Raw genomic sequence first — 67,540 nt, 5'->3', positions numbered from 1 at the left:
CCGGCTTCCCCCATTGACTTTGGTTGTCAGAAGGTTGCAAAATGGGGATTATGTGACCCCGGGACTCTGCGATCGTCACAAATGTGAACCAGTTGCCAAGCATCTGTGACCATCGGGATGCTGCAATGGTCGTCAGTGGGAAACACAGTCCTACGTCCTTTTTTTCAGGACCGTTCTAACTTTGAACAGTCGCTAAATGAACTTTGGTAAGCCGAGGACTATCTGTAAAGTCTCTTCTCTTTTATAGCAGTCTCGTTCTTCCCATCCCTACTTTCTGCTTTATATATATATAAAAAAATCTCCTGCTAAGTCATTCTTGGGGGAAACAACCAGTACAGGCAGAGGATCCGGTCAGTTTCACTGAAGACAGGGAAGGAAATTCAGTGAAACTGGCGGGGTTTCTTCCTTGGGGAGCAGGAACGGAAGGAGTTCCTGAAGTCCAGCTACCGATCACGAGGTAACCGTCGTAGTCAGGCTCCGATGGGCGCAGACGGCATTTTGGGGACACCACGCTGATATTCCCCTCCTGAAGCACGTCAAAGGCAGAGACCAAGTCGCGGTAGAGCTCACTGGTGTAGCCGGAGCCGTTCACACTGATAGTGGTCGTCACCGGAGCTGCAGAGAAAGAAAAGGAAGTAGGGTGGCCTCTCTTTCTGCTTTTGGGATCATAGAGTTTGGGGGGGGGCTTTCTTGGCAACCTTTCCTTCCCTGTCTTTTCCTATTTGTCTTCCTTTCCTTTCCTTTCATCCCATTTCCTTTCCTTTCCTTTCCTGCCTCTTCCTTTGTCTTTCTTTCCTTTCCCTTCCTTCCCTTGTTCCTTCCTTCCTCTCCCATTCTCCTCTTGTCTTCCTCCCTCCCTCCTCCTCTTACTTTCACTTTCACTTTCCTCTCCTCTCCCCTTCCCTTTTTCCTTCATCTCTATCCCCTTCCTCTTTAACCCTTTCTCTCTCTCCTTCCCGTCTTACTTTCACTTTCGCTTTGCTTTCCTCTTCCTTCCTCCCTCCATTTCCTTTCTTCCCTCTCCCCTCCCCTTCCTTCCTTCCTTTCTCACCCTCCCCTTCCTCTCCCTCTTTTCCTTCCCTGCAACAATCCTGCAAGGTAGGCCGAGCAGAGAAAAAGCCGCCACTGAGCCCAAACGGCAGAAGCGTGCACCCTGATGAAGCCCAGAACACGCCACGCCCTTCCTCCTCCTCCTCCTCCTCCAGCCCCTCCCCCTTACCTCTAGCCACGATTTCGCCCACCAGATGGTAGCGCACCAAGTCGAACAGCCAGTAGACAAAGAAATCGGCCACAATCAGCAAAATCACCAAGATAAACTGGCGACAGATCGAGACCAAGGCCAGAGCGTAGGCAATCTGCTCCTTGCGCGGCAACACCAGGGAGGCTGCGTAAACAACGCAAAAAAAACCATCCTCGCTGTTTGCTAAACGGATCCCCTCGGCTTTCAAATACAGGCCGTCCTCGACTTACAACAGAGTTCGTTTAGTGACAACGGCAGCGGGGAAAAAGGCGCTAAGGAGGGTGCCTCTTAAATAGCACGTTTTAATTGTGCATCATGTCGGTGGTGTACACTTTGAGAGGAAGCAACTAAATTTCATTTTTAAGGTGCGCCATTGTGCCCAGAGGAGAGAAAAAAAACCCGACGATAACGGTCGTCAAGGTTAAAGGTTATTTTTCAGATGACCGTTGCAGCATCTCGCGGTCAGATTCAGACTCTCGGCCACCGACTCACATTTATGACGGTCGCAGCGTCCCAGGGGTGTGTGGGTGTGACGTGATCCCCTTTTGCGACCTTCTGAGAAGCAAAGTGGACGGGGAATCCAGATTGACTTAACTAACCTCGCAACTTGCGGTGATTCCCTTCGAGACCATGGCAGGAAAGATATTTTGGGCTGCGATGCGGTCCCAAGTCAAGGACTACCTGTAGTTTGCGACCTCCACCCTTCTGAGACACCACCACAATCACACCACACGTACTTGGCCGGATGTATTTGGCGCTTTCCTTCGGCGATAAAGGCAGAACGGACGGGCGCTTGTTCTTCCTCCGCACGGCGTCCATTTCGAGAAAGGCTTGGGTGAGGTAGATGTTGTCAAAGCTGTCCTCGTGTAGATAATGTTTTCGGTACAAGAGAGCCCTGGAGAAGTTAATAATTCCTCGTGGGGGGAAAGAAGACCCCCATCAGCAAGGTCAAATTCCCCCTTGCTTCAGCTCTGGGGCCCTCCGCACATCCTATAAGAGGATTGGAGGCGAAAACATATGAAGAATGTTTGCAGGAATTGGGGATGTCTAGTTTAATGGGGGGGGAAGGACCAAGGGTGACGTGATAGCAGTGTTGTTATATTTGAGGGGCTGCCCCAAAGAAGAGGGGGGTCCACCTCTTCTCCAAAGCCCCTGAAGGCAGGACAAGAAGTAACGGATGGAAATTAATCAAGGAGAGAAGCAACCTGGAACTAAGGAGAAACTTCCTGACCGTGAGAACAACTAACCAGTGGAACAGCCTGTCACCAGAAGTTGTGGGTGCTCCACCACTGGAAGTTTTTAAGAAGGGACAGCCATTTGTCTGAAATGGGATAGGATCTCCTGCTTGAGCAGGGGGTTGGACTAGAAGACCTCCACGGTCCCTTCCAACTCTGTTATTCTGCATTCTTCCCCTTCCCAGCTCACCCGAGGTACATGTAGAGCATGACCAGCGTAGACATGTAACCAAAGAGTCCCACAGCTTCCCGCGCCGGTTGCAGACGCTCGGACACTTCCTCCATGATGTCAAAGGCCACCTGCGACAGCTTCTTGCTGGCGTTGACGTTCACCTCGTACTGGTGGATGGTGGTGATGTTGAATTCGAACTCGGCTCGCACCCGATTGAGCATGGCCACAACAGCTTGGAGTGGGAGAGAGGGAGGGGGGGCGTGTGAGAAGAGAGAGAGGAGAAAGAGAGAAAGAAAAGGAGAAAGAGAAAGAGAGAAAGAGAGAGGAGAGAGAGAGAGAAGGAAAGAAAGAGGGAGAGAGAGAGAGACAGTTAATTTGGAAAATCTCTGGAATGGCTGTGAGAAGGGTGGATGGGGCCTAAAGAGGGCGGGGATACATACAAGAGGGAGAATGTTGAGATTGGAAGGGAGAGGACGATCCTCTGGACTTACGTTCTGCAACCTTGCGACGCAAAAACGGCACTATGTAATCAGGAATGATGCAGAAAACCAGAAGGACTGCGGAAGGAATGAGAAGAAGCAGAGGGCAATGTGGCTGGTACCATGTGGTGAAGGCAGATCACTTGAGAACAGCCAAAATTCCCTGAGCTTGGTGGTTTTCTTGCAGATGTTTCATTACCCAAATTAGGTAACGTCATCAGCGTGAGGAGGAGGAGGAGGAGGAGGAGGAGGAGGAGGAGGAGGAGGAGGAGGAGGAGGAGAACTATGGATCCTTGGTGCTCTCTGAACTAATGCTTGTTTTCTTGCAGTGCTAGTAGCACTGATGATGTTACCTAGTTTGGTAATGAAACGTCGGCAAGAAATCCACCATGCTAAGAAGCACCAATGATCCCACAGCTCTCCTCCTCCTCCTCCTCCTCCTCCCCCTCCCCCCCCTCCCCCTCCCATAACTCCCTTCTAGCACTGATGATGCTACCTAGTTGGGTAATCAATCGTATGCAGGTAAACCACCGTGCTCACAGAGCACCAAGGACCCCACATCTCCTCCTCCTCCCCATAAACCCTATCCCTCCAAGCACTGGTGGTGTTACCTAGTTGGGTCATGAAACGTCTGCAAGAAAACCACCCAGCTCAGAGAGCCCCAAGGACACCCCCATTTCAACTCTGAGCAACAAAGAGGAGCCAACATTCCCTCTGCAGCTAGTAAAATTGGGCAGGGTGATGAGGTGGCTCATTTAACAGCCCCGGATTGCTTCGCCACAAGTCGAGGACTACCCAGAATTTGGTTCAGATCTCTGGGGAGGCCCCTGCGTCCTCTCTGATCACAGACAGCCCAAATCTAGGAAGTGAGCTCACTGTTGGCCAATCCGCAGAGGTACTTGAAGAGGAGGACGACGTGGCAGAGGAAGGAGAGGAAAGGGATGGCCCGTTCACACTGGTCCTTCGCGTTGTCGAAGATGCGGGCACATTTCTGGTACGGCCTGCCCATCTCCTCGTTGCACACGTCACCCATGTGAAGAAGGAAGTACCAAACGTTGCGCATGCAGTGAGCTGCCAGACAGGAAACAGCCCAGGATCGATGTGCGGCTAAGTGAAAGATTGGCCCACCACCGATGGCTTTGCCCCGTGGGAGGACTTTTCACGCCACGGCGAAAGGAAGCGCAGCCACTCGGAAAGGTTTTGGAAATCCCGCTCACCGACGTGCCGCACCGCATCCATGACAGACCGGAAAAGTTTTCGGACACGGTCTCCAACCACTTTGGCTTTCCTGGCGATATCCTTGATTTTCTTTAAGGCATCTAGGGGAGAGGGAGGGGGACAGGTGGGACACCTTGGGACACCTCACCTTGGGACACCTCACTGTCCAAAGCCAAGTTCCTTCCTGGGACATAAAAGAGGTGTTTGCAGGACATCTGCACATCCCGTACGCTACGTTCTCTGCAGTAGAGTTCCTAGCTCCCAGCAATTCTAGAATGGAATGGAATTCTATATTCTATATTCCATTCTGTATTCTATACTCTTTCATTCCTTCTATAGTCTACATTCTACATTTTATTCTGCATTTAACGTTCTACATTCTATTCCACACTCTGCATTCTGCATTTTACATCCTATTCATTCAGCGGTGCAGGTTCTCTCACGGATCAGGAGTTTTATACTCTCTTATTCTTTCTATAGTCTACGTTCTACATTTTATTCTGCATTCTACATTCTATTCCACACTCTGCATTCTGCATTTTACATCCTATTCATTCAGCTGTGCAGGTTCTCTCACTGATCAGAGGTTCGCGAGCTCGCTGCAGCATTTCCGCCGTCTGGTTGAGGGCCAGCTCGGCCCCACACGAGACTGTGTCAGCGCTCCGGTTGAAATTCCGGATGATGTTGGCAAAGGGTCCTTCCATAGCCATTCCAAACGCCAGGAGTATGAGGACCATCTTGCCCTCTTCTGTCATAAGAGAGAAATAAGCACAACGTTGCAGACTTGAGTCCAGGCTGGTTTCACATTTGCCCCCTGCAACCTTAAAAGGTAAAGGTAAAGGTTCCCCCGCACACGCGTGCTAGTCGTTTCCGACTCTAGGAGCCGGTGCTCATCTCCATTTCAAAGCCGAAGAGCCAGCGCTTGTCCGAGGACGTCTCCGTGGTCATGTGGCCGGCATGACTAGACGCCAAAGGTGCACGGAACGCCGTTGCCTTCCCACCGGAGTGGTCCCTATTTTTCTACTTGCGTTTTTACGTGCTTTCGAACTGCTAGGTTGGCAGAAGCTGGGACGAGTAACAGGCGCTCACTCTGCTACGCGGCACTCGGCATTCGACCCGCCAAACTGCCGACCTTCTGATTGACAAGCTCAGCGTCTTAACCCACTGAGCCACCGCGGCCCCTGCAACCTTACATGACCCCTGAAACAGCCACTCAAAGTGGATGGGGAACACCACCTCCTACCAATCGGCAACCCCCCCCTCCCAAGTGTCTTATTCTGGGGTTCGGCAAACTCTCAGACTGCAAGGCATTATTGTGACCCCTTCAGACATCTTTCTACCCCAATACGGCCTCCAAATTTTCTTGCTTTCTCGCAAAGGTGTCACTCTGAGAGTCGCAATGCCGGATTCTCGTCAGATTGGGAAGTTAGCGTTTGGGCCTTGGGCCTTCAGCAAAGAAACCTTTGATTTTTTTGTCTTTCCTTTTTCATTACAGTCCTGTTGTAGTCCTCGCCTTACAACGGTCCATTCAGTGACCATTCAAAGTTACGACGGCACTGAAAAAAACCGACCTTAGGACCGTTTTTCTCTCTTGCAGCATCCTGGTGATCCCTGGATCAAAATTTGGACGGCTTGGCAACCGGCTCGTATTGACGATGGTCGCAGCGTCCCGGGGGGGGGTGTCCCGTGATTTCCCCCTTTTGCCACCTTCTGACGAGCCAAGCCAGCGAGGGAAGGCAGATTCACTTAACAACCGGGTCGCTAACTGAACAACTAGAGGGGCTCGCTTAGTGACGGTGGCAAGAAAGGCGGTAAAATGAGGCAAAATTCAACCGTCTCTCTTAGCAGTGGAAGTTTGCCGGTCAGTTCTGGTCGTAAGTGGGGGACAGCCTGTGTTTCTTTTGGGGAGGGGGGCCTTGAGGTGCAAGGGGCACTTACTCGAAAAAAACTGGGGCAGCATCAGCAGGACGGTCACCCGGACTTTGAAGGAAAACGCCATGCCGAGGCCGAGGACCAGGGCTAGGGTGATGGTGGACAGCAGGCAGTACCAGATACTGTAGCCTTGGCCAAAAATGACCAGGGCCCCGTAAGCTGCCGAGAGGGTCATCCCCAGGCTGAAGCCTCCCAGACTACGGACCGTAGCCCGGCCGAAAGTGTCCTCTTGAACCCGCGTGACCCCTTTTTTCTTCTTTCCTTTCTTCCGCCCCTTTCTCAGCCACGAGGGAAAGAGAGTTGGCCAGAAGCTCATGGCGGCTTGGCTGAGGGCCCCGTTAAGCTCTGGAAAGGAGCCGAGGGGCACCCAGAGGCCACCTAGACGGGCTGAAGAAAGGGTGAGGACTCAAAAGCAGCGGGAAGAGGACGGTTTCCCTAGCCGCCTGGCAAAACCAGGTTGTCATTGGCAGTTGGGAATGCCAGTTAAGGTCAGGTTCTATCGGCTCCCTAGCCCCACCCCTTAATCTGCCTCTGTTTTGCATTGACTCCACCTACCGCTTGCTAGATTGGTTTTTCTCGGGGTCTTGAGCCCCGCCCATATTTGTTCTGGCTCTGCCCCTCACCGGAGGTCTCTCTTAGCTCTGCTTTTAGCCCCACCCACAACCCTCCTTGGCTCCTCCTATCACCTGCTAGCTTGCCACTAGGCTCCACCCCTTTTCTACCTTCGCTTTCTTTCTTACCCAAAGCCTTAGTTAACTTCCTGTGGAGTCAACCTGATGAATTTCGGCCTACCAAGTTTTTTCTCGGGGCTGGACTCAGGATTTTATCCTAGATCCTTTGGAAGGACTCTAGAAGTGGATAAAACCCACCTCTGATTCACGGCGCCACCCACTACAATATTATTATCATTAATCATAAATAAATGATATTAGTTATTATTAAACATCACACACAGCATCCTCTGCCTTTCCATTTACAGACCGCAACCAGAAAGAAAAAAGCAAAATATTTTAAAAATATTTACGAAACAGTACAACCTAAGATACAAATAATCTCCCACGCAAAACGCTGCAACAGAAATATCTGTAAATATAAAATATTTTTAAATCTAAAGATACAAATCTAAGATACAAAACACAACATAAATATTTACATTTAGGTATTTATTTAGCATATGGCATATCATACCTGGACTATCCATATATATTAGATAATTTAGTTATGAACAGAATAACAGAGTTGGGAGGGACCTTGGAGGTCATCTAGTCCAACCCCCGTACTCAAGCATTCAAAAATCTTAATAGTTAATACTACTTAATATACACCCAGGTGGAAATAAAAATGAGAAATGTCTAATCGAAGCAACTAAGATTGATCACGATTCTCTCTTAAGAAATTTTAGCAGAAGGGTGGGAATTGTAGTCCTGTGCCTTAGGGGAAGTGTAGTTAGGAAAGCGTAGCTTCAGTAGAGAATTTAACCGCGCTGCAGCAGCAAAATTGGGATTAATTTTTCAACCTCTGGGCGAGGACTGTCCCTATCTGTGCTTTTCTTCCCCCAAAACGCCGTTGCTATTATTATTATTATTATTATTATTATTATTATTATTATTATTATTATTATTATTATTATTATTATTATTATTACTTTGCATTTGGTTTTTTTAGGGGCCAAAAGTTTGGGGCATTTCGGGGTATTTGAAAAAGCAGAGATGAAGGCACCGCTGTTGCAAAGGAGCGTCTACAAAGGAGAAAAGGGACTCACTCCGGATTGCTCACCTAGGAAAGAACAAAGAGGCGCGAATTCGGAGCAAACAAACGCAAACCTCCCACCAGGATCCAGGCGCAGCGCGGCTTTTGCGCCGACGCGCATCCCGCCCCGCCTTTCCTCCTCTCCCCCCTCCCACCTCTGACTGTTAATGGGGAGGCGGGAGAGCCTTTAATTCGGAGTGGATCCGGATTAGATGCATGGGTGTACGCCTTTCTGCATTAGATAATTAAAAATGTGGGTTCACCCGTCTCTACACGTGTGTGCATTTTTTTTAGCAAATATTTTATATATATATATATGTAATGCATCTTCGTAGATGTGTTATGGCTTCGGCCACCAGGGGGCTGCGGGGAAAAAAAGCCACGCTTTGCCGCTCCCTGGCGGCCGGCAGAAGCCCTGCAGCCGAAATCGGCTTTCAATGCAATCCCCGAAAAATCGTCGCCGAAGAGGGAGCATAAAACCCCACTGGCTCATTTTCAGCGCCCCCTAAGTGGGGGGGTGGGTTTCCAGGACCCCCCCCCTTCCTAGTCCTTTTGAATTTCCCTCCTGGCCCCCCCCTTTCTACCATATAACCTCTATTGACCCCCTCCCCATTCTAGATAAAGCTTGCATTTTTTTCAAAAGGGGGGTAGCCAAATACCATTGACATATTTGGATCTAATTTCATCCCTGGGGGGGGGAAATCAAAATAATTTAGCTCAAGTGTTTTTTATCAGTTTGCAAAGTCTTCTATTCCGTTTCTGCCGGGCTGCTTGGGTCTATTGCAGCCCCTGCGCGCCCCCGCCCCATCCAAGCCGCCCCCTCCGGATCTGGGCGGGGGGAGGCCGCCCCCTCCCTCCCTCCCTCCTCCCGGGCCGAGCCAGAGAAAGGCTGGCAAAGCTGCGCGAAGCGAAGCCAACTCTCGCACCGGATTGCGCGTGGGGGGGAGGGCAAGTAAATTGCAACTGGAGGGGGGGTCTTCTCCTATCCCTGGGCTGGGGAAAGAGGCTTGGTGGGCGGGGGGCGTCTGGGAGAGGCACCCCCGAATTTAGAGCGCTTCTCCCGTCTGTTCTGCTTTGGGGAGACCCCGGGTCGTGGGAGGGATGGCCTGATCACCCCCCCTCTCTTTTTGCCCTTGCCACCAGGGGGAAAAAAAGCCCCCCCCATCCAAATCAGGGACTCACCCACCCAAATTGGCTTGGGAGAACGGGGTGCGATTTATGGCTAGCCCCCTACTCTGCACCCCAAGATCCTTTCATCTCTCTCTTTTTTCAGTCCCCCCTATTTTTAAATGATAAACTCCCCCCCCCATTTTTGCTGCTAGTGGATTTCCCCCCCCCCCTATTGCAGCTTCCATTTCCCCCAAACTCCGGGGAAATCCAGCAAATTATTTTTTATTTGCTCTCCCGGGTTGGGGGGTGGGTGTGGGACTGGTGAAATTTGGGGTACGCCTCGGAGTAGGGAAATGAAGCACTGGAAAAGAGGTTTTCTTTGGGCCTGATGCCATTGGGGGGGGCTTGTCGCTGCCTTCGGTAGTCCATCCAAGGCAGGCAGTCCTGGGGTGTGTGGAAAGACCCCATTATTGAAGGGGGGAGCTGTCTCCTTGGGGTCCCGATTCCAGGGCATGCCTTGCGTATCTTTCTGCTGCTGGACTTCACCTTCTCGCTGTGCAACCGGGGTGCAGCTTCCCAGCTGGGGTGCCGGAGGGTAGCCTGCTGTGGACCCCCTTCCACAGGCACACACACACACACCGAAAGCTTGCAAAGTTTTTTGGGGGGGGCTCTTCAGACCTTCTTGAACTTCGCCTGGGCACCATGGCTGCCAAATGGTTCAAGGAGTTCCCTGCCAATCTCAAAACCGTCTCGGAGCGCCCCAAACCCAGCGGTGGGCATCATCCGAGCAAGCCGGGTAGCGCCTCCCGAAAAAGTTTAGGATCGCCCGAGGCCGGCCTGGCATCTCTGCCCGGGAAGAACCGGAAGAACTCAGCCACCGAGTTGGGGGGTCCGAAAACTCCGCTGGCACCGGGGAAAGATGGCAGCAGTAGCCGTTTATCCCGGGACAATCTCCAGGGCCTTTTGCAAGCCGCTGCGGGGAAAATGCGCAAGAATTCGAGGGTAGAGGGGGCCCCTCCGGAAGACCCCAGCTGGGCCGCCCCCAAAGGGAACTCCAGCTGTGGGGGCTACATCAACCGTCTGATCAAAGTCAACGCTCAGGAGAAAAATGCGAAAAACTTTTCAGGATCTGCTCCGAATCCTAAACCGGTTCCGCCAGCCGAAGCGGAGAAGCCCAAGCAAGAAACGGTGAAGGTGCCATTACGGTTTGCCACTTTCTGGGGTGCGGAAGATTAAAGGGAGGGGGTAGGTTTGAAGTCTGGGGTTGTTGCATTTGCCATCTGTTTGTCTGGAGTTTTGTTTTTGTTTTTTTTTTTAAATGGGGATTCTGTTTGGAAGGAGAAGGTCAGAAAAATGCACTTTTTCAAATAGTTTTGCCAGCGGTTAATTTTGGGTTTGTGTGTGTGTGTGTGTTAAAAATTGAGTTTGTCTTCTGTTTGGGGGGAAAAAATGGAGCAAATCTTAGAAAATCCACTTTTTTTTAAAAAAAAAAAAAAGATTCAGCAGGTTTTATGGTATCTGGAGATTCTTTCCAATTTTCTTCAGCCAAATTGCAGAAAAACAGAAAGTCAGACAGATGAAAGGAAAAGAGAAATAAAAGAGAGAGAGAGAGAGAGAGAGAGAAGGAAAGAAAAAGAAAGAAAGAAAGAAAGAAAGAAAGAAAGAAAGAAAGAAAGAAAGGAAGGAAGGAAGGGAGGGAGGGAGGGAGGGAGGAAGGAAGGAAGGGAGGGAAAAAAGAAAGAAAAAGAAAGAGGGAGGAGGGAAAGAAAGAAAGAGAAAGAAAGAAAGAAAGAAAGAAAGAAAGAAAGAAAGAAAGAAAGAAAGAAAGAAAGAAAGAAAGAAAGAAGAAAGGAAAACAGTTTGCACATGGCAAGAATCGACTGAAAAGGATCTGAGAAGGATCGGGGTTCAAAGATTTATATTTTAAGAATTCGGGGGAGTTTAAATCCGTAGAATAGATCCTCAAACAGAAACTCCTTACAACTCTTCATTAATGTTAATATATCCTATTCAACAAAAAAAAAATTTTTTTTACTATTTTGTAAAATCATAAAAAGTCGCCTTGAGTGGAGAGACGGGTGCCACAGAATTTTAATATATATAAGCTATAAATTGACGGTTTTATTTTTTTTAAATCATTTTGCAACGTCGGAAGGTGATCATTTTGGAGGATTACGCCGATCCCTACGACGCGAAACAGACCAAGGGACAACGAGACGCTGAACGATTGGAAGAGAACGACGGCTACATGGAGCCTTACGACGCGCAACAGATGATAACCGGTAATCACGGTTTGTCTGGGAAGAAACAGGTTGCTTTTCAACTCTGCCCCTTACAGTCCTCAACTTACGACCACAGCTGAGCCCAAAACCTCTGTTGCTAAGCGAGACAGTTGTTAAATGAGTTTTGCCCTACTTTAAGACATCCCTTGCCATGGCTGTTAAGTGAATCGCTACGTTTGGACTGTAGAATAGCAGCGGGTTGGACTAGAAGACCTCCAAGGGCCCTTCCAGCTATGTAATTCTGTTATTCTGTAATTTTCCGGATTATCAGAAGTCTAATTTAGTTCGCAACCTGCTGCGGCATTGAAAAGCTGCAACAATACAAATTTAACACAAAACTGGACCGGCCAGCAACAAGCTGGATATTTGCCTGGTATAAGCAGACTCCCCACCCACAGCCGATACAGCCGTGCAGAAAAACAGGAAATTTTAGCGCCGGAAGTTGGAATAAAACAGGGCATTGTCGGCTGGGGACAGGGATGGGGCGAGAGCAATGGGGGAATTGGTCTCCAGTCCTAAAATTCCCAGCAATTTGTGCTCCTGCTAAGCCTCGGGTCTTTGAGTCCTCCTGGCAAATGGGCCCGGTTGTATGTAATGGGGGTTTCTGAACCTGCGCAGAGTGTTCTTGGTTTGTTTTGTTTTTTTTGCAAAGGGCCCTTCTTTTTGCTTTTTCTTTAACGGAAGAAATGTCCACAGAAATAAAGAAGGGGCCAGCTGGGAAGGGCTTCGATCGGAGGAAAGGCGTGAGCTAGGTTTAATGAGGACTAGAAACACTTTGTGGGGGTTTGGTTTGTGTTTTGCATGGAACATGAAAAAAGTGAACTTATTGTTTACGGTTTGGGTGATTTGAAAAACAAATGCAATTAGCCATATAAAATAAGAGGTTAATTTATACATTTGCTTACTACTGCTGTAAAAATATCAGAATTGCTTTATCCTTCCTTCCTTCCTTCCTTCCTTCCTTCCTTCCTTCCTTCCTTCCTTCCTCCCATGTCTGCTTATCTATATATCATCTATCTATCCCCTTTCTGTTCGTTTCCTTCCTTCCTTCCTTCCTTCCTTCCTTCCTTCCTTCCTTCCTTGCTTTGTCTTTCCTTCCTGCCTGCATTTTAACATTTTCATCCACTTATATTAAATGACAAAAACAAAAATACACCCATAAACAAGGCCTTACTTCCACTGCTGGGTTCACACGGCCTCTGCCCTCCCTTGCAGAAATTCGCCGACGGGGGTCCAAAGATCCTTGTGTGGGGAAAGCTGTCCTGCTTCTGGACGAACCAGCAGCCAAGGGAGATGCGGGGGTCAAAGTCCCAGCCTCGAAACCCCTGCAGCTTTACGACACCCCTTACGAGCCGGCAGAAACGGGCTCCAAGTTCGAGACGCGCCTCCCTCCGAGCGACGAACGGCCGCCGGCCGAATACGAGCAGCCCTGGGAATGGAAGAAAGACCAGATTGTTAAAGTTCTCTCAGGTAGGAAAAAGCGGGCTGCAAAAAAACGGGACGTGGAGGATCGTTTCGCATTAAAAAAAAAAAAAGAAATACTGATTTGTTTAGCGGAGATTTCCCTACAGAGGACCGGTTCAAAAAAGAGAGAGAGAGAGAGAGAGAGAGAGAGAGAGAGAGAGAGAGAGAGAGAGAAAAGTAAGAAAGGTAAATTTGGAAGGACGCAACCTTGGGCAATTCCTTTAAATCCTGGTTTAGATGCAATTTAAATTTGCAAAAAAAATAATTTGCCCTCGTTTCAGTGGTCAGTTTTGCATTCGGCAACGTGCTTGGGACCTCAACCGCCTTCGCGTCTCTGCATATATCAGTGTCCGATTTGAGCATCTTGGCTTGTTCCCACCCTGAGTCAACAACCCATCTCGGCTTGTTTGCGGAGGAGGATGGCCAATTTTGGCCAGTGGTGAAGATATTTGGGGGAAATCCCCCTTTTCACAACCTTTGCTTCTCCTTCCTCTCTCTATTTTTCCAGTGCAGTTTGAGGGTTCGGAGAAACTTCTGACCGCCGCTGAGATGGTCGTCTCGCCACCCCAGCACCAACCTTGCCCGAAAAACTGGCCGTCAATGATGGTTAAGTCTTCCCCGGGGATCGAACTGGGTCTGGACGCAGAGCGGGTGGATTCTGCCCTCGTCTTGGAGAAACAACCGTAAGCCTCCTGGGATCTGGCCTGGCATCCATCCCAAATCTTACCTATTTGTGCCCTCGAGGTTCCTTCTATACCCATCTCCCTTTGGAGACAAGCTGCTAGTCCTCATGAGGCTGGAATTCTCTCTTAAGAAGGGAAGAGGTTTGGCTGGGCCCCCAAGGAAGGAGTAAACTGGGTTTGGAGGCTTCCAGTTCGATGGGACCTCCGTGGTTTCTAAGGAGGACAAACTCCACCTCGGAAATAGACATTACTTTTCTTTATTCTAAAATAGTTTGCTTTGGTGGCCTTAGAAATATAGGAAGTCCTCAGGTTATGACGTGATTGAGGGGTGGACTTCAACTCCCAGAATCCCCTAGCCAGCCTGCTTTAAGAGGGGAGAATTCAACTCCCAGAATTCCCCAGCCAGCCTGCTTTAAGAGGGGAGGACTTCCACTCCCAGAATCCCCCAGCCAGCAGAGCCTTTGCTGAGGATTCTGGGAATTGCCTCCCGCGGGAGAAGGTGGACCTCCTGGGAAACCATGTTTTTGCCCCTCCTTCCTCACAGGTGGTTTCACGGCTCCATCACTCGGGCCGAGGCGGAGAGCCGGCTGCAGCCATGTCCGGAGGCGGGCTATCTGGTCCGCACCAGCGAGCTGGGCCCCACCAAGTACTCCATCGCCCTCAAGTGAGTGTCCGAAAGCTCAGGAGCCGGGTCCAGACCCCGGGGCCAAATTGTGCTACAGGTAGTCCTCGACTTACAACGGTCCATCTAGTGACCACAGCTACAACGGCAATGAAAAAAGACTGTTTGTCACACTTCACCGCCGTTGCAGCCTCCTCCGGGGTCAACTGACGTGTACTTGCGATGGTTGCGGCGTCCCCCTCCCCGGGGGTCCCACAATCCCCCTTTTGCGACCTTCTGACCCGCAAACCCAATGGGCGAAGCCAGATTCCCTTAGGCAACAACTTCAATCCGTCAGAAGAGAGCTGGAAGGGACCTTGGAGGTCATCTAGTCCAACCCGCCGGCACAGTCTACAGTCCAACTGTAGCGATTCACTTAACAAGCACGGAAAAGAGGGGTCGTAAAGCCGGGCAGAACCCATTTAACAACCGTCTCGCTTAAGCAACAGAGAGCTTTGGGGTTCGGTAACATCTGCACGGATTTCCTTTGCGGCCAGAAAGGTTGTAAAACGAAGCAAAATTCACTGAACGAAAGTCTCACTTAGCAACGGAAATCTGGGTGGCCGTCGTAAGTCGAGGGCTGCCTGCCCGCCTTGCCGCTTCCAAACCCTTTGCTTTTTTTTGCTTTTTTTTCCTTTTCAATCCGGACTTTTTCTCCCTGTGTCTGGCTCCAAAGCCGGGGCTGGGTGCGACCGAGCTTCCTTCCTCAGGATGCTGAATTTTGAAACAAACCAAGGAAAGAAAGAGAGGACGTTTGTGTGCTTGTGTGTGTTTGTGTGTGAGAGGGGAGAATCGGGAGCTCAGCTAGTGGAAAAGGCGGCTGTGGGGGGGGGGGCTGTCCGTAGAAAAACAGTTTGCCCGCTTCTGATTCTCCCCTTTGGATAGGTGGGGATTGAAAGGGGATTGAAAAATATCCCGTTGAAATTGGGCTTTCAAAGGAGAGGATTTAAGGTGCCCCTTCCAGCTTTCCTTGACCCCACGTTTAACACAACCCGCCATGTCCTGCCAGGCGTCTGGTGTGTATGTGTGTGTGGGGGGTGTTTGTCCAACCAAGAAGCGAGCCCCCCCCGTTGGGCAGGATTCAAAATCGCCCAAACTGAGGCCAAAAGTCTGTCTAGTTGTCTCTTCAGACCCCCAAAACTGGAGAATTGGAAGGAATTCTTCCGGTATTGGTTGAGGAGCAGGATTTGGTGGTCAATCAGGCAAAGTTGGAGAAGGGAGAAGATGCGGAATTCTTAAATGGGAGTGTGTCCCCCCCCGTTCAAAAAGCACCCCCAAAATATAATTTGAAAGGGGTTGATAACAGGAAAAAAACAGAATAACCACGGAATAGCGGAACAATAGAATAACAGAACTAGAGAATAAGAGAGTTGGGAGGGACCTCGGAGGTCATCTAGTCCAGACCCCTGCTCAGAATACAGAATCACAGAGTCGGAAGGGACCTCGGAGGTCATCTAGGCCAACCCCCCCCTGCTCAGGCCGCCAACCTTATAAAGTTCAATCTCTTCTTTTAAACCTCCAGGGTCTTTAATAAGGAAACCAAACCATCCGTCTCCCACAGGGTCATTTTCACTAATATTCTTCTATTTTGGCCTCTCTTTCCAACCCTGCCCCCTCCACCCCCACAGGACAAGCCAAGGTTACGTCCACATCATCGTGGCCCAAACGAAGGATCACAAATACACCCTGGACCAAGCGGGCGCCCCCTTTGACACCATCCCCGAAGTGGTGGGCTACTATTCCACCGAAAAGCTGCCCTTCAAAGGGGCAGAGCACATGACTCTACGTTTCCCGGTCCCTATTCCCACCAAGATTCCCTAAAGATCCCATTTCAGACCAGTTTGGGAACGGCTGGGCCAACTGGGGAAATGCGGCGGGAAAGCAGACAGAGACTTCAGCAAACTTCGCTTCGCCTGGAGACTTTTCTTCGTTCTCCAGCAAATTTATTCCCGCGCGTCCCAGTGTGATTGGATTAGGACTTTTCCCATCCTGAAAGATGACTAAATTTGGGAGTGGGCACAGAGCATGGGGGGCAGCCCCCCCCCTTTGCTGGAGGCCGAATTGACGGGAGTGGATGGGGCTGGAAATGCAGCCTTGATTGGCAGCTGCTCAACTTGAGCCAGATTCTCCGAGTTTTCCCGAACGAGCTACTATTGAGAAGAAAGCCGGTGGAGTTTGGAGAATCCCAGTGACTCCCAGTCCCCACCATTAAGGGCCAAGTGGATTTGCCTAGTAGGCTGAACTGGGAGGTTTCGATTTGATTTTTTATTTTTTTTATTTTTCCTGAAACGGTTTTTCATAGGATCCGGCAGAGAGGCTGGTCTCTTCGCCGCTTCTCCAAAAGTCAAATAAAAATGCTCAAAGACTTCTGGTTTCTTTTTATACTACGGGGGGGTGGGGTGTCCCCGACTTATGACGGTTTGCTTCATGGCCGTTTGGAGTTACAACAGCACTGGGAAAAAAGGGACTTAGGAGCCACCTGATTTACATCCGGACGGTTGACAACTGACTCACATTTACGACGGTCGCAGCGTCTTATGAGCAGGGTCATATGATCAAAATTTGTGCCCTTGGCCACTGTCGGGTACTTATGATAGTCGGGGCATCTTGAGATCATGTAACTATCATTCCCAGCCAGTTTTTGACACGCAAAATAAACGGGGGAAGCAGGATTTGCTTAAGGACCATGTGACTCCCTTAACAATTGTGGCAAAATCAGAGTTACTCCCTGGGGACCTTCACGGCCCCCTTTCCGAGCGACCATTCAGAAGTGCTTCCCCCAATATTTTCTCTTGAGATCTCCTGGTGGTCTCTCATCCTCGTTAAAAGCAGAGTCGCTTGAGGTTTCAAGGGCCAGACGCAGAAAACAGAAATGTAGATTTCCAGCCTCACCTCATCTTGATTTCAGGGACCCCCTGAGAGGGACTTGGGTTCTCCCCCCTCCCCTTTAAGAAACACGGATGTTAACCAGTCTGCCACAACCTATCCTGGTTGCATCTTGGTTTAAAAGCGCAAGGGGGAAAAAAATCACCCTTTCAAACAAGTCTCTCTTTCTTTCTTTCTTTCTTTCTTTCTTTCTTTCTTTCTTTCTTTCTTTCTTTTTTTTCTTTCTGAGATTAGTTTGCTGGCTGCTTCGTGGCTTCGGCTAAAAGTAGATTTGAGTCAATCTGAAAAAGGGATCAGCCCCCTTCCTCTGGGCACCCACCCATCCAGTTTCCTCTCCTGCCAGGAACAAATCCCAGCATTGTTTCGATTTCCTTCCCGCCCAAACTTAAAAAAAAAAAACACAAAACATTGCTTTTTTGACATTGCTTTTTTGACAAAGCTGGTGGCGCCAATGGTGAGCACCAAAGGACTCCAGACTGGCTTTCTCTGTAGACTGAACTTGGCTGGGTGTGTTTGTGTGTGTGTGTGTTTTGGCTGCAAACTCTGAATCACAGTTTAATTGATGCAACGATATATGAGAATGCCTCTGGTGGGTCCCCAGGGCCTTTGGGGAAAACACCTGCATGCATACACATCCCATCTCCCCTCCAGGCTGGGTCAGTTTGCAGTATGGATCTGTTGGTGGGCACAGTCTTGAGGACACCCAAAAACGGATGGCTGTGCTGTGAAATTTGATGAAAGGCTATTTTGAAAGAGTGTGGGATTCAGGGAGAAAGAGAGAGAAGAGAAAGAAAGAGGGAAAGAAAGAAAGAAAGAAAAGACGGGAGGAGGGAAGAAAGAAGAAGGAAGGGAGAGAGGAAGAAAGAAAAATAAAAGGGAGGGAGGAAGGAATAAGGAGAGGGGAGAGGAGAATAGGAAAATTAAAAAATAAATAAATCTTCAAATACAAAGTAAAATTATTCCATCCACCCAATCTTTAAGAGACTAAATTTCTAAATCTCCAAAATTCCCCATTGAAAAGAGAAATATTTGCAAACTAGGTTTTCAGCCCAAAACAGGAATAACAGATTTTTTTTAAAAAATTAATAAATATTTGTATATTGGAGATTATAAAAACAGAACATTCTGCTATCAGTTTATCTTTTTTTTAGACCAGAATTGAGCAGAAAAAAAAGGGAGACAAGTCTTTAAAAATAGAGCACTGCTGCCCTCTTGTGGCCCAATTGTAGAATGCATCTAGCATGAGAATCCTATTGGATCTATAAACGTGCTGAATAAATGTCATTTTGTGATTAAAACAAAGGTTGGTATTTTTTTTTTCCACCCCCTAAGTGTTTTGACTTTACACCCCTGTCCCGATGGTTTGCCAAGAGGAACAGCAGTTTTATAAAATAAAAATAAATCAGTTTCCTTCTTAAATTCAGTGAAACGTGGGAATTTGTAAGAAATTCCTCGCTTGTACTTTTAAATAATAATAATAATAATAATAATAAATCTCTACACAAACCTCACACTTGGAAAGGGTCAGGACCGATGGAATCAACACAGGCTTTAGAAACCTCCCCACAATTAAAAAATAAAATTGTGAAACCCTTCCTTCCTCTTCCCTTCTCTTTCGTTTTTAATTTTTCCCCTCTCGTTTGCATTTTCTGCTTTTTGAGTAGGACACTGCCAACTGTCTGGCTCTGGTGTTGTTTGTGTGTGTGTGTGTGTGTGTGTGTCTTTGTCAGAAATGTCACAAACGAGAACTTGGGGGAAGTTAAGAATTGCAACACGATGGGGGAAGTCAACAGGCGTCTGGTCCCTTGCAGAGAGGAAGGAACGAGGGAACGAACTCTGAAACCCGGTTTAGGCAGGAAACCAGAGGCAAAACAAACCACCACGGGGGGGGGTCACTACCGTGGTGACTGAGACAAAGGAGAATCCCCCAAAACTGTAAAACTCACAAAATGAATGCTCGTTTGGGGACCTTTGAGGCCATCTAGACGAACCCTCTCCCTTGCTCAAGGGCCGAGTAGGATTTGGGGTGACCTTCAGCTGCCCAATTCAAAAGCAACTTCCTTGCCGCCATTTTGCTCGTTGGGTGGCAAGCGAAGGGATTCCCCTTTCTCCCCCCCCCCCCTCTGAAATGTAGATTTTTTTCCCCTGCTTGAATGGAAATGACTCAAAAAGATTCACAGGGTATGCTACATTCCTGGTTTCGCTTTACAAAAAAAATAATAAAAGTCTCAGCTAAAACCAAAAATCTGATACCATCTTGACAGTGGTTTTCCGGTGGCGAGAGACAAACCTGAGGCTCAAAATCTTCCGATGCAACCCCAGAGTTATAACCGAGAGCCAAAAAAAGAGAGAGAGATTTTTTTTAAAAAAATTAAACCAGGTTATTTTCCTTACCAAGTGGGCTCAAAACTGCCATAAGTTCTTTTGAAAAAGCAGACAAAATCTGAGGGCTATGGCCATTTAGGGAGAGAGGTCCCAACGCCAAGAATTCTAGAGATTTGATTTTGAACTATTTGACGGTCTTGGGTTTAAAAAAAAAAGATCATTTTTCTCTAACAACGTTGAATGCTAAACTCGACATTTTTAACCCGGAGAGAAATAACAGAAAAATGAAGGAATCCCCACTCTCTGCTGAGGTGGGAAGGCTGTAACTTATTGCAACTACTGCTAAAAAGAGAAATTTTGCCACTGCTTTAATTTCCCAGAGGTCCCTGGCATAGAAAAGTTCTCAGCATTGTGGGATTGTTCTTCTTTTTCCTTTATAGCTTTTGCAAGTTGGATTTGGATTCTTTTCTTTTCTTTTCTATTCTATTCTATTCTATTCTATTTATTCTATTATTCTATTCTATTCTATTTATTCTATTATTCTATTCTATTCTATTCTATTCTATTCTATTTATTCTATTCTATTCTATTCTATTCTCTATTTCTTATTCTATTCTATTCTATTCTATTCTATTCTATTCTATTCTCTATTTCTTATTCTATTCTATTCTATTCTATTCTATTCTATTCTATTCTATTCTATTCTATTCTATTCTATTTATTCTATTCTATTCTATTCTATTCTATTTATTCTATTATTCTATTCTATTCTATTCTATTTATTCTATTATTCTATTCTATTCTATTCTATTCTATTCTATTCTATTCTATTCTATTCTATTCTATTCTATTCTATTCTATTCTATTCTATTCTATTCTATTCTATTCTATTCTTCTATTCTATTCTATTCTATTCTACAGTATTAAGTGACAATTTGGTGATTTTGGAAAGGGGAGGGAGAGGAATGGAAGAAGAATTCGCGCCCCCCCCAATATCCAAAATTGCATCCCCAACTCTGAAACAGGACTTGCCAATCAGACCCAATTTTAGAGTGTCAATCAACGCTCAGTCTCTTTTAACATTTCAACTGGATGTTCCCTCCCCTTAAACATAGGGGTTTAAGACACACACACACACACACACACACACACCCAAAAAAACAGCCAAGGAAGATTTGTTTCTCCCCAGCATCCGGATGAGATTTCTCATCCCTCCTTTCGTTCTGGCTTCTCATCCCCCCCCCCAATTTTTTTTTAGAAAAACAAAACCTGTGTGTGTGGGGGGGGAGAAAACAGATGGTGGATTTCGCCACCGTTTCCCCCTCTCAACCTGTGGAGTTTCTCATCCCGTTTGCACGATTGCTCAACTGTTTTTCTTCCTCTCCAGATGCCTTTCTCACGCTTTGGGGCAGCCCCCCCACCCACCACCACCTCTCCCCCCCCCCGGTCCTAAAACCCAGAAGAAAATATCTCCCGCCTCGTGGCCTGGGTACCACGGCACGTGCATTTTTATTCCACGGCAACTCTGTCCACGTTGGATCCCAAATCCAGGCTGCTCAAAACTGCAAATAAATAACTTTGCTTCTGTTTTGTCCCCCCCCACACACACACAGGAGCCCCCAAAGGGTTCCAATCCAGCAATTGGGGGCACTATTGCAAAGAGCCCCCTCGATTTTCTTCCCCCTCTCCAGGGACCCCTTTGGACCCTCTTCAATCACAAAGCAGTCAGGCCTAGCGGTTACGGGGCAACACTTCCAGATTTTGATAACTTGGATTGAGGCCACCAACAAAATTCCATCTCGTGAGCGAGACCCCCCCACCCTTCAGATGGCTGGATAAACAGAGTTTGTCCCCCCTTTAAAGGCGTTGCATCAACCATGGTTACCAGGAGACAGGTAGATCCCAACTTACAAACCATTTGTTTAGCTACAACAGCATTGGGGAAAAAAAGTGAACTGTTTTCCACCGTGATAAACCTTTGCGGCATCCCTGAGGTCACGTGATCAGAATTCAGATGCTCGGCAACTGACAGGTCCTTATGCCTGCGCCGGGATCCCCTTTCGTGCCCTTCGGATGAGCAAAGTCGATGGGAGAAGCCAGGTTTACTTAAGAACCGTGTCGGTTCAAACTTTGGGCAACTTTTCAGGGCTCCAAAAGATGTGTGGTTCAGTCTACGGGAACAAGTCGTGTGCCCTGGGTTGCAAAAGCCCATGATTTAGTCACTGTCTCGGGTGGCGGGAACAGGGAAGCAACATCAAAACAGCACCGGGCCAGTCTCCAGTTTACACCCCTGGGTTTCCAGCTTTGATGTGAAAACCCAAGTTTTAGAGCAGAGTTTCTCGACCTCAGTAATTTTAAGAGGGGTGGACTTCAACTCCCAGAATCCCCCAGCCAGCCTGCTTTAAGAGGGGTGGACTTCAACTCCCAGAATCCCCCAGCCAGCCTGCTTTAAGAGGGGTGGACTTCAGCTCCCAGAATCCCCCAGCCAGCCTGCTTTAAGAGGGGTGGACTTCAACTCCCAGAATTCATGCGTGCTGGCTGGGGAATTCTGGGAGTTGAAGTCCGCCCCTCTTAAAAGTTGCTGAGGTGGAAAAACACGGCTTTAGACTTTTTTATCCCCCAAAGCAACTCAAGTCAATAGTAGCACCTGATGCATTTATTCACTTGTAAAAAAAAATGCAGCTGAAAGTTTTTTTTTAAACTCGAACTCCAAACTTAACACAGTGACTTTGCAACAACAACAACAAGAACAGAAGCCCCTTGTCAAGTTTTGCACCTTTGAGCGGTGACAACTTTTCCTCTCTCTTCCCCGCAAAGGAATAATTTATCCGACTGAGCTTCCTCAGTTCCTGGATCCTCCCCTCCACCCACTGTGTCCCTGACTTACAATGGCTTGTTTAGTGACGGTTCAAACTTACAACATCACTGGAAAAGTGACCTTGTGACCGTTTTTCACACTTACGACCGTTGCAGCATCCCCCATGGGTCACGTGATCAAAATTCAGATGCTTTGCAGTCGACTCGCATTTGTGACGGTCGCAGCGTCTCCCCCGCGGGGTGGGGGTGTGTGTGTGTGTGTCACGCGATCCCCTTTCGTGATCTTCCGACAAGCTAAGCCACTTAACAACATTACCAACTTCACAACTGCGGGGATTCCCTGAAGGACGATGGCAAGGAAGTTGCAAAACAGGGGCGAACCTCCACCAGTGTCTCGCTTAAAGCAACAGAAACTTTGAGCTCAGTTGCCGTCGCAAGCCGAGGACTCTTCGTGTTGCAGGCGGACGTCGTCCCCTTGGATTCACAAAGTCCAAATTTACAACTGGCGCTCCAAAGGGGGGGGGGGGGAAAGCAGAATAAACTGCCAAATGCCCATGCTGTGACCTTGGGGGGAGAAAAAAACACACAAAGGAGAGAACATCTCTCTCTCTCACACACACACACACACACATACACACAAACACACACCCAACAGCTCTTTTGCAGAACCAACAGCGGCAGCAAAAAAAAACCCAACCAACTCCCCATAAAATTAAAAATAAAAAGAGTTGCAACACGAGAACGGCTCAGCCTTGGGATCCAAAGCTATTTGAATGGGGTCCACTCCCCCCTCAAGTCTCTCCTTGCAATAAAGGGGGGGGAACCGTTCACCCCTCCCCAAATCCATGCACCTCGACGTTTCTTTGCCATGCACAACATGTGCCGTGCACCCCCAATCCGTGACTCCATGAAAAAGAGCTTCAAGGTGGCCCCGGAAACCCCAAACCGAGAGTCCAGATTTGCCATCCCAAAATCTCAACTATTTGCAGCAAGAACTCTAAAAAAAATGTCCTCTTCGAACCCCAATGTTTAAGTTAAAGTGGGGGTGGTGGTGGAGGGAAAATAAAATAAAATTTCTCCTCGGGTAGTTAGAAGACCAGTAAAGTCAACCAGGAGGTTTCAACTTCTGCTTCTGCACAGCTGTAAGCCAAAAAAAAAAAGAGCTGTGTTTGTGTGGAAGCCTTCCAAACCTTCACATTTTGCAAAAAGTCTCTTTTTTTTCCTTTCCCTGCTGAAAAAGATATAAAAAAATGACTTTTGGATTAAAGAACGAGCTGAATGGCCTCTCTCCGTATCCTTGAAAGGGGAAAAATAAATCCGTCCCCAAAAGGCCTAATTTAAGGCAAAAAAAAAAAAAAAGGAAATCTTGAACACTCCTGTTTTTGGTAGGAAAGCTCCCGAGTTCCCAGACTGAGGTAGGATGAGTGGATGTGTCCAGGTGGATAACTGATTTTTTTTTAAAAAAAGTGTTTTTAGGGAAAAAAAACGTGTGTTTTTAAAAGTGAGGGAAAGAGGTAATTTGGGGTCTGTGCGTCGTCAGGCAGAAATGGGGACGTTTTGGGGAAAAGCCGGTTGAAATGGGCACGGAGAGATCAGGGGGAAAAAAAAACCAAACACCTAACCAGGTGGGCAAAAGGCAGTGAAACTGACCGGGTCTGGAGATCAGGTTGAAAGTGATCATATCTAGCAAAGGAGCCAAATCTTCTTGGATGCTCAGTTGTTTGCAAGGCATTGTGGGAGACATCCCTTGGCCCGGAAACCATCATCCACGCCTTGGCCTTTCCCATCGCTCGCAGCCGGAGGAGAGGCATCGTCCAGACGTGGCGGGAGAGACGGTCTAACCTCTGTCAAAGACGCCCATTCACGGTCCGGAAAGGAGGGACATCTTGAGGACATCTGGACCCTCCTAAGGCCTCAGGGGGGAGGGGGGAATCCTTTGCAAAGGATCACAAAGGCTGCCCCCAAAAACATTTTGGGGGGGGTGTTCTGGGACACCCCTGTCTTCAGGCCGACCACGGGGTCTTCTGGCCGTCGGGCCCCTCACTTGGGCAGCAAGAAATAGTCCGCGTTGGAGACGTCGTAGGGACCCTGTTCGGGGGTCCGCGGGCTGTCGATGGAGCTCTCGCTGAAAGGCGAGGTGGGAGCGGGGAGGAGGGGAGTCGCGCTCATGGGGGGCTCCGGAGACATCGGGGTCAGCGCGTAGGAGGGGGGCACGGGGTTGGGTTTCATCTCGCCAAAGGGCAGGATCCCCCACTTCTTGTGGTACCTGGAATGCCAAGCGGCCCTGTTAGGAGGAAGGGGGCATGAGTGGGGGGGGCTGTACCTGGCACCAAGAGGGGAGACCCTGGTCCAGATGCAGACAGGGGAGAGGGAGGCAGGTCTGGGAGGAGGGGCCCAAAGGATTTGAGGGCCTGTGGAAAGTGGGGGTCAGCAACTGGCAGCCTGGAAGGTCTGGACAGGCCTTTAGGAAAGAATCTGCCTTTGGACGGGGAGGGAGAGGGAGGGACAGTGCCGAGGGGAGGGAAGGAGGATAAGAATGATAGAAGGAAAAAAGGGAGGGAGGGAGGAAGAGAAAGAAGAAAGAAAGAAAGAAAGAAAGAAAGAAAGAAAGAAAGAAAGAAAGAAAGAAAGAAAGAAAGAAAGAAAGAAAGAAAGAAAGAAAGAAAGAAAGAAAGAAAAGGAGAAAAGGAAAGGAAGAAGGAAAGAAAGGTGAGAGAGAGGGAGGAAGGAAGGAAAGAAGGAACAGGAGGGAGGGAAGGAGGAAGGGAGGGAGGGAGGAAAAGAGAGGACGGAAGGAAGGCAAGAAAGAAGAAAAAAGAAAGAAAAAGGAAGGAAGGAAGGAAGGAAGGAAGGAAGGAAGGAAGGAAGGAAGGAAGGAAGGAAGGACCTGCTCAGATCAGCTTGTCCCTCGCCCACTGAATTCCTGACCCCCCCCAAAGCAAACCATATTTCCTTCCCTCACCCCACTTTAACCCTTCCATGTCTGCCCTTTGCAACCATGGTTTGTTTTCCCAGAAGGAAAACGCAGACCCAGAAAGAGGACCCTCCTATCTCCCCATCCTCAAACTCCCCCCTTCCGCCCCCCCCCCAAAATGAAGAAAGGGCTTCTCACCGGGTGAGGACCCCGACCGCCAGGGCCAGGCCAAGCGTGATGCTGACTGCCATGATAAGGAAGACGTACAGCGGCACCCCAACAGCCGCCTCCTCCTCCACCTCTGGAAGCAAAAGACCCCCCCAAAAAAGACACAGCTGGTTAGGACCCTTGGATAAGCCCCCCTCCCCGCCCCTCCAATGACCTCGATCCGGGCCAGACCCAGATTTCCCCTAATGCCCTGTGGCTTAGTCTGGCTCCGGGGGATTGTGAGCAGGGGGCTGGACTAGAAGACCTCCCAGGTCCCATTCTATTCTATTCTGTTCTGTTCTGTTTTATTCCATATTTTCTTTATTCTATTCTGTTCTGTTCTGTTCTGTTCTGTTCTATTCTATTCTATTCTATTCTGTTCTGTTCTGTTCTGTTCTGTTCTATTTTATTCCATATTTTCTTTATTCTATTCTATTCTATTCTGTTCTGTTCTGTTCTGTTCTATTCTGTTCTATTCTATTCTGTTCTGTTCTGTTCTGTTCTATTTTATTCCATATTTTCTTTATTCTATTCTATTCTGTTCTGTTCTGTTCTGTTCTGTTCTGTTCTGTTCTATTTTATTCCATATTTTCTTTATTCTATTCTATTCTATTCTGTTCTGTTCTGTTCTGTTCTATTCTGTTCTATTCTATTCTGTTCTGTTCTGTTCTATTTTATTCCATATTTTCTTTATTCTATTCTGTTCTGTTCTATTTTATTCCATATTTTCTCTATTCTATTCTATTCTAGTCTATTCTAGTCTATTCTATTCTAGTCTAGTCTAGTCTAGTCTATTCTATCCAAAAATGCTTGTGTGTTCTTTGGGGCAGGGCTTGTTTGCAAAGTGTGGGGGACCCCAAGAAAGCCCCCCCTCACCCAGCGGCTTCTCGCTGTGGCCGGAGGTCTCAGAGGTTGTAGGTCTGAAGGTGCTGGATAAATCCGGATGGAAGGGGACCTGCAAGAGAGAAGAAGTTGGATCAGCAAGAGAGAAATAAAACCTCTATTTCCGTCGCCACTTGCTTTCGGACAGGGGGGGAAAGGGGGGGGAAAGTGGGGGAGAGAAATTCAAATGAGTTTGAAAACGGAAGAAGCCGAGGAAGGAGTCAACTGTTTTTCTCTCCTGGGCCTGGGCCCTCAGGGCCTCCCCTTTCCTCTTTTTCTTCCACTTACAAAAGGAAAAAATAATAATAATACGACTAGACTGAAAGTTGTTAGCAGATTTGATGTTTTCCTTTTTTCCCTCTGGATCTTTCCTTCCTTCCTTCCTTCCTTCTTTCCTTCCTTCCTTCCTTCCTTCCTTCTCTTTCTCATATCCTTTCTTCCTTCTCTTTCTATTTTTCCTTCCTTCCTTCCTTCCTTCCTTCCTTCCTTCCTTCCTTCCTTCCTTCCTTCTTCCTTCCTTCCTTCTCTTTCTCATATCCTTTCTCCCTTCTCTTTCTATTTTTCCTTCCTTCTTTCCTTCGTTCTTTCCTCCCTCCCTTCCTTCTCTTTCTATTTTTTCCTTCCTTTCTGCCTACCTGCCTGCCTTCACTTTCTATTTTTTTCCTTCCTTCCTTCTTTCCAAATTTGGTGTCTTCCTTTTTTTCCTCTGGATCTTTCTTTCTTTCTTTCTTTCTTTCTTTCTTTCTTTCTTTCTTTCTTTCTTTCTTTCTTTCTTTCTTTCTTTCTTTCTTTCTTTCTTTCCTTCTTTCTTCTCCCTCCCTCCCTTCTTTCTCTTTTTAGTTTTTCCTTCCTTCCTTCCTTCCTTCCTTCCTTCCTTCCTTCCTTCCTTCCTTCCTTCCTTCCTTCCCTTCCCTTCTCTTTTCTTTTCTTTTCTTTTTCTGGGCATTTTCTTCCTCTGTAAAAACAAACAAGCATAGGACCGACTTACCTCTGAAGGGTCCCGGGCTGTTTCTGGCTTGGAATCTTGACAATCTGGAAAGTGAAGGAGTGAGAAAGGAAGCTGAGCCAACTGCAGGTGGGAGAACCTGAAGGAAAAGCTGGATCGGATTCAGAGGATCACAAGAGCATCCCTCGTTACGGGAGCGATTGCAAATCCCTCGTGCAAAGACTTTTCCTTCATCTCTTTCCCCCCCCCCAACTTTTAGGTGCAAATAAAGAAAAAGAACTTTCAATTCTTTTTCTCTCTTCCCAGATTTTGCAGGTGGCAGAAAAAGACAGAAAGAGGCTATTTCGCCCCTCCCCTCCCCCCCCCAAAAAAATTTGCTTAATTTTCACATCCCCCTTTCGGGACATCTGCATCGGCTGCGAAAGAGGTCCACGAACCTGACCACGGAAGGCCCACGATTTCCCGGCTCCACTCGCTCCAGTTTCCATGGTCAAATTCTTCCCGTCCCCGGAGCTGAATGATATGGGGCAAATTTTGCACAGCATCCACAATGGTGTAGGACGTCACCCCATGACTGAGATGGACCTGGAAGAAGGAGAGAAAACAGAGGGTGTCGCTCTGTGTGTTAAAACTTTGTCGGCGGAAGCAGACGGGAGGCTAAAACATAGGTTGCAGAAATTGGGGGTGTCTAATTTAACAAAGAGAAGGACGAGGGGGACAGGACAGCAGCGTTCCAGTATCTCAGGGGCTGCCCCAAAGAAGAGGGAGTCAAGCTCTTCTCCAAAGCACGCAGGAGAAGAAGCAACGGAGGGAAACTCAACTAGGAGAGAAGCAACCTGGAACTAAGGAGAAACTTCCTGACAGTGAGGACAATTAACCAGCGGAACTCCTTGCCTCCAGAAGTGGTGGATGCTCCAACACTGGAAGTTTTTAAGAAGAGACTGGACCACAATTGGCCTGAAATGGGATAGGGTCTCCTGTCTGAACAGGGGGTTGGACTAGAAGACCTCCAAGGTCCCTTCCAGTTTTGTGACTCTGTTCTGTTCACCCCTGGGCCCCCAATCAGATAGATTCCTTTGCACAACCACGCCCCCCCCTCTTCACATCCACTGGAAGAAGACTGACCTCAGAGAAGGTTTTGGAGTTTTGCACCCAGTACCGCAGCTGGAACTGGAGGTGGTAATACCTGGATCCCCAGGAATTGGGGTTCCTCCAGGTGACGTGGAGTTTGTGCGGTTCTCTCTCCAGGGGGCGGACCTGCACGTTGGCCGGGGGGTCCGGCTTCACTGCAAGGAGAGGGGTGGGAAAGCGGTTGGGGGGGCCCATGGAGAGCAAGGGAGGGCTGGCCCTGACCAGGTTGGGGCTGGATAGGAACGGAGTTTGCCTTGGCCATCCCCATCCCGGCGGATTCTTAAAGGAAGATGCTGGATTGGATTGGATTGGATTGACAGGCAGAAGATAGAGGAAAGATAGGCAGGTGGATGGATGGATAAATTATAGAAAGAGAGAGAGAGTGATAAAAATGAAAGACAGATAGGTGGGGATGAGAGAGAGATGGATGGATGGATGGATGGATAGATAGATAGATAGATAGATAGATAGATAGATAGATAGATAGATAGATAGATAGATACATAGATAGATAGATAGATAGATAGATAGATGATACATAGATAGTTGATAGAAGGTAGACAGATAGATGGATAGATAGATAGATAGATAGATAGATAGATAGATAGATAGATAGATAGATAGAGATGGATGGATGGATGGATGGGAAGGAAGGAAGGAAGGAAGGAAGGAAGGAAGGAAGGAAGGAAGGAAGGAAGGAAGGAAGGGAGGGAGGGAGGGAGAAAGAAAGACGATAGATATAATAGAAAGATATAGAAACTGCAATGCTCCGAGGGCCGAGGTAATCTTTGTGGGATGTTTCTCTTCTTTTAATTGCACGCATGTCAGGAGGAGTCAAGCACACTCACACAAAACATCAGCGTGGAAGGATCTGTGGCTCTGCGCCGTCCCTGCGAGGTTGGCCACACAGGCGGAGACCAGCAGCAGCCCATCCTCCTCGTTGTTCAGCCCTTGAACGCGGCAGAAGAATTTCCGGGACCGGCTGTAATAGCGGCATCGCTGCTCCGTGTGGTTTCCCCCCATGAACCTGTCCAGGGAGACACGGAAAAGCTGTGGCTGGCCGGGGATGCTGGGAGTTGAAGTCCAACCAACATCAAAGGAAACACCGACTGATCGGCTCAAAGAGAAGCCATTTCAAGAAAGTAGCTCAACTGGGGTTTCCTGCACCTGGCGTGGGGCTGGACTGGATGACCTCAAGGGGCCCACCAGTTCTAGAGGCCATGCAAAGCAGAGGATCAAGGAAAGGAAGGGGATGGCTTTGCTGGGGGCTGCAGAAGCATCTGGGTCCCCAATCTTTAGTCGTTACGCTATCCCAGCTTTGCAGAGATTTCTTTCTTTTTTTTTTTTTTTGCATTACAAGCAGTCCTCGAGTTACGAGTACCAAATTTCCATCGCTAAGCGAGACAGCTTAGCCCCATTTTACGAACTTCCTTGCCACAGTTGTTAAGCGAATCCGGCTTCCCCCATTGACCTGGCTGGTCAGAAGTTCGCAAAAGAGGATCATGTCACACACACACACACACACACGGGAGACTGAAACCGTCATAAGTACACGCCAGTTGCCGAGCCTCTGGATTTTGATGCTGTGACCCTGGGGAGGCCACGACGGTCGTACATGTGGGAAATGGTCCTAATTTGTCACTTTTTTCAGTGCCGTTGTAACATCGGTCACTAAGCGAATCGCCGTAAGTCGAGGGCTACCTGATCAAATCTAAATAAGTAAATGTAATAAATAATAGCCCTCGAAACAACATCACTTCTAAGTGGGGGGGGGAAACGGATTCCTTTTTCCCCCGGTGCCGTCGTCCCTTTCGGACGGTCGCTAAACGGAGCATGGTTAAGTCGAGGGCTACCTGCGCTGTGCCAATCGGCAGCGCCACCTCGAATACAGACCTTTGCACCCAGAGTTTCACTTCGGTGTGCGGCGACACAGGAGAAGACGCTTTCCACTCGCAGAGAATATCCTTGACTAGACTCCGGCGGAAACAGGTGAAGTCCGGGGCCTTGGGAGGCTCTGCGGGGGGGGGGGAGAAAGGGAGAAGCCATCAGGGTCTCTCTCAGGAAGCACTCTGCACATGCCCAGGAGCCCTGGGGCAAGGCCTCAGGCGGTGAGAGGGCAGGAGGCTGAGGTAAAAGGACCAAGCGCCCACCTTCCACGATCAAGCGGAGGGCGCCGAGGAGCCGTCCGTCTTGGGAGCAGCTGTAAGACCCTGAGTGGTTGCGATGGACGGAGGGAAGGAAAAGGCTGGTCCCCGAGGTGTCCCACCCCGCAGGGGGGGAAGAAGAAGGAGAGACGGGCCGTTTTTCGAACTTCCAACACACCGGCGTGTGGTTGCCCGGCTCTCCTTCCAGGCAGGGCAGGGTGACGTTGGAGCCTGGCAGGGCAACGATGGCGCCAGCAGGCGGAGCTGCCAAATAAAAGGGAATAAAAATAGTGAAAAGTGAGATAATGGAGGGGGGGAGAAAAGGAAGGAAGGAAAGAAGAGCGGAGGAGAAGGAAGGAAGGAAAGAAGGAAGGGAGAGAGGGAGGGAGGGAGGGAGGGAGGAAAGAAGGGAGGGAGGAAGGAAGGAAGGAAGGAAAGAAGGAAGGGAGAGAGGGAGGAAGGAAGGAAGGAAGGAAAGAAGGGAGGAAGGAAGGAAGGAAGGAAGGGAGGGAGGGAGGAAGGAAGGAAAGAAGGGAGGGAGGGAGGAAGGAAGGATGTAAAGAAGGGAGGGAGGGAGGGAGGGAGGGAGGGAGGGAGGAAAGAAGGGAGGGAGGAAGGAAGGAAGGAAGGAAAGAAGGAAGGGAGAGAGGGAGGAAGGAAGGAAGGAAGGAAAGGAGGAAGGGAGGAAGGAAGGAAGGGAGGGAGGAAGGAAGGAAGGAAAGAAGGGAGGGAGGGAGAGGAAGAGGAAGAGAGGGTGGAAGGAAGGAGAGAGTGTAAGAGGTGGAAAAGGAGGAGGAGAAGAATGAGATGGAGATAGAAATAGAAATGGAAGAGAAGAAGGGAAGAGAAGGAGACGACGGAGGAGGAGGAGGAGGAGGAGGAAAAAGAGAAGAAAAATTGAAATAAGAAAATGTGGGGAAAAAAGAGAAAAGCACAAGATGAAGGAGGGAAGAGAGAAGGGAACGTTAGCTACGATGTGACAGACGACGTACAACATTATTACGCACCGCCCATATTAATAGATATTAGAAATATTATCTATTGATAACTGATAAGATGGCCAAAGCCGGGCCGAGGAGCACCGGGTTCAAAACCCCATAAAAAACCTCCAGCCCACTTCTCAGATTGCGGAAATGAAAGGGGAACTTTCCAAAGCCCGTCCTGACCTTGGGAATCCTGGACAAGAAGACAAATAACTTTTTGCTGAGTTGGAGAAACTTTCTCTGTACGATCAATAATCTTATCGGAGGGCGAGCTAGGTCAAAAGGCAGAAAGGGAGGGCCGGGCATTTTCCTTTCAAACAACCCCTCTGCTTCTCTTCCAAAGTCAAAAAAGAAAATAAAACTGCATTTTGGGACCTCAGGCGGAATGCAAAACGAATATTTTCTTGCATGTCTTCCTGCCTCTCAACTAAAAGTTTTCATCGAAGGAACTGTTTATTCCCCTGTTTCTCGTAGGCGTTCGCTTCGCTTGGAGCAATATTCACAGCAAATAAAGGGAAATTAAAAGCTCATTTAGGTACCTGAATTTATCAGCCACCCAATCTGGACAGCAAAGGTAAATTAGGGGGGGGGAATTACAAAAACAGATTTTTTAAAAAAAAACAAACACCACCATCCCATCAGCTTAAAATAGTTCTATCGGGTCGCAGAATCAAAGCAAACAAAATAGAGCCCAAGAACTTTTTTTAAAAAAAAAATAAAATGAAAAAGGAAGGACAGGGAATGCGAGCACGGAATGGAGTCAGTTCAAAAGGGCCCGGTCCACTGGCTGGCTCAAAGCCCAAAAGCGTCACTTTATCTGAGTTTTTTTTCCCAACCGCGGCTTTACATGCCCAGAAAGCAGCGAAGGATTTAATATACTTAATTAGAATTAACGTTGGCCTGTTCATAGCCTTCCGTCTTCGTTAAGGTCTGGCGTTTCTACTTTGCCGGGCTCCGAAAACAAATATTGACAAATTGCTGGGTTGTTGTTTTTTTTTGTTTTTTTGGGGGGGGAGTGTGGCTCCATAGCAACGGTGAAAGAGCCGGATTCGAGAAGGCAGCTGGTGTGGGGAGACGCTGATGGTCACGTTAAGTGGACATCACTGCAAACAATTCTTAGAATCGCCAAGAAACAAACAGCGGTAAGTGGTCATTTGCTAATGGGAGGCTATTTCTTTTCCTTTGTTTTTTTAAATGAGCGTCAGACGAAAAACGCTTTGTTTAAACAGGAGAGACTGCGGCCTGCGGAACTCCCCGCCACTTGCTCAACGATGCATTCAAGCCGTGATTGACTTTTGCACGGCGGATGGATGCCAAGCGACGGCACGATCTGGTGCGGTTTTATAGATTAATTTATTCAGTTCGCCTGCCAGCGGTCTCGCTCCAAAAAGCGACGCTAAACTGAACTTTAACTAAAAAGCGACATTAAACTAAAAAAAAAAAAAAGAAAGCTAAGCTTGTAAGCCGCCCTGAGTCTTCGGAGAAGGGCGGGATATAAATGTAATAAAAATAAAAAATAAAAATAAAATAAATGGCACCTAAAAAAAATTGGGGAGTTCGCACCCAAATTGGCCAGCCGAAATGGCCAAAACGGAGTCCAAAAAAATAAAATTTTGACGCCGGGCCCTTTTTGCAAAGGGTTTCCTGCAAAGATGTAAAGCAGGGAGTCCTCCATTTGCGACCGCCGTGGAGCTCAACATTTCCGTCGCTAAGCGGGACGGCTGTTCGGGGAGCTTGGCCCCGCTTTACGACCTTTCCCGCCACAGACGCCAAGGGGATCCCTGCAGTTGTTCAAAGTTTGTCACACCGTTGTTAAACGAATCTGGCTATGTCCCCCTTTGACCTCGCTCGGCAGACGGTCGCCGGAGGGGATCGCGTGAGCCCCCTCCCCCCCCCGCGGGACTCTGCGGCCGTCATAAATAGGAGTCAGTTGCCAAGCGTGGGGTGACCACGGGGAGGCTGCCACGGTCCTAAGTGCGAAAAGCGGTCGTTAGAAGTCCCTTTTTCCAGAGCTGTGGAAACTCGGTGTGGTCTATTTTTTGCACAGCCGGGGACAATCCAATATCAAACCGATCAGATTTCAGGAAAAAGCAATTAGCCAAGCCTTATTATGTTAAATTTCCGGGCAGTGGGGTAGTAATCAGTTTAGAAAAAAAAAGGTCATTGGTGGAACAGCCGGCGGATCCTGCAGGAAAATAAGGGCTTTGTGTGTGTGTGTGTGTGTGTGTGTGTGTGTGTGTGTTTGCGAAACCTGGCCTTTGATTAAAGGTTAACAGCTAAGAGCCCAGGCTGGCTTTTCTCCCAAGGGTGGGGGGGGGGCTTACTGGAAAGAATCAGGAGAAATTCACCGGTGGCTGCTAATCCCCCCTGCTAGGGTTGTCCTTTGGGGGGCGGGAGGGGAAGGAAATCCTAGGAAGGGACCTTGGAGGTCTTCTAGTCCAACCCTCTGGCCAGCGCAGGGGTCTTCTCTTCAAAGAGCCTGCCCAAAGCTGGGCTGAAAACGTTGGGGAAGTGAATTTTGGAAGGGATAACGCGTGTGAGAGGAGGATGACGACGAAGGATGGTGGATGAGGAGAAGGAGAAAGGGAAGGAGAAAAAGGAGAAGAAAAAGAAGAAGGGAGGGAGGAGGAAGGATGGTGAATGAGGAGGAGGAGAAGGAATGGTGGCGGATGAGAAGGAGAAAGGGAAGGAAAGAAGGAGATGGAGAAGGAAAGAAGGAAGGAGAAGGAGGAGGGAACAGGAGACGATGAAGGGGAAGGAAAAGAAGAAGGAGAAAAAGAAAGAGAAGAAGTTGGAAGAGGAGGAGAAAACGAAGGAGGAGAACAACGAGGCTTGGCTCTCCCCAAACGACGCAGCCCAATCACTAACGCCTGTCCCACCGCCATCTTGGCTCCGTCAAGGGGGGGGGAAGAAAAAACAAAATAATCTTCTCCCAGAATCCCCTGTGGAGCTGGGGAGATCAGAGGGAATCTATCAAACACCCCGCTCTAATTTTCTCCCTCTCGTTTCAAAATCCTCGTTAATGTTCACCAGGAAAAAAAAAGCAAAGGAAAGCAGAAGGAAGAAACAGAACAACAAAGATCTCTCAATAAATGAAATTATTTCCCTCTCTGCTTTCTGCCTCGGGGCTTCTTCCTCTTGTTCTGAGTGGCGGATTCACGTCTGGAAAGTCCGGAGGAAGAGATTTTGGGGTGATTTTTTTTTTATTTTATTTTGGGAGGAAGTAAACTTCCTCGGGAACAACGAGGTTCTTCTTTCCGTTTTGGCCTCAAACTATGAATTAACCATGTTTGGGCATAAGACGAGACTCGAATTTCGGGGACTTTTCAACTTGCGGCACAGGGGTAAGATAGACTTGAAGGAATACTGGAGGCTCACCCTGCCCAGCTCCCCGGTTGGGACTTTAAACTTTCCCTCCTCCCGTGCACGATCTCCCCAACACCAACAAACACACACAAACACAATCGCACACACAGCAAAGCCTCTCGAAGTTCCCGAAACACAAACTGCAAATCCTCCTTTTCAAAATTCCTGATCCTTCCACAGGATAATATTCCTCTTTTTTTTTTTGCTGCTTCTCCAACGTTCCTCTCTCTCCTAGAAGACACCCCCATTCTCCCCCCCGGTTGGGAAAAAGGGGGGGGGGGTTTCAGCCAGACACCCCCAACAGGGAGGAACAACCTGCCTCCAGAGGTTGTGAACACTGTTAAGTTTTTAAAGAAGAAATTGAACCCCCACTTTGTCTGAAATGGGACAGGTTTTCCTGCCTGAGCAGGGGGCTGGACTAGAAGACCTCTAAGGTCCCTTCCAACTGTTATTATTATCATAGCGCAAGAAGTTTCTGGATTAACGAATTCAGGATTAAGGATGGCGTTGATAGGGGTGTGTGTGTCATGCAGCCTGCTGGATTGTTGAATTAGGATTTATTTTTTCCTGCCTGCACCACAAATGTTTTGATTGTCCAGTGGGCTCTCCGAGGACCCCTTTGGCACCCCGAATTCTGCACTCCTTAGGAAGAGGCAGAACTGGGGAGGGGGGGGAGGAAAGAAAGGGTCACCGGGGTTGAACTCCCCACCGACATTTAAAGCAAGGAAAAAAGAGAGAGAGAGAGAAAACAGAAATTCTGAATCATCTTTTTTTTTTCCTGCTTCGCAAGCTTTTCGTTTAAAACTTGTTCCTGCCTCGGTTTGTACAGAATCTCTCCTTGCACAGAATCAGAGGCCGGTTTTGTTCTAGAGAAAAGGGTGGTGGTGGTGGGGGGAACGGGGTCCCCCCCCCTGACACACACACACTTTTGTGTCTGGATTTCTCCTTCCTAAACTTTCTCGCAGTTTGAATGCCGGTTGCATCTTTTCGAGCAGAAACTTTGGCTGGTAGAAAAGTTCCTCATCCTGTTTGGATGGTTCACAACAGCCCTGCGAAGCGGGGCAGGTTAGAGATGACAACCGTTTACTGTCTTTCCTTCTCTTTTCTCTTTCCTTGTCTCTTTTTCTCTGCTTTCCTTTTTCTCTTTCTTTCCTTCCTCCTCTATTTGCTTCTTTCCCTTTCCTTCCTCCCTCTTCCCTTCCCTCCTTTTTCTCCTCCCTTCCCTTCATTTTCTCCTCTCCCCCTTTTCTTTCCTTCCCTACCATTTTTGCTCTTCTCCTTCCTTCCCTCCTACACTTTCTTTCCTCCCTTCTTCCTTTCCCTTGCACGCCCGGCCACCCCACCGCCTCACCCTTTCTCAAAGGGACACACACAAAGACACACAGACACACACAAACAAGTCCCCGCGTCCGTCCTCACCTCCAGCAGAAGCTAGAAACGTTGTGCCAGGCTGGCAGCCGAGACCAAAACAGACCCTCACCTTAATGACACATCCCCTGCACCTAAAACACACACACACACACACAGAGGCACAGACACACACACACACACACACAAACACAATATTCTTTGCTTTGGAACTCTTGGCTTTCATCGCCACCAGCCGATGAAATTCCAAATTCGTCTCACCTGGTCGCACGCAGGGCAAGGTGGAGGCCGTGAAGCCGGCCGCGGCCGCCAGGATGTGGGTGATCAGGGTGGCACCAGCCAGCCACATGATGCCACGGCGATGCCCGGCGGCCCCAGGACTCCTGCCGGTGCCTCCGAGTCCTCGCTCAGCCTTTGTCGGGTGCCTTGGTTGCACAGAAACATTTGAGGAACTTCCAGCCGTGGCTGTTAGTGAGCAAATGTCCCTTTTTCTGTTGTGAAAGCAGGTGGGGAGGTTGAGCAATGGGGTGGAGCTGGAAGGGGCGCGTGGGGCAGGAGGGGGGGGCGTGGGTGGGGGAAAATACACCAGCGAGATATATATATATATATATATATATATATATATATATATATATATATATATACATATACATATTTTTAAATATATATATATTTAAAAATATGTATATGTATATTAGACAGCAATTTTTCCCCCTTGCCTCGGCTTTTTCTCTTTTCAAAGTAAGTTGTTTTTCAGGGCCGACTGGCCGAGAACTCTCCAAAAACGTCTCAGAAGCGTCTCTGGCCGAGTCCTCGACTTACGACCGCAAGGGATCCCAAGCTTGCCATCACTCGGCAAGACGTTGGTTGGCTTCGGCCCCGTTTTTACGACCTTCCTTGCCGCCGTTAAGGGAATCACTGCCGTTCAGTTGGATATACTGGTGGAGCAGTGGGCTAATGCCTCCTTAAGTAACACCAGCTGCCTGCAATTAGTGCAGGTTCGAGTCCCACCAGGCTCAAGGTTGACTCAGCCTTCCATCCTTCCGAGGTAGGTAAAATGAGGACCCAGATTGTTGGGGGCAATTAAGCTGACTTTGTAATAATGCCGCTTGGGGTGTGTGTGAAAGCCCTAACAAGCAGGCATATACATAGAATGAAGGCTACTGCTAAGCTTGTAAGCTGCCCTGAGTCTTCGGAGAAGGGCGGGATATAAATGGAATTAAAATTAAAAATATATATATACGGTTGTTAATTAATCCAGCTTCGGCGATGACTTCTAAGGTGGGAAAAGGGGATTGCGTGACTCCGGGACGCTTGCGGCCGTCGTAAATATGAGTCAGTTGTCAAGCGTCTGAATTTGGGGAGGCTACGAACAGTCACTAGACGGACCGTTGTTCAGTGGAGGGCTGCGGGGAGATGGCGCAGAAGCGGGAGCAAGGATGATATCGACAAACAGCCCCACACCACAAGGAAAAGGGGGCAGGTGCGATTTTGGATAGGCAAGATCGCTCAAGTGAGCGAGCCAAGCTGGGCTGGGAATGGGCAGTTGAACATTGAGTCTTCATGTGCCCAGATTTGATTTTTACAACCATTTTTACCATGGTCATTAAATGAGTCACACAGTAGAATAGAATAGAATAGAATAGAATAGAATAGAATAGAATAGAATAGAATAGAACAGAATAGAATAGAATAGAATAGAAGCTGGAAGGGACCTTAGAGGGACCTTAGAGGTCTTCTAGTCCATCCCCCTGCTCAGGTTATTAAGGGAATCACATGCTAATGAAGCAAACCTGGTTTCCTCTATTGCTTTTGCTTGCTGGAAGCCAGCTAGGAAGGCTGCAAATTGTGAGCAGGGGTGTTGTGACCGTCATAAATACACAAAGAGGTCATCAATCACTTTTTCCGTAACTTCGGACTGTTGTTAAGCACACGATTGTAAAGCGAGGACTACCTGTGTACCGTAGCCCACCCAAGATCCCCTAGGCCAGGGGTAGGCAACCTTGGCTCTTTTATGACTCGTGGGCTTCAACTCCCAGAATTCCCGAGCCAGCCTTGCTGAGGGGAAAGGGAGAGGTTTCCAAGCTGAGCCATGGCTGGCTGAGGAATTCTGGGAGTTGAAGTCCACGAGTCATAAAAGAGCCAAGGTTGCCTACCCCTGGCCTAGGCCTAGGCCGCTTTATGACTCATGGACTTCAACTCCCAGAATTCCTGAGCCAGCCATGTTGAGGGAAAAGGGAGAGGTTTCCAAGCTGAGCCAGGCTGGCTCAGGAATTCTGGGAGTTGAAGTCCACGAGTCATAAAAGAGCCAAGGTTGCCTACCCCTGGCCTAGATCTGCAATAAAGGCACGAGGCTACAAAGAACCACATTCTTCCTTCCTTCCTTCCTTTCTTTTTTTTAAAGAAAAGGCCATTTATATTCATAAAATGATACAATTCTGCCCAGTATAGAAATGTAAAATAAATTATACTGAATGTTTCTTAATCCCTGCGTGGCACAAAGGGCGGTTTCGCTCCCTCTTCTGCCCGAAACGGGAGAGGCTGTGGCTAAACTGGAATTGCGTCCTGTGCCTCTCTTTCGTCCGTGCCTCTTTGGTATCGGTCGAGAACCGGGCACCGTCCTCCTTGCCCGTGGCGCCGAGTTCAAATTCGCCCGCCTCAGCTTTTGTTCGATCGCGTCGGTGGTGCAAACCGGCGAGCGGAGCAGTGGGAAGAGTTCGAACGACCTCAAACTGGCCAGCTTCCTCCTCTTCCGATGATCTCCTGGGACGGTCACACGCCCTGGTGCTTTTTAAACCAGCTTTTAGCTCGCTTTTCAAGGCGTGGCAATCAAAAATGTTGCTGCCCATTTAAAATCTGATGTTGGGACCGGGCTGGTGCCCAATTTATTCCCTCACTTTTCACAGCTGCCCAGAAACTTGTCCCATGATATTTGGCTACAGAGAAGTTGTCTTACTTCAAGGCAACAGGGTAGATTTGAAAAAGGGGTGTCCTCCCCCCCCAAAAAAGGTATATCTCAGTGCCCTCTCCTGATTCTGCGTTCGGACGAAGAAAGTCACTGCAGAGGTTCAGCAATATCTATTGTCTTTCTTTGTCTCTAAGGGTAGGGCCAGTTCTGGACGAATCCTCTATCCCAACAGGATAGCATGGCTTTGTGGGAATCTACTCCATCGATCTGCCATCGAGGATCTAGCAGGATATCCGGGCAAATCTTTACGGGTGTCTGCAGACCGAGACAGATCCCAAGAAGGTGAATCGTTTCTTCGAAAGGAAGTGGAAGCTGTATGGATCTTTGCGACTTTGGTCGCGGAAGAAGTGAGGCGTCCTTGCAACTGGACTCTTCGCAACGTTACTCTTGCTTTGCTGGCCCCCCCCAATTCGGTGGTCCCCGTTTTTCTCGACCTCCTGGGACATGGGAGATGGGGTTGCGGGACCCTCGGGGGACAAGACGCAGAAGGAACTCTTGGCAATCGAAAGTCCGACGCGATAAAAAAATAAAATCTCTTTACTTTCTCCCCTCGTACAGGAGATCCGACGCTGCCGAAGGACACCCGAGCAGACACGGTGCAAATCCTGACCTCTCTCTCTTTGGAAGGTTTGGGGCGGGGCACCCCGCTTCCAAGTCTGAAAGCACTCGGTCCGCTTGTCTTTAAAAACGAAAAGAGTCACATTCCCACGTGCCGAGATTTGGACCTTTCCGCGGAACGAGTCTTTTCTTCAACCTGAGATATCAGATGCCAAATGCTTTCGTGGTAAGGCGGGCCCGGCGGCTGCTCCGGGGAGCTAGCGGCCCTCAACTCTTGACCCAGGACCCTTTTAATGCCAGCTGGACGTCCAATGAGGAGAAGGGAAATCCTCGCTCTTTTCTAATCCTCGCTCCTTTGTAAACGAGATTCGTTTGCCAGATTACTTCTCTCTCTCTCTCTCTCTCTCTCTCTCTCTCTCTTTCTCTCCCGGGGTTAAAAAAAATGGCAAACCCAGAGCGCAAGGCTACGGGGTTATAGTAGGAGGGGTCCTAGCCCCCATCTTACACCGCCAACTCTCTTGATTCGTACATTTGCGTGTACTTTGGAGAAAAGATGCCATGTTACCCGAACGAGGAGATATCCCTGGATTTGAGGGTTTCCTTGTCCGGGGAGAGGAACACTTAATGTTCCACGTTCGCCAGTCAAGAAAAGTAAGCTACCTCAAATACACTGGCAGCTGGAATTGGGGTGAGGGGTTCGTGGTTTGGTTACATGGCAATAGCTTTAGACTTCAAGCCACGGTGGTCAGTTCTCGGCGATGGCTACGAAGACTGATCTGCTCCCGTTTTGGGCGGGCTCCCATTCCCGCGGCGGAACACGGTCTATCCGTTGTGTATGGCGCTCCGCTTCGTGGCCTCACACTTTCAGCGCCTTGTCGGGCACGCTGGGCTCCCCGCCGCCACTGTTCTTCTTCTTCCGCAGCGTCTCGATCCAGCTGGCGCTGGGGCGTCCGCTGAAACTGGAAAGGGCCAGCGAGCTGAGCCGCATGTTCTTGCCGGACGTGATGAGCTCGCCAAAACCTTCCTGGTGGGAGAAGGCGTAGCCGGAGCGTCGGGAACCGGCGCGGCCAACCCGGCCCATGCAACGGTGCTGGGTTTTTTGCTTCTTGCGAACCAGCTGGGTGTAGCGCACCTGGGGAGGAGAGAAAGCCGAGCGAAGAGACGTCAAAGCCAGTCAGCTCCTCACCAAAACCTTCCCACCTCTGCTCCTTCTTAATCAGGCCAGCATCCCTAACCCCAGGCCCACCCCATTCCCAATCTGAACCTTAGCTACATCCACAATCCCAATCCTAACCCCAATCCTAACCCTAACCCCAACCCTAACCTTAACCCCTAACCTTAACCCTAACCTTAACTCCAACCCTAACCCTAGGCCCACCCCATTCCAAATCTGAACCTTAGCTACATCCACAATCCCAATCCTAAGCCTAACCCTCCTTAATCGGTCCAGCATCCCTAACCCTAACCCCTAACCTACATCCACAATCCTAACTCTAACCCCAATTCTAACCCTAACCTTAACCCCTAACCTTAACCTCTACCCTTAACCTCTACCCTTAACTCCTATCCCCTAACCCCTAACCCTAAACTTAACCTCTGTCCTTAACCCCTAACCTTAACCTTAATGAGGACCCAGATTGTTGGGGGCAATTAAGCTGACTTTGTAATAATGCCGCTTGGGGTGTGTGTGTGTGTGAAAGCGCTAATAAGCAGGCCTATACATAGAATGAAGGCTATTGCTAAGCACATTGGTTTGTGCTTAAATTGTAAGCCGCCCTGAGTCTTCGGAGAAGGGCGGGATATAAATGGGATTAAAATAAAATAAATAAAATAAAAAAATAAACTCCAACCCCAACCCCTAATTCTAACCCTAACCTCAATGCTGACCCTACTCAAAACCCTAACCCCACCCCTTTTCAAACTGCAGGTCCTCCATGATTGACAGCCACCGCGTTCGGTGACCGTTCAGTGTTACAAAGGGGCTGGAAAAAAAGCCCCCCCCCCAAGCTAAAACCGTCCGGCACCCTCCGTCGGCCCAGAGGATCTTCCCGCAAGGAAACGGCCTCGCTCCCGGGCGCCGGCCTTCACCCACCGTGTCTGCCAGTTCCGGTCGGAGGTCCAGCTTCAGGAAGCGGAAGGCCACCACCGGCACGATGCAGACCACGGTGGTCAGGGCGATGGTGAGCCAGACCGCGGGCCGGGCCAGTGTGTTCTGGGCGTTGCCTGGCAGGAGGGGGGAAAAAACGGTTCGGGAATTAAGACTCCTTAGTCTGAAGGCAGCCGAGAAGGGGAGACGTTTCCCAGAATGCACTGCCCCTTTCCCTGGGAAGGATTGCCCCAGGCCAGGCACAGAGAGTCCTCGACTTGCAACAATTCCGTTAGTGGCCGTTTGAAGTTACGGCGGCATCGAAAAGAAGCAAACTTATGACCGTTTTTGACACGACCGCCGTGGCGTTCCCCACAATCACCTGATCCCAACCAATTGGGACGCTGGACCGTTGACTCATGCTTACGACGGGGTCGTGCGGTCCCTTTTTGCGACCTTCTAAGCAGTCAAAGTCGACGGGGCAAAGCCGGGTTGACTTAACAAGCGTCTGCCTCGTTTAATAACTGCCGCAGTATAAACGTGGCAAGAGAAGCCACAAAACGGGGCAAAGCTCCCTTAGCCAATGTCTCGCTTAGCGACATAAATCCAGGCCTCCACTGTGGTCGTACGTTGAGGACTCCCCGTATCCGAATTCTCCCACAATGCCCACACCCTTGGCAGGTAAGATTACGCCCCAAACTTTGCCAACAAGCGCATTTCTTCTGCCAAAAAGAGGTTTTAAGGGCCAAGGGAGATCCCCCCCCCAAAAAAAAGACAGAAAGGGTTTTTTTCTCCCCTCTCCCCCCCGCGGACTCACCGACGAAACGAAACTGGTTGGGGAAGAGTTGGAAGAGGCCGTTGCTGTGCATGACAAAGAGGATGGCAAAATAAACAGCCAGGCTGCCCCAGATGAAAAAGTGATTGATGGCCGTCCAGAATCCGGTATCCAGGCCAATCTGTGGAGGAAGGAGGAAAGGTGACCACCAGGAGATCTCCGGAGGTGATCTGAGGGCTTATTCCAGGAAGCTTCGGCAAATGCCACCATCGCCGAACCTTAGCGAAAGCTGCCTAAGTAAGTGTGCCCGGCACCCCCTGGTCCAAATCGGGTGGGGCATTTCCCCCCCCCCGAGCTTTTGTCCACCGACAGGCATGGCAAAGACATCAATGAGGTTTCAGGCACACTTATTTTGGGGAACGGGGGGGGGACTGAATCCGTGGGGAAAGGAGTGGAGGGAATCTCTCTCCCGTGCCCTGGCAGAGGTTGAAGAAAGGGGTGAGACGCCACGGACCTGGACGCTGACCACGATGACAAGGGAAGTGGCCACGGTGACGGCAAAGGATTGGTAGTCGGCCAGCTGGGCGTTGTCGCTGAAGACCCCGTAGGGGATGAAGAACATGAAGATGGAGGCGTAGATGCCCTGCGCGATGCAGATGAAGAACTCGCGCTTGTTGAAAAGGAGGTTCAGCTGCCCCGGTTCGTAGAGTTTGGGGTACTCCAGGCTGCGGTGTTCGGGCACATCCTGGGGGAGAGAGGAACCATCAGCGGCTGTCCCTCCCTCCCTCTTTCCCTCCCTCCCATTCTCTCCTTCCTCCCTCCCTTTTCCTCCTCTCTCCCTCTCTCCCTCCCTCCCATTCTCTCCTTCCTTCCTTCTTCCCTCCCTCCCTCCATTCCTTCCTCTCCCCTTCCCCTCTAATCCATCTTTCCTCCCTCCCTCCATTCCTTCTCCTTTCTCTCTTCTCCTTCCTTCCTTCCTTCCTTCCTTGCTCGCAATCTAAACCTCCAAAGTGTGTCTCTGCCTGAGTCCCTGATCTTGGAGGCATATTCTGTAACAGGGACTCCTACAGAGACACAGCGGCAGCTTGCCTCCTCTCTTATTTTTTTTCGCCCTTTGTTCGGCTGCCCTCCTCTTCCCTGCCCGCGGACGCGAAGCCCGCCAGGGGCACGGACGGACCTGATCGAAGACCCCCATGGCGAGGACGGGCAAAGAGGTGTAAACAATGTTGTACAGCGTGATGAAGTACTGATCGTAGACGGTCTTCGGGGGGTGGGTGGGTAGGGGGAGGAAAAAAAAGGATGGGTTACTGCTGGGCTGTTTGGGCTTCCTGCTGCATCTGCTGGACCCCCCCCCCCCCGCCAGCCGCCGCCCATGCCCGGCTCCCTACCTGGGCGGAGAAGCCGCAGAAGAAGCCAAACCAGAAGTGCACCATGGTGAAGGCAAAGTTCTTGTAGAAGAAGTAGCAGAGGAATTTGCACATGCGCAGGTACGACCAGCGGCCGTGGACGAGGAGCAGTCGCTGGAGGAACTTGAACTGGGAGAAGGAGTAGTCGGAGGCCAGCACGGCTTGGATGCCCTCCTGCCCGCTGATGCCCACGCCGATGTGGGCGGCTGCCACCAACCAGGCAGGGAGGAAAAAGAGACAGGGTGTGAGAGAGCCGGCTTCAAGGCAGGAAACTACAATTCCCAGGGTTCCCCAGTCCTCACAGACAAGGCTGACCATTCTGGGATGCCACGTCCCGATCTGCGGACTTCGGTTCCCAGAATTCTCCGCTCCTTGTCGACAAGGCCAGCGGTCTCCTGATTGGAGGCCTTCCTTTCCCAGAATTCCCCAGCACTTGTGGACAAGCTGAGCATTTTTGGATGGTTCTTCCTAATCGGGGTGTGTGTGTGTTTATTTCCCAAAATCCCTCAGTCTTTGTGAACAAGGCTGAGAATTCTGGGATGCCTCCTTCTGACCTGGAGACTTCATTTCCCAGAATTCCCCAGCCCACAATTGCATGAGAATCCAGGGCCGGATTCCCCAATACTTTGCAGGCTTCCCGATTCAAACAAACACCCGGAAACTCACTCTTGATCATGCTGACGTCGTTCGCCCCGTCCCCGATGGCTAACGTCACGGCCTTCTTGTACTTCTTGACCAGCTCCACCACCTGGGCCTTCTGCAAGGGGGTGACCCGGCAGCAGATGACCACCTTGCAGGCGCACGCCGTCTCCAGGAACTCCAGTTCCATGTCGGCCTCCAGCGCGTGGGCCTAGGAAGGGAGCAGGGGGAAAATTCTGGGGGTTTTATGTGCGCCTAAAAGGATTTTTTTTTCTAATGGCACCTCCGCGGCCAGCAGCAGTCTACCTTAGAATGAGCTGTTCTTCCTGTTGCAGCCTGGACTGGCTACTCTCATTCCTGTGAAATGTTTCAGGCCTCAGAAAATTGGAGAGGAGGAGGAGAAGGAAGAAGAGGAGGAGAGAAGGAAGGAAGGAAGGAAGGAAGGAAGGAAGGAAGGAAGGAAGGAAGGAAGGAAGGAAGGAAGGAAGGAAAAAATGGAGGGAGGGAGGCTGAGAAAGGGATGGATGGAAGGAAGAAAGAAAGACAGAAAGATGGAAGGGAGGGAGGGAGGGAGAGAAGGGAAAGATGGAGGAAAGGAAGGAAGGAAGGAAGGAAGGAAGGAAGGTAGGTTGAGAAAGAGATGGATGGAAGGAAGGAAGAAAGACAGAAAGATGGAAGGGAGGGAAGGAGGGAAAAGATGGAAAAAATGAAGGAAGGAAGGAAGGAAGGAAGGAAGGAAGGAAGGTAGGTAGGTAGGTGGGCTTTCGTCAAAGCAGAGACTGTTGTCGTATGGACCGGAGGGTCAGTCTTGATGATCTCTAAAGCGCCCCCTCCCTTTGGCAATTCTACAGGCGCGAGTCCCAGATCGGCCTTTTCCTTTGAAAGCAGCTGCCTCACTCCGTACCAGGCTGTGTCCGTTGATGACCAGGGCGTATTCTCCGGCCACGGCCTCCAAGACGGACGTCAGCTTCGAGGCCGAGAGCTTCTCCTGAAAGGCGAAGCCGTTGCCCATCGACTGCGAGGCCTCCATCAGCTTCTCTCGGGCCTTCCTGTCAGAGGAGGGGGAGGCCCGAAGGAAAGGAGGAAGACCGCCGTCATTAAGTGTCCGAGGGTTGTCCCAAAGATGCTTCTTTCCCCCCCCCCAGGACTTTCTTGGGTTTTTTTTTCTCTCTGAAGAGGTTTCGCTTCTCATCCCAGAAGCTTCTTCTGCTCTGGCTAACAGCTCAGTTCTTCAGTCAGAAGTGAAGAAGCTTCTGGGATGAGAAGGGAAACCTCTTCAGAGAAAAAAACAAAAAAAACAACCCAAGTCCTGACTGGATGGTGGAGAATGGAGGGATTTATATTCCTTGCAGGCAGCTGGTCATTTGCCTTCTTTTAGAGCAGGGGTCTTCAAACTCGGCCCTTTTATGACTCATGGACTTCAACTCCCAGAATTCCTCAGCCAGCATGCCTGGCTGAGAAATTCTGGGAGTTGAAGTCCATGAGTCATAAAAGGGCCGAGTTTGAAGACCTCTGTTTTAGAGGGTCGTTGAGGCCACCCGGAGGCTTAGGACCAAGCCGGATTGGCTTGAGAGCCGTGTGACTCCCATAAAAATGGCCGCGATTGGCTGAGTGACGGCGGCAAGGTAGGTCGCGAAACGGGGCCGAGCTGACTTTGCAAACGCCTGGCTTAGCGACCGAAATTCTGGGCTGAGTTGCCGTCCGTAAACCGAGGACTTATCTGTATTTAAAATACGGACACAAGATCCCGGGAAAGGGAGGGTGGGGGGGGGTCTTGGAAAAGCCCACTCACCGCAGTTCTTGCCGGACCTCAAAGACGGTGTGGCCACCGATGACAAACACCTCCGTCATTTCGTCGGTCAGCATCTTGCAGGAATAGCCGATGTTGACCGCGGTTTCTGAGGAAGGGGAGGCAGGGTGAGGGTCCTGAGCCAAAGGCCATCCAGCCGAATCCTCCTTCGGAGCCAGTGGACTACAGGACCCATATTCATCTGTGCCACCGGGGAGGGAAAAGGTTTTCCCCTTCCCTCCTTTAAAGGGGTATCGGAGCCCTTTGGAGGCGACCAAATAAATAAATCACATCTCCCCACCCCCACCCCCACGAAAAAAAAAGACCACACAAACCCACGAAAATTGCAAAATACAGATTTGAACAAAGGAGATACAAAAAGTGGAAAGACAATAGAAAGCAAAAAAAGAAAAGAAAAGAAAGAAAAGCCGAAGGGAGAAAGAAAACGTAGAACGAAAATTTGGGAGAAGGAAAATATATATTTTATTTATTTTAATTCCATTTATATCCCGCCCTTCTCCGAAGACTCAGGGCGGCTTACAGGCTTAGCAGTAGCCTTCATTCTATGTATATGCCTGCTTATTAGGGCTTTCACACACACCCAAGCGGCACTATTACAAAGTCAGCTTAATTGCCCCCAACAATCTGGGTCCTCATTTTACCGACCTGGGAAGGATGGAAGGCTGAGTCAACCTTGAGCCTGGTGGGACTCGAACCTGCACTAATTGCAGGCAGCTGGTGTTACTTAAGGAGGCATTAGCAACACAGGCACACAAAAAATAAATAAATAAAAAATACAGAGAAAGGCATTGCGCAGAGGAAAGAAACCACAAATACATAAAGAAAATCAACAGAGCAAGAAGAAAGAAAGAAAGAAAGAAAGAAAGAAAGAAAGAAAGAAAGAAAGAAAGAAAGAAAAAAAGAGAAAGAAAGAAAGAAAGAAAGAAAGAAAGAAAGAAAGAAAGAAAGAAAGAAAGAAAGAAAGAAAGAGGAAGGGAGGGAGGGAGGAAGGGAGAGAGAGAGAAAGAAAGAAAGAAAGAAAGAAAGAAAGAAAGAAAGAAAGAAAGAAAGAAAGAAAGAGGAAGGGAGGGAGGGAGGAAGGGAGAGAGAGAGAAAGAAAGAAAGAAAGAAAGAAAGAAAGAAAGAAAGAAAGAAAGAAAGAAAGAAAGAAAGAGGAAGGGAGGGAGGGAGGAAGGGAGAGAGAGAGAAAGAAAGAAAGAAAGAAAGAAAGAAAGAGGAAGGGAGGAAGGAAGGAAGGAAGGGAGAGAGAAAAAGAAAGAAAGAAAGAAAGAAAGAAAGAAAGAAAGAAAGAAAGAAAGAGGGAAGGAGGGAGGGAGGGAGGGAGGGAGGGAGGAAAGAAGATGAGGGAGGGAGGAAGGAAGAAAATTTACAACCACCAAATTAAAACCCCCCTTTGGCACAAGCCAGCTTTCACCTTGCTTGTCCCCCGTCAAGACCCAAATCTTAATGTTGGCCAAGCTGAGCAAAGCCAGGGTCTCTGGAACTCCCTGCTGCAGTTTATCTTCAATAGCCGTGGCTCCCAGCAGCTGCAGGAGAGAGAAAACAGGGGGGAAATATTCTTAGTTTGATTACAGATAGGCCTCGAATTACAACCGTTCGTTTAGCGACCGTTCAAAGTTACAAGGGCACTGGAAAAAGTGACTTAGGACCGTTTTTCACACTTACGACCGTTGCAGCGCCCCCTCCCCTCCCCATGGGCCACGAGATCCAAATTCGGCCGAGGACTTAAGCTAAGTTCCTCCGGCTATCTTGGACCCCCAGACCCTTTGGGGAACCGGTTTGACGGTTAAGCAAACGGTCTTAAAAGAACGATGGGAAAAGGGGTGAGGGGGGGGGAGCAGCTGGAGAGGGAGGGGAGATGCCGAAATAGGAAAGGGGAGGGGTCTCGGCACCCACCACCAGGTCGTTTTCCACCTCCTCGTACAGCCGAGCGATCCTCTCTTCACGGCCTTCCCCGGCCAGCGAGGCTTCCTCCAGCCGCTCGGCCCAGCCGGCGTAATATTTCTCCTCCAGGTCCCGACAGGCCAGCACCAGCGTCCGGAGACCCTCGCCCGCGTATTCCTAAAATCAGGGAGAAAAATGAGACTGGAGGAGACACACACACACACACACACTGGCCGTCTTAGCCTGATTGCCACACACACAAGCACCGACACACACCCACACCCACACACCCACACACACACCCCTACATTGGTCACCTACATTGAGATGATCGGTGGTGACGTTGTATAATTCTTGGTGGCCGGGATAAAGCCGTTCCAGAAGGATGATATCGGCCCCTTTGCAGTACAGGCGGATTTGCCCCTCCGGATTCCTCACTGGAGGGGGTGGTGGTGGAGGGGGGGAAGAAGGGAGGGAGGGAGGAAATGAAGGAAGAAGAAAAAGAGAAAGGAGTACAGGAAGAGAAGGGAGGGAGGAAGGAAAGAAGGAGGGAGGGAGGTTGGGAAGCAATAGAAGGAAGCAATAGAAAGAAGGAAGGAAGGAAGGAAGGAAGGAAGGAAGGAAGGAAGGAAGGAAGGAAGGAAGGAAGGAAGGAAAAGGGAATTAGAGAGGAAGGAAGGAAGGAAGGAAGGAAGGAAGGAAGGAAGGAAGGAGGAAGGAAGGAAGGAAGGAAAGAAGGAAGGAAGAAAAGGGAATTAGAGAGAAAGGAAGGAAGGAAGGAAGGAAGGAAGGGAAGGAAGGAAGGAAGGATAAAGACAGGGAAGAAAGGTGGGAGGAGGAGGGAGGGAGGGAAGAAAAGTAAAAAGGAGAAGGAGAAAAAAGAAGGGGAAGGGAAGGATGGGAAAAAAGGAGTAGAAGAAGAGAAGTAAAGAAAGGAGAGTCAGAGAAAGGAAAGAAAAGGAGGATAGGAAGAGAAGAAGGACAGAAGGGAAGGGAAAAACAGAGTTTACAAAGGAAGATATATAATGTATTTACTGATAATAACTATACCCGGTTCTCCACCATCCATTTCCCCACCCCGACAGCCCTGCAAAGTAGGCCAGCTTTTGAGGGCTCCGTGATCTGCCTGGCTGTCCTCACCAATGACTGACATGCGTTTGCGCACGTGGTTGAAGTCCAAAATAGCCAGAAGTTGGTAAGTGACGGGCCGTCCCAGCTCCTGCACCGTGATCGTCTTCGGGGTGCGTCCACGGAAGACAAAGCCGAAATTGCGGGCGGGCGGTCACCAAGGCTCCCTCGTCAGGAGACTGGGCTTTGTAGTACAATTCTCCTGTTAAAGGGATGGAGGGAGGGAGGGAGGGAGGGAGGGAAGGAAGGAAGGAAGGAAGGAAGGAAGGAAGGAAGGAAGGAAGGAAGGAAGGAAGGAAGGAAGGGAGGAAGGAAGGAAGGAAGGAAGGAAGGATTAGAGGGGGCAGGAAGGAAGGAAAGATGGGAGGGAAGAAGGAAGGAAGGAAGGAAGGAAGGAAGGAAGGAAGGAAGGAAGGAAGGAAGGAAGGAAGGAAGGAAGGAAAAATAACAGACCATTGCTTCCAGACAGATTCTGCGCACAATCCCTCCTTCTCCAGACTTCTTTTGTTTCTCAGCGTTTCAAACCTGAGCTTCAATTTCCTTTCCCCACCTGGGCACTTCTCTTCAGACATGACGGTGTGGCAGAGGGACAGGAGGCGGAAAAACTCGTGGACGTGAAGGTCACCCAGCTTGACCGCCTTCCAAAAGCCCGGTGTCCCAGAAGGTAAAATTGGGATCCGCCAGCGAGTTGAAGGAAAAATCCACCGGATCTGTTTTCTTGGGGGGGGGGGAAAGAGAGAGAGGGAGGGAGGTTAGAACCAGCCTGGAGTGGAGAAAGAAAGAAAGAAAGAAGAAAGAAAGAAAGAAAGAAAGAAAGAAAGAAAAGAAAGAAAGAAAGAAAGAAAGAAAGAAAGAAAGAAAGAAAGAAAGAAAGAAAGAAAGAAAGAAAGAAAGAGAAAGAAAGAAAGAAAGAAAGAAAGAAAAAAAGAAAGAAAGAAAGAAAGAAAGAAAGAAAGAAAGAAAAAGAGAAAGTAAAGAAAGAAAGAAAGAAGAAAGAAAGAAAGAAAGAAAGAAAGAAAGAAAGAAAGAAAGAAAGAAAGAAGAATGGTTGAAAATGCACAAGCTATAATTTGGGGAGGGGCTACATAACGCAAGATCCCGGAAGGCAATTCAATACAGTTGAAACTAGTAATGGGACTGATGACACAGCAGGAATAAACCCTCAACAACACCCCTGTGAGGTGGGTTGGGCTGAGAAAGAGGGAGTGGCCCAACGTCACCCAGCCAACTTTCATGCCTAAGGCGGCACTAGAACTCCCCGTCTCCTGGTGAATGGCCCAAAGTCACCCAGCCGGCTTTTCCGCCTAAGGCAGAACTAGAACTCCCCACCTCCTGCTTTCTAGCCTGGTGCCTTAACCACTAGGCCAAACTGCCGGCGTTATTACCTTTCCGAGCTCCGCCTTGTATCCAAGATCATCCAGAGCGTCTCCTGCGGAAAGGACCAAGACTCAGAGCGGGGAATAGGAGGAAGAGAAGCATCAGTTCTTCCAAATACAGGTAAGTCCTCAAACGTATGACCATCGTTCACCCACCCAACTGATGACCACCTAGCCTACGGTCATAAGGTACGGAAGAGAGATGGCGGAGGGACGGAAGGCTGACCGTAGCTGCGTCCGTGGATGGAGCACTTGCTGAAGACCATGATGTTCTGGGTGAGGTGCCCGTCTTGTCCGAGAATATGTACTCCACCTGGCCCAATTCCTCGTTGAGCGTCGTGGTCCGCGCCTCGGCCGGCGTGCACCGTTTCGCACAATACATTTTCTTGTCCCAGTTGATGAAGTAGCTGTGGCCCAGGCGAATCACCTCCACGCTGCCGGAAAGAGAGCAGGGACGGTTGGGAGCCCCGAAGCCCATGTGCCTTCGCCCACCGACAGGATGCCCAAAGTCCCTGTGGCAGTCTCTCTTTTCTCCCTTTATTTACTTTTACTTAGACAGATAGACAGACAGATGATAGAGGGATAGATAGATAGATAGATAGATAGATAGATAGATAGATAGATAGATAGATGGATGGATGGATGGATGGATGGATGGATGGATGGATGGACGGACAGACAGACAGACAGAGTGACAGACAAATGACAGAGGGACAAAGAGAGAGAGAGAATGAGAGAGAAAGACAGAGAGAGGAGAGAGAGACAGAGACCTGCCTATCAAATTGGTTTTCTGTTTGTCCCTCAGCCTCAGCCCCTCGGGTTCTAAGACAGACTGCTCCTACCCATGGAGGCTCTCTTCCTTTGGCCGATGTGCTTCAGGAGCATTCGTATTTCTTTTTTTCAGGGTGAGGGTCTGCTTGAGGGGGGTCCACAGGAAATGAGCAATCCATAAAAGAATAGCCGGGGGGGAGGAACAAAGAGAGCCAGAGGAATGGGCTGGCCATGGGGCTCTGATTTTTGCTAAAGGTTCCCCCGCACATGCGTACTAGGGGCCGGTGCTCATTTCCGTTTCAAAGCCGAAGAGCCAGCGCTTGTCCGAGGACGTCTCCGTGGTCATGTGGCCGGCATGACTAGACGCCAAAGGCGCACGGAACGCTGTTCCCTTCCCACCGGAGCGGTCCCTGTTTTTCTACTCGCATTTTTACGTGCTTTCGAACTGCTAGGTTGGCAGAAGCTGGGACGCGTAACAGGCTACGGCCTTGGAAAGAAAGAGGAAGGGGGAGCAGTCGGGGGGGCGAGGGAGGCAGGAAATGCCACAAGCCAACATCCAAGGGAAGATTTGGTTCCCACCCGGAGCTTGGAAAAGCAGGGGAAGGAGACCTCTTACCTGGGGGCTGCAGAGCGAGAAAGCGACAGTCATGCAGGGGCAGGCAATAGAAAAAGAGAGTGTTAAAAAAAAAAAAAAGGAAAGTGAGGGAAGAAAAGAAAAGAGAGAAAGGAGAGGAGAGGAGAAGCGAAAGAGAAGAAGAGAAGGGGGAAAGGAAGATAGAAGAAGGGAAACGAAAGGAAGATAGAAGAAGGGAAAGGAAAGGGGAGGGGAGGGGAGGGGAGGGAAAACACTCCAAAGGGGGGAGGGGAAAGAAGGAGACACACCTGACGTAGAGAGAGATGGGGACCACAGTGTTGAGGATGATGATGTAAGACCAGAAGGCCAGGAAGCCGGACAGGAAAGCGCTGTCCACCACTTTGTCCCACGGCAAATAAATCTGGAAGCAGACGCCCACCTCGTATTCCCAAATGGAGTTGCCGATGGCCAGGATCACCCCCATGCAGACCAGGAAGCCGAAAATCTGCCGGACGGGAAGGCGACAACAGCTCAGCTTGCGCAAAAGAGGAGAAAAGGTGGAGAAGCGGGACAGCGTCCTTCTTTGCCGCCCCCCCCCTCCCCTAAGTGAGGTTCCCCTCTGTCTCCTGTCCCTTTTCATCCAGATGCGGGTCAATTCCACCTTTCAAGCGGTCAATTTCCAAAAGATTCTGGATCAGAACTTAAATCCACCCGGGCAGCTTTGAATAATAATCCAGAATAGCGGTTTTCCAGGTGGAGATGGAAGGAAATGAACGAACTCCAGTAAAAAAAAAAAAATCCGCTTTCCTACATTCTCCAGGACAACCACCCTGCAGAGCAGGCCACGGGCTTGACTGTCCCCTGGTGGGACGTTGCCAGAAAATTCTCTGCCTCAGTTTGTCAACGGGAAAAAAACTGAAACAGTGTCAGCTATCTACTCAATGCCCCCAGGGCTGGGAAAAGGCGGCCTCTGCGTCCTACAAACAGAGAGTGAAGAGCACTGGGTTCGAAACACGGGCACAGAGTGGGCGGGGCTCACCTACCCAAAGCACCAAAGTGTTCATCAAGCGGTCGATGCTGGTCCTCTTGAATTTCGTGCGGCCGCTGTTTTGCATTAATTTGGTATCCGGCCCTGCAGAAGGAGAGAATCAAAGAATCCTTCTGGCAAAAATGACTTTTTGTCAGATGCTCAAATCGGACACTGATATATGCAGAGATGCGAAGGCGGTTGAGGTCCCAAGCATGTTGCAAAACTGACCACTGAAACGAGGGCAAATTTTTTTTTTTTTGCAAATTTAAATTGCATCTAAACCAGGATTTCAAGGAATTGCCCAAGGTTGCGTCCTTCCAAATTTACCTTTCTTACTTCCCCCCCCCCTCTCTCTCTCAATTCTGAATTTATTTTTATTTAGTTATTTTTTGAATTTATCTGACGCCCATCTCGTAACGAAATGATTCTGGGAGGATGGTCAAATTGATTTCAATCACGTGATCGTGGGGATGCTGCAAAGGTCGTCAGGGTGAAAAACGGTCAAAAGTCACTTGTTGCAGTTCCGTCATACCTGCAAAGATGACCAGGCCGAAGCACCACTCCGTATTACGAAGGACACAGCCACGCAGCAACATATTTTGATTGCTCAGGGGGTATTTGCTGTCTTTCCAGTACAGCGTCCCGCTGAATTTGTCGAGTTTATTGTTAGGGGGTTCGCAAATCACCTCTCCTGAAATTAAAAAAAAAAAAAAATGGCCAAGGAGAAGATCAGTGACATAGTCCTCATTTAATGACAGTAATTTGGACTGGGACAGTCTTAAAACATGATGTCACGTGTCTGCACCCTTTAGTGACAGCAGTTCTGGCGGTTGCCGTTGTTTAAGTGTGGACCGCACGCGTCATTATGCAAGGACCTCGCGTGAACACGACTTTCGACTTCCCACAGGCTTCCCCAGTGAATTTACTTGACAGGGAAAGCCACTAATCACAATCGTATCACTGGGATAACCAGAATTTTGAGGACTGGTCATTAAATAGCACTCGTTTAGCATAGTCACCAGTTTGAACAGTCACCGAACGAGCAGACATTAAGTGAGGATTACCTGGGCTGCATAACCTGAATGTTGAGCTCAACAATCAAAATAACATGCAATCTTAGAAAGGGGATTGGATTGTGAGAGCCACTAATTATAATAATGATGAATTTTACCATCGAAGTGTGCAAGGTTGTTGGTGTCAATGAGCTCAGACGTCACTGGGGTTGCCTGTCGGACTTTCATATTGGTCTCCCTGCAGAGAAAAGCAGTTTAATCATGGCCAGGAGGAGAGAAGACGGTCTCCAAGCGGCTTCTTTAAAGCACTGTTTCTCTAACTCGGAAACTTTTAAGACCTGTGGACTTCAACTCCCAGAGTTCCCCAGTGGCTGGGGAAGTGGAAGTGCACAGGTCTTAAAATCACCAAGTTTCAGAAACTGGGGGATTCTGGGAGTTGAAGTCCACAAGTCTTAAAGCCACCAAGTTTCAGAGATATTGCTTTAAAAGAGCGGGCACAACTGGCGCACACTCACCCGTCCAGTTCGGCTGTCTCAATGTAACAAAGTCCGTGAGGCTCACTGCTGGACAGCAGAAGCAGATCAGCCTGGATTTGGGCAGGGAGAAGAGGTCAAAATAAAATAAATTTTAAAAAAAACAACAGATCATGATTTATCTCATTCACTAGCAGAACAATAAACCCTCAACCCAACCTTGGATCAAAACATAGCCAGAGATGCTGGGCTCAAAACATGAGTTTTAAGCGGACAGAAGAACACCATCCGTTTATTTTTACTGAAGATAATTCTTAAAATTAAAATTATTGGGGTTCCTATTAATGCTCCCCCCCCAGCTCTCTCCATCCATGCATCTATCCATCCAATGCAATTGAATTTAAATGCAATTTAAATGAACTTAAATGAAGCATCTGAATTTAAATGAACTTAAATGAATTTAAATGAACTTAAATGAAGTGCATTTGAATTTAAATGAATTTAAATGGAATTTAAATGAATTTAAATATCAATGAAATTTCTAAGAATTTAAAGACAATTTAAATGAACTTAAAGGAAATGCATTTGAACTTAAATGCAATTTAAATGAATAAATATAAATGAAATTTCTAAGAATTTAAATGTAATTTTAATGAACTTAAACGAAATGCATTTGAATTTAAATGTAATTTACAAGGAATTTAAACATAAATGAAATTGATAAGAATTTAAATGCAATTTAAATGAAGTGCTTAAATGAATTTAAATGAAATGCAATTGAATTTAAATGAAATTTGAAAGAACTTAAATGAAATTCAAATGAAATTTAACTTTCAACCACAGCCTCTTTCTCTCCCTATTCTTCCGCCCTCTGGCTGCTTCCGAGACTCCGTCCACCGTCCAGGACAGAGGAACTTACCGCCACAAACTGGTTGTTTTCTAATTTTATGATATCACCAACCCGGACGTTCATCCATTGCTCTTGTTGGAGGCTGGCGGCGAGAAGGGAATCCAGAAAGGGCAGGGAAGACCAGAAGGAAATAAAACATTTAGGAAGATGAACCCGGGGGTCGCTTCGGCATTTCGAATCTTCTCTGCGTTACCCTGCAAAGCCTCCATGCTTCAGCGCAGTCTACCTTTGAATGCCAATGACCCACAAGGAACGGCAGGCAGGAGATTTGGGCCAGAGAATGGGAAATTTAGCCTTTTTTGGTGGGGGGGGGGGGTCGGAGAATTTTTGGAAATCTTTTCCAACCCTTTGCAAAGGACAGGGGAGTCCTCGGCTTACGACCACAGCCGACATTTCCTTCGCTAAGCGAAACAGCTGTGAAGTGAGGTTTGGGCCCATTTTATGACTTTGCTGGTTAGAACGTTGCAAAAGGGGGAGGGGGATCCCCAGGATGCTGCGACCGTCATAAATATGAGTCATTGGCCAAGCGTCTGAATTCGGATCACGTGATGCTGGGATGGCCGTTAAGTGGGAAAATTGGTCCTACGTCCCTTTTTTTCGGTGCCGTCGAAACTTCAAACGGTCACTAAATGAATTGCCGTAAGTCGAGGACTGCCTGTGTTCCCCCTAACCCTCCAAAACAACTTCCGCGCCACCCCCACCCCCAAAAATTGGGGATTGTACTCACGTCCCGTTAATCAGCAGTTGGGAATGTCGGCTGTTCACCTGGTTATCACTCTTGTGGCGAAACTGTCAGCAGAAAGTCACGTTGAAAGGCGAGGATTCGAACCCAGGACCCCTCTCGCCCAAGATTTCGAGCTAAATTGACACCCCCTGCCCCAAAACTCCCCCCACACCCCTCTCCCTCCTGGAGGTTAAAACCGGACACAGCTTGGTAATAGGCAAGGACTGCAAGTTGGTTTTTTAAGAAGAGATTGGACGGAGATTGGTCTGAAACGGTATCACCTGCTTGAGCAGGGGGTTGGACTAGATGACCTCCACGGCCCCTTCCAGCCCGGTTTCTCAAAAGGGCTCAAAAGGAGAAATTCCGCCTCTTCCCAGTACTCACGTAGTCGTCGGTGGCATCCTTGACGGCTGTGATGGTCAGGACGAGGACTAAAGGCACGATGGTGGTGAACCAGGACAAGGAGGAGATCTGGGGGATCAGCTGGGGGGAGGGAAAGCCCGGAGGGGCTGGGTTATTGATCTGGACCCCCCGCCCGGGGGAGGCCTGGAGGGCAGCGCTCAAAGGACCAGGGCGGAGATGAGATCCCGGCAAGGATATGGCTAGAGAGGAAGTGAACGCGGGGAGGGGAGTGGAAGAGAGAAAGGAGGGAGGGAGGGAGGGAGGAAGGAGGGAGGGAGGAAGGAAATGGAGGGAGGGAGGGAGGGAGGAAGAAGGGAGGAAATAGAGGAAGGGAGGGAAGGGAGGAACAAAGGAAATGGAGGGAGGGAGGGAGGAAAGATGGAGGAAGGAGATGGAGGGAGGGAGGAAGGAGATGGAGGGAGGAAGGAAGGAAATGGAGGAAGGGAGGGAGGAAGGAGGGAGGAAGGGAGGAAATGGAGGAAGGGAGGGAGGGAGGAAGGAAGGAAATGGAGAAAGGGAGGGAGGAAAGAGGGAGGAACGAAGGAAATGGAGGGAGGGAGGGAGGAAGGAAATGGAGGGAGGGAGGAAGGAAATGGAGGAAGGGAGGGAGGAAGGAGGGAGGAAGGGAGGAAATGGAGGAAGGGAGGGAGGGAGGAAGGAAGGAAATGGAGAAAGGGAGGGAGGAAAGAGGGAGGGAGGAAGGAAATGGAGGGAGGGAGGAAGGAAGGAAGGAAAAGAGACTGAGGAAAGAGGGAGGGAGGGAGGAAATGGAGGGAGGGAGGAAATGAGATGGCAGTGAGAAGGAAGGAAGGAAAGAAAGAAGGGAGAAAGAGGAAAGACAAGAAAAAAGAGAGACGAAGGAAAGAGAGAAGGAAGGACAATATGAGAGAAAGGAAGGAAAGAAAGAGAGAGTAAAAATCTTGCAGAGAAAGGAAAAGACAGCAGTGAAAAAAACAGAAGGAAAAAGGGATGGGGGACAGAAAGCAAGAAAAGGGATCCCCGTAAATGAAATCCCCTTTTTTGGGGGGGGGGGGGGGCGGGGGGGCGGAGTTAACTGGGCCAAACTGTGGTTTACTGAGACACACACACACACACACACACACACACCCCCTTGCCATTTGTGCTAAACTGGGAAGCTTAGAGGGGACACTCCACGGGAGAAAAAGGGTGTGAACCCCCTGATTTGTTTGGGGTTTTTTTTTTTGGGGGGGGGGGCTCTCCCACCCACCCCAAGGAAGAAATCTCACCTGGAGAATGAGGAGGAAGAGGAAGTAAGTGTTTGCAACTTCCTGGAACTGTTCAAACAGGTTGATTGGCAGGAAAGTGACCACGTTGTATTTCGACGTCTTGATGCAGTTACTCTGCAGAGGAGCAGGAGAAATAAAATGAAATAAAAAAAAATAAAAATATAAAATAAAAATAAAAATTTTGCGTATTTCGCGTGCAGTTTTAGCCTTGCCACTCACCGCGTACTGAAATTTTTCGTTGTATTCTCGAGAATTGGGCCTCACGCGCCGTTCCTCCTCTGGAAGAGAACCAAGCCGGGTTAGCGGGGGGGGGCGATCACGCCGATCGACAAAAACCAGGGTTACTTTTCCCCTCTCATCTGGGATTTCAATCAATGTTAGTTGAGTCGGAGACCCCGGGGCCCAATGGAGAGCGCCCGGTTGAGCTGGGCTGGGTGAGAAGGCGGGCAGCCGTGCTCCGTCCTTGGCTGCAAGTGTGCCTGGCTGTGCAAAGCCCCCCCCCAAAGACACACACACACACACACACACACACACACACACACACACACGGTCATACATTGCAAAGAATGAATGAATGAATGAGGAGGAGGAGGAGGAGGAGATGAAGAGGGTGGAGGAAGAGGAGGAAAATGGAAGAAGAAGGTGGTGGAGGAGGAGGAGGAGGGAGGGAGGAAAGAAAGAAAGGAAAAGAGAAAGGAAGGAGGGAAGGATGGTAGATGGTAGAAAAAGAAGAAAGAAAGAAAGAAAGAAAGAAAGAAAGAAAGAAAGAAAGAAAGAAAGAAAGAAAGAAGAAAGAAAGAAAGAAAGAAAGAAAGAAAGAAAGAAAGAAAGAAAGAAAGAAAGAAAAAGAGAAAGGAAGGAGGGAAGGATGGTAGATAGAAGAAGAAAGAAAGAAAGAAAGAAAGAAAGAAAGAAGGAAGGAAGGAAGGAAGGAAGGAAGGAAGGAAGGAAGAAGAAAGAAAGAAAGAAAGAAAGAAAGAAAGAAAGAAAGAAAGAAAGAAAGAAAGAAAGAAAGAAAGAAAGAAAGAAAGAAAGAAAGAAAGAAAGAAAGACATTCGGGATTCTACAACGGAGAGGACATAAGGTCACTTTTGAGAAAGCTGGAAAAGATTTCCTTTGGGGGGGGAGGAAAAAGCAGGGTTATCTGTCCCCCCCACTCTCCCTAATGCAAAGGACCGGTGGGGTGGGGAGGGGGGGGAAGCCGGGGAAGATGAGGTAATGAGTGCGGAGTGTGCCGCAGCAAGAACTGCCTCCCCGGAGAGACAGACAAAGCTCGGACAGCTGGCTTGGCACCAGATCCCACCCCCCCCAAGCCCCTCGCCCCCTCTTTCCAAAGAGACCCCCCCTCCCCTTTGCCCCCCTACCTGTCCCCCAAAGCAGCTGGCTGCGGGCATCCGTGCTCGCCACAGCCACCCACGGCCATTTCTCGGGCATCTCCTTGGGGATGGTCATGGTTACGGCCGGGGGGTGGGATGGGGGGGTCTGTCTCCCGGATGGACAGATGGACTCGGGGGTCCCTTTCCTCTCTCTCTCTCTTCGCCCCCCCCCTCGACCGGCTGCAGAAGGGAAAGTCTACCCTGACATTGAAGGAGAGGGGGGGGCACCTCCCACTGCTACCCAGCAGCCAATCAGGGGCAAGGATGGCGTCACCAAGACGACCGCTTGATGGGGAAGAGCGGGGGGGGTGTGGGGGGGTGAAGGGGTCTTTCTGGGTTGCTTTCCCCTTTGCAGAAGCCCCCCCCCCTCGCTCAGCAAAGGATGGGCTGACGGGTCAGCAAGAAAGTCGAGGAAATTTTTATCTTAATTTCTGTACTTATTATATGTTTGGCTGTTAGCCGACCTGAGTCCTTCGGGAGATAGGGCGGGATATAAATCCCATCAATCAATCAATAAATCAATCAATAAATAAATAAATCGAGTGAAAATTAAAATCCCCCTTCAGGATTTCTGCGCTCATGTCTTTCTTCCCTTGGGCGGGAGGCTGGGATCAGGCAAACAGAACCTAGAATCCGACGGCTGGAAGGGTCCCCGGAGGTCATCTAGCCCGACCCCTGGCCAAGCTGGTAGAATGATAGAACCCTAGGGCTGGAAAGGTACCTTGGAGGTCATCTAGTCCAACCCCTTCCCACTCAACCCTGACTTTGGGAGGGCGGGGGCTAGCCCAACATCGCCCGGCTGAACGTCCTGCCTAAAGCGGGAGTGGAGACTCACCGTCTCCTAAGGATTGGCCCACAGTCACCCAGCCGGTTTTCACGCCTAAGGCAGGACTAGAACTCCCTCCCTCCCACTGGGTGCCTTATCCACTAGAGCAGGGGTCTTCAAACTTGGCCCTTTTATGACTTGTGGACTTCAACTCCCAGAATTCCTCAGCCAGCTTTGCTGGCTGAGGAATTCTGGGAGTTGAAGTCCACAAGTCATAAAAGGGCCAAGTTTGAAGACCCCTGCACTAGACCAAGCTGCCTCTCCGTTTTCACACTTTTCCACAGAAATTGCATCCCGAGGCCTCGGATTCTCCCTCCCGCAGAGCCTGTTAGCTAAGCATAGTCTACCTTAATCTTCTTTCCTCCCAGATAGAGACTGGGCTGTGTGTGTGTGTGTGGGGGGGTGTCTTACCTGCAGGGTGTTTCTTAGAACAAAATTCCATGGCCTTTGCGGGTCAGGGGTCAGGCCCATTGGAGACACTGCAACGGGGAGAGAGAAACACCTGTTGCAGGAGGAGGGGGAAAAAAACAACAACCAACCAGCACGCTAAACCTGGTTATTAAACTTAGCCTGTCCTCGAATTTCCACAGTCCGTCCATTCAGAAATAAACTTGTCATCACGCCATCCAGGAAAACTGGGTCTGTTTGGGCCATGGGACGCGAGTTCGAGGACGCGCTTAGACAATCCCAAGCCAACTGCGCAGCATCGCTGTGATTGTGGCTGGCGACAAACCCTTCACAAAAGGCTCTTCTGCCGTGCTCCACCCACCCCACCCCGCCGTCTTTCTTGCGTCGACCACACAACGCTTCCTTTGCTGTGACATCCTGGGCGAAAAAAACATGTGTGGTTACTTTCTTCCTAGGTCGCCATCCGGATGGAGGTGCGACGTGACGCACGACAAACACAACAACCACGGCAATCAGCACAGTAAGCGAGCAGCCAGGAAGTTGGGTGCCTGTCCCACCTCAGTTAAGCGCCCCTGGAAGCGCCCCTCCTAAGCCAGGTTTACTTTTGCGACAAACTAAGGTTTATCCCTAAATGTCTGAGTGGACCCAGCTGGCTGAGAGACCGATTTGAGAAACAATGGGGGGGGGGCAGGGAGGAATAAGTGCTGGCTGGGGGTGATGGGAGTTGTAGTATCACAAGTGTGCAGCATGACACAGTGGAGAAGGCGACCGGGCCCTGCCCCAAAGGAAGGGAATAGGCAGGGGAGCTTCAGAAGAGCCTGGATTCCAATGCCCATCAGCCACAGCTAGCTGGGAAGGGTGGGTTCTTCTGGGGAGAGGGCTGGCTATGTTAGATAGATAGATTAGATAGGATAGATAGATAGATAGATAGATAGATAGATAGATGATAGATAGATAGATAGATAGATAGATAGATAGATAGATAGATAGATAAGGAAGGAAGGAAGGAAGGAAGGAGGGAAGGGGGAGAGAAAGAGAAAGAGAAAGAAAGAAAGAAAGAAAGAAAGAAAGAAAGAAAGAAAGAAAGAAAGAAAGAAAGAAAGAAAGAAAGGCAAAGAGAGAGAGAGAAAGAAATCAATTCATCCTCAACCATTTTTGAGCTGATCCTGCCGTTCAGCAGCCAAAACTCAAAAACAGAAAAAGGCTGGATTTTTTTTTTAAAAAAAAACAGGCCAGGAAGGAGGTCCTAGTCCTCAACGTTTCCCTCCGGTGGTCTGGTTTGCACTCGTTCTGGAAGATCTGGCATGGGGGGGGAACGGGGGGGGGGAAGCAGGAAGCATCCGCCATGTGGCCGAGACTCCAAGCCGGAGAAGCAAAGCAAAAAGCTTTTTCTCTGTCTTTCTCCTCTTTGTAAACCATCATCCAAGCTATTAAAAACACGAGGGGGGGGGAGGGAAACAACCTACAAAGGGGAGGGGGAAACTCAACAGTGGGGTGGTTTTTTTTGGGGGGGGAGGCCCCCCCAAGGAAAAAAAAACAGCCTTTTTTTCCACCACCCCCATCCCCTTTCTCTCTTCGCCCCCCTCCCCCAAGTTTGTTTCCTGAGCAAATATTTAATTCCCCAAACCGCAAAACATGGAGCAAAGAACAGCTCTTGCCTGACACGTTTGCTTCCGAAGTTTTGTAAACTCAACCTCCCTCCCCTGGATCTAATCCTGGATCTAATCCTGGATTTGGGGGCGGGGGAGGGGGGAGGCAGCGAAGATCTCCAGAAAAAAGATCTTTTTTGGGGGGTCTCGGGGTGGAAAAATGAGGTCGCAGGGCGTCAGTTTGGGAACCAGGACAAGCTTTTAAACCCAGCATCCACCGTTTAAGGGTGTGCCAAGAAAAAACAAACCACATTCAACGGAGCCACTAAAGGCAGGGAAAATAAGCTACTGATTTATTTATTTATTTATTTTAAAAAAGGAGGCTATTTAAGCAAAATCGGGCTTGAAAAATAAAAACATTTTCCCAAACCAGCCAACCAGGAGAAATTTAAAACCCTCGGCTCTTGATATCCGACCGAGACTGCATTTGGCATTTTCAAGTTGCCCTTGGGTTTCTCTCCGAAAAGCCACCTTGGGATGCTCCAAACCCAGCTTGTTGCATTGGCCCTCATTCTTGGTTTGTTCAGCCCGGCTTCCCCTCACCTGACATCCTAAAACAGGCCAGGATTCGGTGTCCCAAACGGAATCCACCAGGCCTGCCCGTCTCCGAAGATGACACGAAAACACTTTGACTCCTTCCAGCTTTTTTTTTTTTTCCCTCCAGGTTGGGACAGAGGCCAAAATAAAACATAAAAATTGAAAAAAAAAGAGAGAGAGAGAGAGAAGCTAGCGGAGAATTCAGGGGAATGACCAGCAGAAGCTGTGCAGAAGGTGAAAAACTGGGATTTCTTTCTACTTATTCGTTCACCCTTGGGAACGGGGCAGCCTCGGCCAAGGCTGGCGAAAGGAGCCTTGCCAGCTTAGCAGAAAATTAGCAGGGGATCTGGATCGGGGTTTTGGGCCAGCCAGGCTGGGCCGAGGGCAGGAGCCCCAGGCGCCAAGAAAAATGCAAATGGCTTGGCTAAATCCGTTGGCTTTTGCGTCAATCGATTATGGGCAGCAACGAGGGACGGTGGGCCTCGGCCAAAAGGTCAAGCGTGGAAGAGAACAGACTGTCTGGCATGAAGCACAGGGGTGATGATTTATTGGGAATATTGCCCTGCTGTTTTCTTTGCATACTTGTACTGTGTTGGTCTTATTTTTTTTGATATGGTCTGTTCTGTTCTATTCTATAAGAATAGAATAGAATAGAATAGAATAGAATAGAATAGAATAGAATAGAATAGAATAGAATAGAATAGAATAGAATAGAATAGAATAGAATGGAATAGAATTAGAGTAGAGTAGAATAGAAGTAGAGTAGAGTAGAGTAGAATAGAAGTAGAGTAGAGTAGAATAGAAGTAGAGTAGAGTAGAATAGAAGAGTAGAGTAGAATAGAATAGAAGTAGAGTAGAGTAGAATAGAAGTAGAGTAGAGTAGAGTAGAGTAGAGTAGTATAGAATAGTAGAGTAGAGTAGAGTAGAATAGAATAGAATAGAATAGAAGAATATAGAATAGAATGTAGAGTAGTGTAGTGTACTGTAGTGTAGAGTAGAGTAGAGTAGAGTAGAATAGAATAGAGAATAGAGAATAGAATATAGAATGGAATATAGAACAGAATAGAATATAGAGTAGAATATAGTGTCAATTGTCACTTTGAACATACACTAATCGTACATTAAAAGGAAATTTCGTTGCATTCAGCTCTGGAAGGGTCACCACCTCCAATATACACTACATAAATATGACAAAAATAAATACAGAATTATCCACAGACGCACATACCGATATAATAAAAAGCAGTAACCCGCTGCCTCTCTATTCTACATTCTCTATTCTATCCGATCAAGGACAAGATTAGCCGCACAGAGAGCCCAATTTCTCAACCTTGGCAACTTTCACACGTGGGGACTTCAACTCCCACAGTCCCCCAGTTAGGGGGAGGGACTAAAAAAAAACCCCTTCCTTTTTTAAAAAAAAAAAAAGCAAACAGCTTCCTTAGCTTGAAAACTTGGAAGACAACCCCCCTCCACCCCCTTGGAAGCAGCAAAGGGAAGGAAAGTGACTCCAGAGCAGGCGGATCCAGAAGAAAGACAGCAGAGAGGTGGAGAAAAGAGAAGCCAGAAGCAAAATCAGGGGAGAGTCAGCGGGAAAAAAACAGGCCAGCCACGGAACAGAATCTAAAAACATAAAAGATGGTTTGCAAGGAGACTTTGAGATACGACGGATCCATTTAAGGCAGAGTACAGACAAACAAACAAAGAAACAGAAACGAAACAACAACCAAAAAAAAAACCAGGCAGGCAGGATTGAATATTCCCCTTTTTCTGGCGTTTTTTCTCTCGTTTCCTCTAAATCCCAGGCGTTTAAACCGGGTGCCCTGCCGCCGAGTTGGATGGAAGGCTGCCCCCCCCCCCGCCAAAATAGGATCTAGTGGATCTAAGACTAGAGAATTGAAGTTACGAGGTGGCCTTCAGTTGGTTTGAAGACACCGCTGAGCATCAGCATCCTTTGGGAAAAGCACCTGGAGAGTCAAAGGAGATTGCGCAATCCTGGCTACTAAAAAAAAAGTTAGTAGGGATCAGAGCAGGCTTTCCTGGAAAAGCAGAAATTGCAGAATGAAAAAGGAGGGATGGAGTCCAGGCCAGGAGTGGAGCCCCACTCCCCACTATTTGGGGCCAGGGGTCTCCCCCTCCCCCACGCCCAACCCCCAGGAAAACCCCAAAGCCTCCCCCTCGCCTGTCCCAGCTGGGCTGGAAAGCACCTCCCATCACTCTGGGCCCCTCTTCCCCAGCGCCCACGCCGCTGGCTAAAGGAATCCGGCAGCCGAGCCCGGTGCCCACGCAGGCGGCTTGGGCTGGGGATGATGGGAGCTGCTGCTGTGGCTGAGGCTGGTCTGTTTTCAGAAAAGCCCAAGCTTTGTCGGGGGAGAGGAGGGGAGGGGGGAGAGGACCCCCCTAACTAGCCTCTCAGCTAATCAATCAGCTGATCAACCCATCCATCAGTACAGGGGGGAGGGGAGCGGTCCCTGGAGCACTGGAGGGGGGGAGCATCCCCTCTCCAATCCCCTAATCAATCCCCTAATCCATCTTCTAATCCAGCGTTTCCCAACCTTAGGAACTTGAAGATGCGTGGACTTCAACTCCCAGAATTCCCCAGCCAGCATAGCTGGCTGGGGAATTCTGGGAGTTGAAGTCCACGCATCTTCAAGTTCCTAAGGTTGGGAAACGCTGTCCTAATCAATCCCCTAATCCATCTTCAATCTAATCCATCTCCTAATCAATCCCCTTATGAATCCTTTAATCAGTCCCCTAACCAATGCCCTAATCGAGGCCCTTCTCAATCCCCTAACGCCTAACCCAATCGATCAATCGATCGATCCCCCATCCATCAGTCAAGCCCTGCCCGCCCGGGTCGATGGCCAAGCCGGCGCCCGCCTTACCTGCAGGCGCCTCCTCCGCTCCGGGGCTCGCCCTTCGCCGCCGCGGCCGCTCGGCTCCATCCCGGGCAGGGCCGCTGGGGGGGGGGTGGCGGGCGGCGCCCGGGCGCCCCTTCCCCAACGCTGCCCGCCCGCCTGGCGCTGCGCCCCGCGCCCCTCCCCGGCCGGCCGGCTGGAGGCGAGCAGGGAGGGGCGGAAGTGATGAAAGGGGCGGCGGGGGGGGAGCCCCGCTCTGGCTGGCTGGCCTGCCTTCCTCTCCCCCCCCTCAAGGATGGGGCAGGGAGGGGGAGGAGGAGGACCCCCGCCCCAGGCCCCGCCCAGCCTCCCTCCCGCAATCCAGCTGGGGAGGGGTCCTCCGAGGCCATCCAGCCGGACCCCGGCTGCCCCGTTGCAGGCAGTCTCCCTCCCTTCGGCCCCCCCTCCTCCCGCAATCCAGCTGGGGAGGGGTCCTCCTGAGGCCATCCAGCCGGACCCCGGCTGCCCCGTTGCAGGCAGTCTCCCTCCCTTCGGCCCCCTCCTCCCGCAATCCAGCTGGGGAGGGGTCCTCCTGAGGCCATCCAGCCGGACCCCGGCTGCCCCGTTGCAGGCAGTCTCCCTCCCTTCGGCCCCCCCTCCTCCCGCAATCCAGCTGGGGAGGGGTCCTCCTGAGGCCATCCAGCCGGACCCCGGCTGCCCCGTTGCAGGCAGTCTCCCTCCCTTCGCCCCCCTCCTCCCGCAATCCAGCTGGGGAGGGGTCCTCCTGAGGCCATCCAGCCGGACCCCGGCTGCCCCGTTGCAGGCAGTCTCCCTCCCTTCGGCCCCCTCCTCCCGCAATCCAGCTGGGGAGGGGTCCTCCTGAGGCCATCCAGCCGGACCCCGGCTGCCCCGTTGCAGGCAGTCTCCCTCCCTTCGGCCCCCTCCTCCCGCAATCCAGCTGGGGAGGGGGTCCTCCTGAGGCCATCCAGCCGGACCCCGGCTGCCCCGTTGCAGGCAGTCTCCCTCCCTTCGGCCCCCTCCTCCCGCAATCCAGCTGGGGAGGGGGTCCTCCTGAGGCCATCCAGCCGGACCCCGGCTGCCCCGTTGCAGGCAGTCTCCCTCCCTTCGCCCCCCCCTCCTCCCGCAATCCAGCTGGGGAGGGCTCCTCCGAGGCCATCCAGCCGGACCCCGACTGCCCCGGACTGCCCCGTTGCAGGCAGTCTCCCTCGCTTCACCCCCCTCCTCCCGCAATCCAGCTGGGGAGGGGGTCCTCCTGAGGCCATCCAGCCAGACACCTTCCCCCCCAACTACCCTATATTCCATCTAGTCTCCAGCCCATTTCCCCTCACTCACCCTCACACCCCCAAACCCAGCCATCCAGTCAAACCCCAACTAGTCTCCGGCCCATTTCCCTCTCACCCCTCCGCATCCCGAAATAGACTCAAGGGTCCCTCTGAGGTCATCCATTCGGGCCTGGTTGCCCCATTCCCCTTCAGCCTGTTTCCCCCCCACACACACACCTATACCTCCCAAGTTTATCCAGTCAGACCCCAGCTGCCCCATCCTCTACCTAGTCCCTACCAACGTTCCCCCCCCAAACACACCCCGAAATCCATCCTAAGAGGTCATCCTCTGAGGTCATCCCTTCGGGCCCCAACTGCCCTGCCCTGCCTCGCCCCAGCTCCCTCTGGTGTTCCCCATTTTCCCATTCCTTCATCACCCGTCTCTGATACTGGGCGGGGTGTCCTGAAACCGACAATTAAAACCACAGCCCTACATAAACCAGGACCGTGAAGAGGAAGACGATCTATAATAATGCAATAAATTACATATAATGAAGCGTTTTTCTCCTCCTCCTCCCCTCCCTTTATCCTCTCTGCTGCTGCCCCCCCCCACCACTTAAATCTCGGTTTGTAATGATGGCCCCCAGCCTTCCCAA

The 67,540-nt window shown here is 49.7% G+C and overlaps 4 protein-coding genes across 8 annotated transcripts in view; 1 reads left to right on the top strand and 3 right to left on the bottom strand.

The window, feature by feature from the left end:
- The window catches only part of DCST2 (DC-STAMP domain containing 2), a gene marked incomplete at its 5' end in the record, with an annotated part of 28,073 nt that extends 4,076 nt beyond the window's left edge, over positions 1–23,997 (bottom strand). The window contains 9 exons of the mRNA XM_083374557.1: positions 448–615; positions 1,220–1,384; positions 1,978–2,135; positions 2,666–2,879; positions 3,139–3,204; positions 4,003–4,197; positions 4,344–4,445; positions 4,922–5,092; positions 23,904–23,997. Coding sequence (XP_083230683.1) covers positions 448–615; positions 1,220–1,384; positions 1,978–2,135; positions 2,666–2,879; positions 3,139–3,204; positions 4,003–4,197; positions 4,344–4,445; positions 4,922–5,092; positions 23,904–23,997 — 1,333 coding nt within the window. The remainder of the gene's footprint in view (positions 1–447; positions 616–1,219; positions 1,385–1,977; positions 2,136–2,665; positions 2,880–3,138; positions 3,205–4,002; positions 4,198–4,343; positions 4,446–4,921; positions 5,093–23,903) is intronic.
- On the top strand, positions 9,450–18,094 carry SHE (Src homology 2 domain containing E). 2 transcript variants are annotated; one of them, XM_083374510.1, is made up of 6 exons: positions 9,450–10,323; positions 11,291–11,417; positions 12,633–12,887; positions 13,390–13,564; positions 14,109–14,228; positions 15,854–18,094. In XM_083374510.1, the coding sequence occupies exons 1-6, from the start codon at positions 9,838–9,840 to the stop codon at positions 16,044–16,046; spliced, it is 1,356 nt and encodes a 451-aa protein (XP_083230636.1). In that variant the 5' UTR covers positions 9,450–9,837; the 3' UTR covers positions 16,047–18,094. The 2 variants fall into 2 exon arrangements, with proteins under 2 accessions (XP_083230636.1, XP_083230635.1); XM_083374509.1 differs by having other exon boundaries at positions 9,450–10,329.
- IL6R (interleukin 6 receptor) lies at positions 22,078–36,660 on the bottom strand. Of its 2 annotated transcripts, none has more exons than XM_083374507.1 (10): positions 36,456–36,660; positions 30,484–30,741; positions 30,227–30,347; positions 29,182–29,360; positions 28,328–28,488; positions 27,640–27,787; positions 27,245–27,288; positions 26,251–26,329; positions 25,366–25,468; positions 22,078–24,537 (listed from the first exon to the last, which is right to left on the bottom strand). In XM_083374507.1, the coding sequence occupies exons 1-10, from the start codon at positions 36,541–36,543 to the stop codon at positions 24,294–24,296; spliced, it is 1,425 nt and encodes a 474-aa protein (XP_083230633.1). In that variant the 5' UTR covers positions 36,544–36,660; the 3' UTR covers positions 22,078–24,293. The 2 variants fall into 2 exon arrangements, with proteins under 2 accessions (XP_083230633.1, XP_083230634.1); XM_083374508.1 differs by having other exon boundaries at positions 22,078–24,519.
- Positions 36,661–38,644: 1,984 nt separating this feature from the next.
- ATP8B2 (ATPase phospholipid transporting 8B2) lies at positions 38,645–65,784 on the bottom strand. Of its 3 annotated transcripts, XR_014493864.1 has the most exons (19): positions 65,650–65,784; positions 60,582–60,649; positions 58,188–58,246; positions 57,969–58,082; positions 56,704–56,802; positions 56,323–56,384; positions 55,605–55,677; positions 54,728–54,798; positions 54,371–54,450; positions 53,732–53,890; positions 53,213–53,301; positions 52,478–52,674; positions 51,051–51,258; positions 50,834–50,877; positions 49,999–50,165; positions 49,461–49,650; positions 48,642–48,757; positions 48,333–48,497; positions 47,916–47,962 (listed from the first exon to the last, which is right to left on the bottom strand). XR_014493864.1 is itself a non-coding variant. In XM_083374493.1 (16 exons), exons 4-16 carry the CDS (start codon positions 49,471–49,473, stop codon positions 40,577–40,579), a joined length of 1,926 nt encoding a protein of 641 aa, XP_083230619.1. In that variant the 5' UTR covers positions 49,474–49,650; positions 49,999–50,165; positions 50,834–50,877; positions 50,981–51,026; the 3' UTR covers positions 38,645–40,576. The 3 variants fall into 3 exon arrangements, 1 of the variants encoding a protein (XP_083230619.1); XR_014493865.1 differs by lacking the exon at positions 65,650–65,784 and having other exon boundaries at positions 60,582–61,261; XM_083374493.1 differs by lacking the exons at positions 51,051–51,258; positions 52,478–52,674; positions 53,213–53,301; ... (8 more) ...; positions 60,582–60,649; positions 65,650–65,784 and adding exons at positions 38,645–40,852; positions 41,813–41,943; positions 42,624–42,762; ... (5 more) ...; positions 46,419–46,524; positions 50,981–51,026 and having other exon boundaries at positions 47,851–47,962.
- Between the last annotated feature and the right edge of the window lie 1,756 nt (positions 65,785–67,540).

Source organism: Vipera ursinii (genome assembly GCF_947247035.1).
Source record: "Vipera ursinii genome assembly, chromosome: 15".
Lineage (NCBI taxonomy): Eukaryota > Metazoa > Chordata > Lepidosauria > Squamata > Viperidae > Vipera > Vipera ursinii.
The sequence above is the reverse complement of the archived record's forward strand: the minus strand, read 5'-3'. Positions and strand labels throughout refer to the sequence as shown.

Bases quoted from the DNA above. Each gene is read 5' to 3' on its own strand.
- SHE (XM_083374509.1), top strand. From the start codon at position 9,838: ATGGCTGCCAAATGGTTCAAGGAGTTCCCTGCCAATCTCAAAACCGTC. The intron at 12,888-13,389 runs GTAGGAAAAAGC...CTATTTTTCCAG, and splicing joins GATTGTTAAAGTTCTCTCAG to TGCAGTTTGAGGGTTCGGAG. The intron at 14,229-15,853 runs GTGAGTGTCCGA...CCACCCCCACAG, and splicing joins AAGTACTCCATCGCCCTCAA to GACAAGCCAAGGTTACGTCC.
- IL6R (XM_083374507.1), bottom strand. From the start codon at position 36,543: ATGTGGCTGGCTGGTGCCACCCTGATCACCCACATCCTGGCGGCCGCG. The intron at 30,348-30,483 runs GTGGGCGCTTGG...CCCCCCCCGCAG, and splicing joins CCTCCGCTTGATCGTGGAAG to AGCCTCCCAAGGCCCCGGAC. The intron at 27,289-27,639 runs GTTCGTGGACCT...TTCACTTTCCAG, and splicing joins CGTGGGCCTTCCGTGGTCAG to ATTGTCAAGATTCCAAGCCA.
- ATP8B2 (XM_083374493.1), bottom strand. The intron at 44,838-45,530 runs GTACGGAGTGAG...CTCCCTTCCTAG, and splicing joins TCATCAACGGACACAGCCTG to GCCCACGCGCTGGAGGCCGA. The intron at 40,853-41,812 runs GTGGGTGAAGGC...TCTCCTCCCCAG, and splicing joins GACCGGAACTGGCAGACACG to GTGCGCTACACCCAGCTGGT.